The sequence below is a fragment of the Brassica napus genome, chromosome C7, assembly GCF_020379485.1.
Source record: "Brassica napus cultivar Da-Ae chromosome C7, Da-Ae, whole genome shotgun sequence".
NCBI classification, from domain to species: domain Eukaryota; kingdom Viridiplantae; phylum Streptophyta; class Magnoliopsida; order Brassicales; family Brassicaceae; genus Brassica; species Brassica napus.
In genome coordinates this window covers 25,170,695-25,242,783 of record NC_063450.1, presented here as the reverse complement: position 1 = coordinate 25,242,783, position 72,089 = coordinate 25,170,695, and the positions used below count along the sequence as shown (strand labels likewise).

Here is a 72,089-nt window from a genome sequence, read left to right as displayed (position 1 = left end):
GCATAAATGATAATTTCTTCATTATGTCAACATCAATGCCATCCACCTAATTTCTATTATGAATTTGGTTATTGGGCAAATAAGTTCTAAAAAAAAGGATATAGTGACTTGATGTCATCAAACTCAAAACTGAGTTTGCTATTATTTTTATACTAGGTAATAACATGCGTCATGCACAAAATAAAATATTTTATGAAATATTTGCTAAATGGATTAATTTTTTAATTTATTTATTAAATAATAATAAAAGATAAATGAATAGAATTTGATCAAGATACAATTGTAAAAGTATTTAAACTTGTATCAATTCAATACATATTTCTAAAATTTTGAAATGAAAATTTTAAATTTTTTTAATATGTTATAATTAAATTTAAATGATATTAAAATGTACATATATAGATAGGAGTGTCAACATTGGTAAAGTTAATGGGTCAATCCAAACCAATCTAAACCATGAATCTTAATGGATAGAATAATTGGGTACAAATGGATTAATGGATTAAACGTGTTAATGGACTTAGTGGATTGGATTAAAATGATTTTGGATTATAATGGATAATGAATTATCTAATATCTATCTAATGACGCTTACTCATATGGTTTTATGATTATTTGTATTTTTTTAACAAAACTTTATACCTTTGATCATAAATTATTTTAACAGTTTTAGTAATTTATAATCATTTTAAAAATTAAAAATTAAAAATATACAAAACATGTAAAATTTGTTATATTGTTGATATGACTGTATAAATTATTTTAATAATATAAAAATAAACAAAAGTGATAGAAGATATCCAAATATTTATCAGATTTTTATTGTTCAATATCATTATTTATCATTTTATTGTAAATCACGTTAGATAGTTTCATAAATATTATTTAAAGAAAAAATAATGAATATTTCTTTATGAACAGTTGATTAATGAATGGTCCATTTTATCATGCACAATGACAGTTTTATAATATATTTAGTAAGTTAAGTTTTTTTTTTCAATATCAGTTTATTTAATTGAATAGATGTTTATTCAAGAGTTACTTTCCAAGATGAGATTTGATCATCACTGGACAAAACTGATGATGGAATGCATTTCCTCAGTACAATACATAGTTTTATTGAATGGACAACTAAAAAGTCATATAATTCCACAGAGGGGACTACGACAGGGAGATCCCTTATCTCCTTATTTATTTATTATGTGTACGTAAACATTGGTATTAAATATTAAAAAGGCAGAGAGAGAGAGAGAAACATCTTACGGGAATAAAGGTTGCAATGGCTTGTCTTCCAATCTCTCACATTCTGTTTGTAGATGATAGTTTTTTGTTTTGTAAAACACAAAGAGAGGAATGCCAAACATTTCTTAGGATCCTAAAGCACTACGAAATGGTTTCGGACCAGCAGATAAATTTTGAGAAATCTTCAATCCACTTTGGACACAAGATCGATGAACCCACAAGACCTGAACTATGGAATATTTTAGGGATACATAATTTAGGAGGTATGAGATCATATTTGGGAATTCTTGAGAATTTGGGTGGATCCAAAATACAGGTTTTTGGCTTTATACAAGAGCGTTTAAACAATAGAGTAAATGGATGGATTTTTAAGTTTTTCACCAAAGGGGGTAAGGAAGTAATTATAAAATATGTGGTCACAGATTTGTCAAATCATGTTATGTCCTGCTTCCGCATTCCGAAAATGGTCATCAAGAAACTTACGAGTGTTATGGCACAATTTTGGTGGAGTCCATGGGGTAATACTAGAGGTATGCACTAGAAATTATAGGATACAATATATATTTCTAAGGATGAAGGAGCTTTGGGTTTTAAAGAACTCACGGATTTTAATACAGCTATGCTTGGGAAACAATTTTGGAGATTGATAGAGAAACCGAACACATTATTTTCTCGTGTGTTCAAAGGAAGGTATTTCAGGAATGCATCACCCCTGGAACTAATTCGATCGTACTCGTCTTACGGCTGGTGTATTATTGTCTTTGTTAGATCTCTGGTTAGCAAAAGACTAATCAAAAGGGTGGAATCAGGAACATCTATCTCAGTATGGAATGTATTTAGCTCCCATCCACTCGCCCGAAACCATCAAATAAAAATTAACATAATCTTTATCCGGACTTAACAGCGGGTTCTCTCATCAATGTGACACTGAGAACATGAAATTTACAGGTTATTCGGAATCTGGTAGATCCACAAGATGCGAAAATCATTGAAAGTATACCTTTAAGTCGATTTCATACAGAAGATCGGGATTGCTGGCATTTCACGAACAATGGGAAATGCACGGTGAAATTTGGATATCAGGTAGAACGAGTGTATCCAGATAGAGAAAAAATGCTACCAGAATATGGTCCTTCGGTCTCTCCGCTGAAGGCTTCGTGCTGGAAAGTACGCTGTCCACCTGAGATAAGACGTTTCTTATGGTAACTGGTATCAGTATATATAGCGGTTAAGAAAGATTTAAAGGCAAGGGGAATACAAGGGGATACAATTTGCGCATGATGTGGAGCACCTGAGGAGTCCATTAATCACGTGTTCTTCGAATGCCCTCCGACGATTCAGATTTGGGAACTTTCACGGATTCCTTCTAACCCAGACATCTTTCCCACTCAGTCACGTCTTACAAACATGGATCATTTATTTTGGAGGGTCTCTCCGGTAATGGAATATCATCATTTTGTATGGATATTATGGTACATATGCAAAGGAAGAAACAACAAAGTATTTAGTAATTTAGATATTGATCCGAGAGATACCCACAAATTGGCGAAAACAGAGTCCTTACTCTGGGCCGAGGCAAAAATTTCAGAGAATAGATAATACTCGATCACCTGCAGCAGAGATAGTACCGCATATCCCAGGTACATGGTGTTTTTACGGATGGCTCCTGGAAAAATCAGGAAGTCTACTCGGGCCAAGGGTGGTATAACACACTGGATTGTTTTGATGATTTAATGGGAGCGAGGAACACAAAAGCGAGCCAGTCGCCACTTTATTCGGAGATAGAGGCTCTCATTTGGGCAATGGAATGTATGAGGAACCTAAGACAGTTTCCAGTTACTTTTGAAACAGATTGTTCACAGTTGGTGAAGATGGTTTCAGAACCAGACGAATGACTAGCCTTTGCAAGTTATTTGGAAGATATAAAGTTTTTGAAGAGAAGTTTCATCAGTTCAGAGCTCATTCATATACCACATACGCATAATTGTAAGGTGAACAGCCTCGCACATAATGCCAAAAAGCAATCATCGTTTATTGTACATATGGATGCGAAGCTACGATTTGGTTTGCATATCCACATGATTCTCTATTGCTGACAAAAAAAAAAAATCAGTTACGAGAAGATGTATGGTGTTAACATCTAAGAATTATAGTTATAGTTAATGTTGTAATTTAAAAATATTTTTTTATTAATATATAAAAATAATTTTGTTTTGGAATTATCTATGTAGAAATTAACAAAAATAGTTTTTAAGAGACTGAGAATGAGTTAAACACAAACTTATTAATGTATATTGTATACTAAATTCAGGTCTGCCTGCTTGCACATATATTTTTATTAAGATTATGTTTAATATTTTTTATCAATAGATTTTGTTCTATATAAACTAAAATATATATGTGAGGATTAGATGTGCTGTTTACACTTTGATACTATTTATAATTTAATTTTTATTTTAAATTTAATTTATGATTAGAATTTTTAATTTAATAAATTATATATGCTATGAAATTTATGTTAATAACATAATACACAAATATTCAACTTCATTATAGTTGTATTTTGTTTACGATCACTTGGGCTTTTATTTTCAATGTCTCAGCTTAGCTATGCTCATCTTCCGGTTCTCAAATGCACAAGTCGATTGATCAGTACAACTCCGAATATGCCTGGAGTTTTCATGGCAAGGATGTAAAAAAATTTAAGGACTAGCCGGAAATGATTGTTCTGAAACAAATTTTGATCAGCGCCGGGGTGTGTGAAGCCTCGAGAGTCTTCAATTCTTACTGTGACGACAAAAGGAATAATAGAAACAAAGAAGAAAGAAACGAAGAAAAACAAAATAATAAGAATACTTGTTCTTTATTGTTTTTTCGGATTTAATAAGAAATAATTTTATTCTATGATTTCTTAAATTAAAAGAAATAAAAAGGAACATTAAGGAAAAATAATTCTTCATAAATGGTGTTAAAATTAAGAAATGAAGAGGAACTAATTATTCTTGCTCGTTCATGTGGTCACCATTTAGACTTCATGTTGTAACCACAAGATGTTTACACATATCTTTTATTTTATTTTTTATCTTGTGTACTTTGTGATAATTAAACTGTGTACCGTGTACAAAGTACAAACCCCATGTGGGTATTAAATGAAATGTGTGGGACAAAAAAAAAAGACTGAAAATGAGTTTGTTATTATATGTAGATTATTTGTACTATATTCAACATATATTTTTATAAACAAGAAAACAAATATTTTTTTTAATATTTTGTTGGCTTCACAAATCATCAATGCAATACAAAATTCTTTCACACTTCCACGATCATCCGTAGGAGGAAGAACAGGATTGAGATGCTAAAAGATGAGCAGGGGCAGTGGCTGACCGATGGAGAAGAGCTAGAGAAGTTGGCTATCACCTACTACAGGAGACTTTATGCTTTGGATGATGTGGAACAGTCAGTGGAAGCATTACCTCGGGGGAGCTTCGCGATGCTGTCATATGCGGATAAACACGATTTGCAGCGGCCTTTCACTGCAGATGAGATAGCGACAGAGATCAGAAATATGGGAAGCTTCAAAGCACCAGGGCCGGATGGATTTCAACCAGTGTTCTACCAGCGATGTTGGGATACGATTGGAAGCTCGGTGGTTCAGTTTGTGCTCGACTTCTTTAGAACGGGGGAATTACCCCAGAACACAAACAATGCAGTCTTGGTGCTTATCGCGAAGGTTGTGAGACCTGAGAGAATAATGCAATTCAGACCAATAAGCCTCTGCAATGTCCTATTTAAAACGATCACAAAGACATCGGTGGGAAGGATGAAAGGGATCATGAACAAAATCATTGGGCCAGCGCAATCAAGTTCTCTTCCAGGTCGACTTACCACAGATAATATAGTGGTGGTCCAAGAAGCAGTCCATTCAATGCGCCGGAAGAAGGGCAGGAAGGGTTGGATGCTGTTGAAACTGGATCTCGAAAAAGCTTTTGACAAAATACGCTGGGATTTTTTGGAGGATACTTTACAGGCAGCCGGGTTCCCTGATACTTGCGTAGGGTGGATTATGCAGTGTGTTACAGGACCATCGATGAGTCTGTTGTGGAACGGAGAGATGACTGATAGTTTCAAGCCACTGAGGGGCTTACGGCAGGGAGACCCCTTGTCTCGCTACCTTTTTGTTCTGTGTATGGAACGGCTTTGCCACCTTATTGATCGAGCTGTAGTGGAGAACAATTGGAAACCTATACGACTATCACGAGGAGGACCGTTGTTATCCCATATCTTGTTTGAAGACGACCTTATACTGTTTGCGGAGGCCTCAGTTGCTCAGATACGTGTCATTAGAGGTGTACTGGAAAGATTCTGCATAGCATCTGGCCAGAAAGTCAACTTGGAGAAATCCAAAATATTCTTCTCTTTGAATGTTTCGCGGGAGATGGAAAGAATGATTAGTCATGAGAGTGGTATTCAATCAACACATGATCTGGGCAAATATCTCGGCATGCCGGTGTTGCAGAAGCAGATTAACAAGGACACCTTTGGAGAGGTTCTTGAGAGGGTTTCATCTCGACTTACAGGCTGGAAGAGTAAGACGCTGAGCTTTGCGGGCCGTGTGACACTTACCAAATCGGTATTGTCGTCGATTCCGGTACATACCATGAGTACCATTATGCTTCCACAGAGTACTCTTGACCGACTAGACAGACTTGCGCGTAACTTTCTCTGGGGGAGCTCCTCAGACCGACGAAAGCTTCATCTCGTGGCATGGGACAAAGTTTGTCAACAGAAAAATGAAGGAGGTTTAGGGATCCAGCACTCAAGAGAGATGAATGAGGCCCTGATAGCAAAAGTTGGATGGCGAGTTATGAACAACGAGCACAGTTTATGGGCTCAGGTAGTGAGAAAGAAATACAGCGTAGGTGATCTCAAAGATATGAGATGGATGATGGCTAAAGGAACTTGGTCTTCTACTTGGAGAAGTGTGGGTCTCGGACTAAGAGAAGTAGTGGTTCGAGGGCATAGATGGGTACTCGGAGACGGAAGACAGATTAAGTTTTGGTCAGATACTTGGCTATCGGATGATCCTCTAGTACTGTCGATCACATCTGTTCTACCACAAGGTCAAGAAAATCAACTAATTAAAGATTTGTGGAAGGACGGCATTGGCTGGGATTTGGAGAACATTGATCCATATCTTACAGAGGATAAACGACTTGAGCTCCTTGCAGTCGTGCCTGATCATGTAACTGGAGCGAAGGATAGAGTAGCTTGGAAAGGAACCAATAATGGAAGCTTTTCTGTAAAGTCGGCCTACAGGCTGTTAACTTCTGTTGTCCCACCAAGACAGAACATGGAGAGGTTCTATCAACGTATATGGACGGTGGTAGCTCCGGAGAGAGTACGATGTTTCATGTGGCTAGCTGGACAGCAGGTTATCATGACCAATTGTGAGAGATACAGACGGCATCTTGGAGCTACGAATACGTGTGAAGTCTGTAAGGGAGCTCCAGAGACAGTATTACATGTTCTTCGGGATTGTCCGGCGATGGAAGGAATATGGAATCATGTGGTTCCAATGGGTAAAAGACAGACTTTCTTTACCCAGTCACTACTCCAATGGCTGTTTACAAACCTGGGGGATAACCAGATGGTAGGAGAGAGCACATGGTCCACCTTTTTTGCAGTAACGGTATGGTGGGCGTGGAAATGGAGGTGCGGAAATGTTTTTGGGGACACCCGATTGTGCAGGGACAGAGTAAAATTTGTCAAGGAGAAAGCAAGAGAGGTGACCAAAGCAACATGCGCCCTAGGAGATCAGAAACGTGCACCGCAACGAGAGGAGAGAAGAATATGGTGGAAAGCTCCACGAGATGAGTGGATTAACCTCAATACAGACGGGGCATCACATGGAAACCCTGGTGATGCAACAAATTTGGCGATTGGTGCGGAGGCTTTGCACTGAATATTGGTCGATGCTCTACTCCACTGGCAGAATTGTGGGGGGTCTATTATGGACTGGTATTGGCATGGGAAAGGGGGATCGCAAGGTTGGAGCTAGAGGTTGATTCAGCAGTTGTGGTTAGATTTCTTAAGACAGGAATTGAGGAGACTCACCCACTGTCGTTCCTTGTACATCTGTGCCATGGCTATCTTTCAAAGGACTGGATTGTCCGAATTGATCACGTGTATAGGGAAGCTAACCGTCTAGCCGACGGGTTAGCCAACTATGCCTTTACTTTACCATTAGGAATTCATAGTTTTGATTATGTACCACCTGATGTAATTTCGATTCTTGAGGATGATGTCTTAGGCGTTTCTCGTCCTAGGCATGTAGTGATGTCGTAGTTGTCCGATTTTTTCTAATAATATAGGGAGGCTTTTTTCCCTTTTGCCCAAAAAAAATCCTCAATGCAAACGAAGAAACAGAATAAGAATTTTTTTTTGGAGTATTAAAATTAAATATTTCATATTTAGAAAATATCGATCTTTGTATAATTTCAGTCAGGATATCTTTCATAATTCTGGATACATTATAAAAAAATAATGGATTAATTTTTTAAAATGTTAATATCCTCGTGTCGTCAACAGTTCATGGGAGTTAAAATCTTTTAGTTGTCATCATTCTATAATGTATAAAGAAAAGTATACAATCCGTTTTCAAAGTATTAAAAATATAAAGAATGATATTAAGAAAAATAGAAAAACCAAATCTTTGTGCTTGCTGAAAAAATTACAACCGAGATGATCCATTTTATGTAGCAAAGACTGATTATTTGCTGAAAATATCAACAAATCCTTAAAAGCATCCTTATAAAAAAGTAGCAGCAAACTTTTGGTTGATCATTATTGTTAATTTTGAAATTAAGTTTTAATACATTAATACTACATTAATATTTAATATTTAAATATAAATATAAAATATATTAACATTTTTATTGATGGATGTAATAAAAATTTGAGAACTTTACGTACATTAAAGTTTATATAGTACTGTTTCAAATTTCTGAAATCTTCCAATAAAATAGTAATATAATTTTATATTTATTCTTAAAAAAATTTTTTTTGCTAAGGGATGATATTATCAATAAAAACGCTCTTACTGCTTACGGTCTTACGGATCCAGTATATACACAGGGCCGGCTTAGATAGGGGGCGAACGGTGCAACCGTCCCAGACCCAATCTGTTATCCTGCTATTTTTTAATAGATAAGGATTTGATTTTTTTTTAAAATACATGTATTTTTATATTAAAAATAAGAAAATGGACCCAAATTATTTTTATATGAAATTATTTTTTTATTTCCATAGATTTATTTTTAAAAATATTTCTGGTATTTAAAAAAAAAACATATATCTATCAGATTTTTAAAAAAAAAGTAATAATAGTTTAGAAATTAAATTTTTTTTTTGTCCCAAGACCCATGACACCATTACGAGGTTGCCACTCCTTCCTCTATATAATAAAAAGGATACGAACTCTTAAAGCATTTCAAAGTCGTCTACCAAAGCACTTTCGTTGGTAAAGAGAAGCAAAGCAGCCAGTAAATAAACATGGCAGAGTCTTCTTCTCTATTAGGAGAGCTTGAGGTTGAAGTTGAGATCAAAGCTCCTGCTGCGAAGTTCTACCACATGTACGCTGGAAGACCACATGTGTCCAAAGCCACTCCACGCAATGTGCAGGCATGTGATCTGCACGACGGAGAATGGGGCACAGTTGGCAGTATCATCTCTTGAAACTACATGCATGGTACGTATTTTTTGCTAGAATAATCTATATGATATCATATGTATATATGTATATTTGTGAATTTATAAATAATGCTGCAAAAATATAGATTTTTATGGTAAACGGTTCGTTTTGGGTGTAGATGGAAAAGCAAAGGTGGCGAAAGATAGGATCGAAGTGGTGGAACCGGAGAAGAAACTTATAAAGTTTAAGGTTTTAGAGGGAGGTCTTATGGAAGAGTTCAAGAGCTTTTTGATTACGATCCAGGTTACCCCTAAGCAAGGAGGAAATGGAAGTATTGTGAAGCGGCACTTCGAGTATAAGAAGATTGATGAGATCGACGAACACCTCTTGTTCGAGGAATAAAGGTGGAGTTGTTTTTGTTTATTCTCGTACGTTTTCTATAATTTTAATGTTTTTTTTGAGTAAAATATGATTTTCATGCTTGTCTCAATAACTATGCTCTTTCAAGATTAAGATTGGTTTCTTCAAGTTATAAAGGATGGTGAGTTGATGTTGTAAGTTGCAAATATGAAGCTTGTGAGTGTATGCTTTGATTATTAATTTGATAACAAAGCGCCTATATACTTGTTCGTCTCATCTTAATATACTTTGAGAGATCAATTCACAAGGATGAGAATCATGCAAGAAAAGAAGGAAAATTCTTGTTAATATATACTAGGTGGAGATCCGCGAGTTGCGCGGAATGAAAACGCGGAATGAATATTATATATAAAAATTACTTATACATGTTGTTATTTATTTTGTTTTCATTACTATGAAATAATAAATATATTGAATAATTGAGAAGCGAGTAACTATTATGTATCTAATTAAATTTGAATAATCACAAGTCAAAATAATCCCCCTTGTTTATTTACAATAATTTTTATTGGTCAATAAATAAAGAAATCATTTTATTTATTTTATATGTTATATAATTAAATTTAAATGATATAGACACATATATATAGTATATTTTAATATATATATTTATTAATTGAAGCTTCCTACCTACTCATATAATTTTATTAACATTTTTATATTTTTTACCAAAAATAATTAAACCATTAATCACAAAATTTTCGGTGTGAAATTTTTAATAATTTATAATCATTTTTAAAAATTCAATTCAAATCTCGAAATTAAAATATTAAGGTCTCAATACTTTTGAAATAAAATTTTGAAATTAACATATTTATGTATTTTTATATGGTGCATAGTTTAATTTTAATAATATTAAAATATATATATATATTTAATCTGAATATCTATTAAATGAAATTTTTTATTCATATAATTTTATAATCATTTGTATTTTGTTATAACAAAAAAATAAACAATTGATCACAAATATTTTAATGTTAGACTTGTAACAATATTAGTAATTTATAGTTTTTTTTAGAAAATTCAAAATATAACATTTGATAGTATATCTGCTGACTTTATATCCAAGCCACACATTTGGTCAAACCAAGAGTTAAATGGAAGAGACCAAATGGCAGCTGAAAAAAATCTGCTGTCCGGAAGATGTTAGCTTCGATAATGTTGTTTTTAATCCAAGCCACCCATAGATACTATACGTTTTTGAGCTTTGAGAAGAGGACATTAGCTGCCAATGAAAGTATATCTCACGGACAGTCACGCTGAGTGCCCTAGGGCACCTTTATCGCAGAGGTTGAGTGGGTGTTTTTAGTGTAGGTCCTACAAAAAGGTAGAAAAACAGTTGTTTAAAGCCTCCAAATAAACACCTATTTAAGTGGTTCTTTGGACTCCACTGATACGTAACGGTCCACGATTGATTTATTTTTTAATTATTTATTTAATCAGATAAAAAAATAAAAAATAAAAAAATAAGAACCACAAATGGTTTTCATGGGATAAAGATGCTCTTGCGTGATATTGTGTAGATAAGACTGATTCTTGGTAAAAAGAAAAGACTGATTCAAAATATAAATGAAGACTGACTCTTGGCAGACAGCTTCAGCAATTTTGAGAAAAAAAATATATATATATATATATATATATATTTGCTCAAAAATATATTTTAAAATTGTAACAAACTTTGATTATAAAACTAAATGTCAATTGCCACGTATGGATGAACAGTCTACTCGCTGACATTTGCTTGATATATATTTGTAGAAAGTCGCTGGGTCCAATCAACTTCATAAAAAGTAATAATCAAACAATACTACTATTATGGATCTAAAGATGTTTAGATCTAATAATTCAAACATTTATGGATAAGTAAGTACACATATTGCTAGTTTTTATAATGTTTTAAAATACTATCTATAATTTTATCCCATCCTTTAATCATCCCATAAGTCAACTTTTCTCACCATTTCCTCTATAAAAAGCGCTAGAAACTGTTAAAGGATTTCAAGTCAAAAAGAAACAATTCTTCCTGTTATAGAAAGATTAGAGAAAGAGAAGCAAAGCACCAGAAGAAATAAAAATTGCAGAAATGGAGGACATGCCAGAATCTTCCCTTGTAGGAGAAGTTGAGGTAGAAGTTGAGATCAAAGCGCCGGCAGAAAAGTTCTACGAGATGTACACCGGAAAAGCACACCATGTCGCCGAAGCCACTCCTCAAAACGTGCAGGCATGTGATCTGCACGACGGAGATTGGGGCACACTTGACAGTGTCATCGTCTGGAACTATGTTCATGGTATGTGAATCAAAACATAACATTTTAGAAGATCTGAACACATATATAATATTTTCCAAGGAAATAATATATTTGATTGGTAACTGGTAAACATTTGGATGTAGATGGGCAGGCAAAGGTGGCTAAAGAGAGGATTGAATTAGTGGAGCCGGAAAAGAAACCGGTTAAGTTCAGGGTCATAGAGGGAGACCTAATGGACGACTTCAAGAGTTTATTGATCACGATCCAGGTGACTCCTGAGCAAGGAGGGCTTGGAAGTGTTGTGAAGTTGCATTTTGATTATGAGAAGATCGATGAGAACGTGGTTCACCCTGAGACTCTGCTTCCATTTTTCGTTCAGATGATCAAAGAGATCGACCAACACCTCATGTCCGAGGAATAGAGGACCTCTTTTCGTATATCTTATGTGTGTGTTTCCATGCTTGTCTCAGTATTGTGCTCTATCTGTAGTGTAATACTTTTTTATAATTTGAACATATATATATGTTGTACTATTGATAGTAATAAAATTGTATTGGCTATACGTAGTTTAGTGGTTTTTCCTAGTATTAGTATATTTGTGTCGTAATACGGATGTAAATTCGATCGGTAGTATGTGTGCGGGTTATAGATGACAAAAAATTAATTTGCTATCATTACAGTTGAAGAAATCTCATTAGAAATTGAAGTAATTTGTATTAAAATGACAAATTCATTGTTATTCAAATATATAATTTTTAAAGAGAAAATTCCTTAAAATACATAAAGTAAATTCCATTTGCTATAATAATATGTATTTTGCCTTCCTGTTTAATACACAACCTATTTTTCAATGCCTAATTAATACATAAACTTTCGAAAATCGCATGTTTTACAACGCCAAACTAATGACGTCACCCGTTAAACGGATTCGTTAAAACGTTGTTAGTTTTAATCAGAAAAAGTTTCTGAAAAATATGATTGGTTGTATGATATGTTGTGATTATTGATTATTTAACTTACCAATTGAACCTCTTGATTATTGCTTGTGTTTGGGTTTGGGTTGGGATATTAAGTGGTTGTGCAAGTTAGTCAGGGTTGTGGATTCGCTGAGTAACATTAGGTTACTCACCTCTCGTTGTATAATCCTTTTTTGGCAGGTAACAAAGCCTGTAGCCGGGGACGTGCAGAACATTAGGAACACCAGAGTAGTTTGATGTATGTCTTTTTGTAAAGCCATGTTTTGTTATACATATGTGTAGACTTGATTTGGCTTAGGCCTCCGCGGACGTATAAAATATGTTGTGTTTGTAAACTAGATATTATATGGTAATAAAACGGATGTTTAAATGTAATTGCGATGTATTTCTGATATTGGTTCGGTCTTACCAACATAATTTTAGTTCATCGTACGGGATGAAAAGTCTTAGATGGTGTGCTAAGGGGGCACTAACTCGTAAACGGTCTGGCTAGGGTCGCGTGATGATTTTTCGTGACTTCAGCCAGATTGATGTCAAGTTGGTCAAGTAGCGACCTCGGGCTGACTGGGCGGAAGAACGGTTAGGGGGTGTTACAGAAACGCACAAAAAAATGTTGGGATGAGTAGCTTACGAAGAATTATTGCGTGTGTGATGAGCTATTAAAAGCTCATATATAGGCTGTATATATGTCAAAATATAAAATCTGTTAATAATGAACCATGTATATAAGTATACAATAGTTTGGAGAAAAATTCTAACTCGGAGAATAGGTAAAGTTTGGAGAACAAATATATATACCTAAGACTTTCTATATGGACATCATCAAAATATTCATAACACTTTCCTTTGATGTCCATTATACCAAATTGCTTTCAAAACGCTGTAGATTCTGCTTCATTAAAAACCTTACCAGGAAAATCCAATGAGAAAAACCATGGTTAAGGAAAAAAGAGTAGCGCGTAATGACTTCCCTCGTGACATAATCTGATAAGATGAACTAACTTCTTGGAAGTAACAGTGTGTAACGCCTTGTTGAATAAAACAGCAAAGTTGTCACTTGAGTGAACATATAGAGCACGCCCATCGTCATTGTTCTGTAGTTCATGAACCTCCTATGGTTTCATCATTTTCTTTTATTCTCTCGATATAAAATAGTTTAGAATGATGATAGAATTTTATCTTTGAAATTTTAATATCCTTTTTGAGTGTCTATCATTTGTGTGTTCTTTGTTGACTCGTTTAAACATTGTCATGAAAAAATCCTGTAGAATAAAAACTATGATAAGGAAAAAGAGTACAACCACACATATTTCACATTTCTTCCTCTAAAAACAATATTTTCAGGATATGCATTCTGATCAAATATATCTCTTTAGGCTATTGATCTAACAGAACAAACTCTTTTGATTTATATTATAATATCTAGGGTTTTAGACTTATGGTGTACAATTCTCCTTTGACATAGACAATAATTTCTTAGTCTATTTGGACTTCAAGCCAAATCTTACATACAATCGTCTACAAATTCTTATTGTACATATAAGTTATTCATGCTCTTATAGTAAAAGTTATTATTATGACTTTTTCTTTCTTGTCATATGAAATTACATATTTCAGATATGAAAGAAATTAGTAACTCGCTCAATAACACTATAAATATGGTACTTCAAGACCAACCATATATGATCATCTTAATATAAAATCATTTAAGGATCTTTTTAGATAGCATCTCATTTTTATATCTTCAGTTTGGAATACATAAAGATAATATGGTATTTTTAATCCAAAATACAATTTTCTATATCTCTTCAGGAGATTTGATTATATTCAAATCAATGATTCTATTGATCTATAATATCTTGATAAACACAAAGGGTGTGTATTTTAATTTCTAATATTTCATATATCCCATAAAACATATTTCGATTGAATAGCTAGAGTTCCTTGAACATGATTTTGACATCTTCAATCCTTCATGGAGTTTATCTTTGGGTTTTATAATTCAAGTTCTTCCTTTATTACCAGACTGATAAGGAACTTGAAATTAGTTGCATATACCACATGAGACTATGGCTCTGCACAATCAATTCATATGTATCTTTCTTTGGTGCAATAAGTCATTTTATCCCACTTGTTTTATACATTTTAGTGTATGGACTATTGGTCCAAATAATTATCTTTCACAAGAGTTTCTATATTTGTCTATTAATTCTTTCTTATTTGGCCAATCATTTCTTTGTATCTACTTTTCAATAGACTTTCTTTCGTGATCCTCTTTCTCATTCATCATATCAACTGCTACTTAGCATGCATAAATATCATGACGTCAGTTTACTTATCGATTCCGTTTTATTTCATACATGACATAACTTTATTGATATCTTTTCATTGTCTCATTACCTGAATTTCTTTCAGTCATGTTTAATGTTTCTTCTGGAGATCATTCAAACTCTATTTCCTCTTGACCATTATAATTTATGCTCTTTTCCATTTACGAGGATTCTTATCTTTGGAACCAACATGTCTACTACGTTTCAGGCGTGACTCAGACTTACTAGCAGTTTGATATTTTCCTTCTGGGACATCAATTCTTATTGGAGCATTTACAGCTGCTATATGTGATTTGATCACTCTATTTATATGGGTCAACAAATGTGTCTGGCAACTGCTTTACTAAGAGCATCTCCAACCCCACTCCATAATTTACTGCAAAATGGAGTGGGAAATGGAGGGATGAACAAACAAAAAAATGATTACTCCATAAATGGAGTAATTTGTTTTTTGTTTGTTCATCCCTCCATTTCCCACTCCATTTTGCAGTAAATTATGGAGTGGGGTTGGAGATGCTCTAAGCTCTATAATTGAATTATCTTTTGGACTTCTATTTAACATTCTCTTTAGTCCGAGGATCAATGATAATTCATATCAACTTATTTTCTTTTCCAGCTGTTTATTTTCTCTTGTTTATGTTGGAAATACTAATTCAATTTTAGCATTCAGATCAAGCTTTACTTATATTCTTCAGGGATGGCTCTAGATTCTTAAGTATCAATGGAGATTTATATCCAACATATATTCCCAACCTCATTTGAAAACACATCTTAATGAAGCTCTGTGTGGAGAAACTGGAATGTGTATCGCACATCCAAAACTCTTGGACAAAAAATGGTTGATTTATGACCCAATACCAATGATGGGGAGAAATAGTGATTACTTATTGGCATGATGCAAATTATGTTGCTCTAAATGTTCAATACTTGTTGCAATGAACATGCAATAGTTAATCAAATATTTAAGACGTTAATTCACCAAGATTATAAAGATGCATAGTGAGTGATCAGTCCACAACATCTCTTTTATTCATGCCAATATATTTCTTTGGCTGGTGAAAACCATATTACCATTTTATCTTGCGAGAAAGCAACTCAGAAGAATCTTCTAGTTCTTCAATGAATATTCACATAAATCTTTTAATACCTTTCAACATCATTATTGAACCAAAATGGTCTAACAGGTTCATGTCAAGTATTTTGTAAACTTCTGGTTTATTATATATTTATCTCCATTTAACTAATATGTGTAGTACAATCTATAAGAGGATGTACGCACTTTATAGACTATACTTTTACTGCTTTGAGAAATATTTCTGATTTGAAATGAATTTAATATTTCTTTCACTTTGTGTCTCAGTATAATTTGTCTCAAATTTTTATAGATTTACTTTAAGAAGAATTCATCAATCTCAGTTTAGTGCAAATATAAGCTTCTAGATGTTTTACTTAATATAAAATGTGAGATTCTTTAAATCTTCTACTCGAGATGATAATACTACATGTTTATCAATCTCGAATGAATCTCATTTTTGAATTAACAGCATACCATATTTGGGTCATGTATTCTCTCTTAAATCTTTCTAACTTATGAGACTTATAAGAATATAATACATTGGGAATTTTAAATTGCAGCCGTATGTCTAGTAATATTATGTACTCTTCTACAACATTCATATGTATCATTTTCTTGAGCATTATATAAGCTTTATGCTACCTTGTATTGTACTCACAACATTTTTTTTTCATGTTCAAATGATTGAATCATATCTCTTCTCTATTACCATATTTATTTTCTCAACTTCAAGTGAGAGTATGAGTTCTAAAAATAAACTTTTCTATCTTGACCTTGACTTTATACATATCCACATTCACGTTTCCAATTAGTTTTATTTTCATTTTTATTACAGGTTATCACATTCTCTTCGGGGAATGGAACATAACAAATAAGATGTGATTCATGATCTTTCATCAATAACACATTTTTTTAGTCTCAAGGAGAATATAAAACTTTTTTCAATCTCCTTTTAAATTTTTGTGTCTAGTGGACAACATTAGTTGTGTGAAAAATATGTATTCTCTAATATCCTTGCATCATTGATATTCTCTTCGGGAAATTTTAAGATATTAAACTTAACATCCAACATAGTTGAGTTTTATTTACAGTAATCTTTTGATGCAAACTATATAATGGACTTTAGGTAATCACATTCAGATGATTATACTTTTCTTTAACTCTCATCATAGTTGAGATTTATTTACATACTTTATGTCTTGTAATCTTTAGATTCAAAATACATTAATGAGCTTTATGTAATCAAATTAATTCAAGTGATCATACCTTTCTTTGGATTATTCTCCAGAATGGATCTTTTATGGTCAAGCCTTGAACTTAAAATTCTCATATACAAAATGTAATGAAATATAATAATCAAATATATATGTCAAATTATATAGAGATATGTATTATCACAAGTATCTTATTACATTAAAAATAGATAATATTCTTCTCGTAATTATTTTATTGCTAGCCTTTTACGATCATGTCATTAACCATCTTAATATTGACTATATTTTCAATTAATATTCAAACAAAATCAGATGACATGTATAAATTAATTTATCTAATCAAACTTTACTTAACTATAAATCAATATTAAGCATGATAGGTAAACGGGAAAATGATTATTTAATTCCCAAAGAATTTGAAATTGACAGATAAATTCCCCAACTATCACATATGCAAAATAATTCCCCGAATCCGCATTGACTTTGCAAAATTGAACTTTTGAAAAGTCCACGTTGAACGGTTAACGGAAAACGTTAAGTCTAATTGTGTGGCCCTCTTTTAATCATCTTGTTCGACTTTCATGTCTTCTTCTTCCTCAAATCAAGCAACATAAACCCTAAATTAATTCAGAAAACCATTGGAGAGAAAATACACCATAGGTTATAGTAATACATTCTCTCTTTTCTTTCTTTCTGAATCCATAGTTCATGATGACACAAACTTATTGACGAATCTGAATTATTTTCTATATTCTCTGTTGAAAGGAAAGGACAGGTTGTTCTTGGAGGTTGAAGGTAAGCTACGTTAGAAGATCTACATTAGTCCTTCAAAATTAAAACTCCTTGAATGCTTGGGTTTCTCTAAGGACGAGATGCAGTGGTTCACAAAGAGGAGAGCCACATTCACATTGTAGTATTGCACCCTTGTAAACGCCTTCAAGTTTCAAATGACTGAAAATATAGCTAACCGATACACAGTTTCATACGAGGTTCCATAGAGAAGCTGAACGACTTTGTGCAACAAGTATCTCATAATGGTGGGGGGTCTTTTTCAAATATGGAATTGTCAGCCTGAAGTTATCATACCGAGTATTTACAACGATGGACCTGACTCTGCAGCTGCAATGGTGTCTATGCTGTTTACTTAAATCTCTGTTTTGGCTTAGACGATTAAGCTCACTGCTGCTCAAGTGTGTTACAAAAGGCTTGTGGGCTACGGACTGAGCAGAGGGTGTCAAAGTCCACCAAAAATAGATATTTTCAAATGTTCTAAGCAATATGTAAACATGATTATGTATTGCTTTCGTCACCAAACTCAAACCAACTAATGTCATGAGATGTTTTTTTATATTCTGATTTCCTCACCAGAACAAATATTGTATTAGCTCTGTGTAAAATTACAGAGATTGACACATTTATCAGGTTTGTATTCTTTTTAACAAGATAAATCTACAATCATTCTTCAAGTAAACACATTAGGTTCTGTAGTCTTTTTGCTTCAGCATCAAATAAGTCTCACGTATTTATATGATATCAAGCACAATTATAAAGTCAAGGTTTTTCAAATTTTCTAAAAGTATTAAAAAGTGATCAGTATGACTAACGAGAGTGCGATATCTACAGTGATTCCGCCGCAACACTCCGAGCAGCACCAGCTATCACATATGCATAATTCTCCATGGGCAAATCCGTTTCTGAGCAATGTTTTTTGTTATTCATGCTCAAATTAGAAAAAAGGAAAAAGAAGAAGAAGTAGACGATTAAAAGAGGGCACACGACTAGAGTAACTTTTTCGTTAATTGTTTGATGTGGACTTTTCAAGAGTTCAATTTTGCAAAGTCAATGCAGATTTGGAGAATTATTTTGCATATGTGATAGTTGGGGAATTTATCTGTCAATTTCAAATTCTTTGAGAATTAAATGATCATTTCCCAGATTTTTTCAGATAACTAGAGTTTTAAATTTTACTCAGCGTTTAGGATTTTGTGCTGAAAACGTGTTATAAATAACGAAAAAATAGATAAATTGATGTATCTGATTCTATTGATAGTGAACCATTATAAATGTACAATAGTTTGGAGATAAAATATAAGTTGGAAAAAAGTACAACTTGGAAAAAGCATATCTATAATTTTTCATATGGATACCACTACAATATTCATAACAAAATCTAAATTTATTTTAATATAAGATATTTCTATATTTTTAATAAAATATTTTTTTCAACAAACTAAAATCAAGTGAGAATCAAATGATATAATATTCTCTCAAGAAACTACAACGAAGTTAAAAAACGGTATGGAATTATGGGAGGTCCGAATTGTCTCAGTGGTTTGACTAACGTTTCATTAATGCTTATACACCATGAAGTTTGGGTTTCAAGTCTCAGAGAAGGTAAAATTATGCGAATTAAGGGAGAAAAAGTTTACAAGAGATCTGTAGCATGACGGAAGGAATACCGTTAAGCGTGGATCCCATAGGACGGCTCAAGTGACGCAGTCATGCATGAATCCTCATACCGCAAGTAAAATTGTCGGCTATAAAATCGTCTGTAATATATTTCTCATAGTTGTAATAGCATAATTCTTCAGCGTTAAAAAAAATATATGAAAGAAAGTAATTTGTGATTTCATCATTTGGAAGAGTAGACAGAAGACATATATGGTCCGCTTTTTTTTTTTTTTTTTGGTTGCATGCATGTGTCTAATTTTATGTTTTTTTGGACATTATCATTTCTATTTAATATATTTGATTTTTTTCTTTGATAAACACCTTGCACATATCTTTATCTGCGTTAAAGAAAAAAAGAAGAAATAAAAGTGTTACTTAAATAGCATAGTTATTTTTAATTATCTTTGAAAGGAAATGTAAATGATTTTCTTGAACAGGAATAAGTAATCTACAGCGTATTAAACCAAAACGAAAAAAATTCAGAACATAAAACTATTTTTAACTATTTTTCAAAATATAGTATATATGTTTAAATATACAATATATATTATATTTCTTGTACTTCATATACAAAAGCTATTTAAATTTTTAATAAATATATATAATTCTTGCCATGTATTTTTATATATACATATCTTAAAATATATTTTGCAAATTAGAAATAATTTAAAATTTTTGACTGTTTCTTGCAAAATTTGTAAGGTGTTTGCTTATGTTGCAAAAAGTTGCAATTTAGTAAAAAAAACATGCAACATATATTATGGTTGAGATTTTGCAATAAATGTTTAAATGAAATTGGGATGAATATTCATTATTGCAAATATATTGCAATAATCATAGGAAATTAATAACATAAATGGATGTTGCAAATTGTTTTTTTTTTTTTTTTGCAATACTGTTAATTTCTTGTAGTGTTTGTTTATAAAATAGGGTTTGGTGAAAATTGGAGGATAATGTATAGTTAAAAACATAGAATGCAAATATCACTTTTTATAATGGTATTTGAAACTTTTTTTTAAAAAAATAAAGCATTATTTTACCTTTACTTTTTAGAAAATAAAATAAAAATGTAGGAACGAGAAAAACAATTTTTTTTTAAATATATATATTATATTTATAAGTAAAAATAATAAAAATACAGTTACTAAAGAATAAAGTCGTCATTTTAAATATTTTTAAGAAATTAAATTGTAGTTTCAAAAAAGCCCTAAAAGTTTTCCCAATAAACTTAGAATTTGTAACACCAATTTTTCAAAATCTAATCAAATCTCGGATTTCCTTATATTTAGTATATATTCAAATTTTATTGACTTTTTATAGTTTTAGATGACTTTTATAGTTTTAGATGAATTTTTAAAATGATTTAACTACAATAAAAATAAATTTTTGTTTACCTAAAATCATGTAAAAAAGCTTAATACAAATCAAATGACTTCAAATTCTTGTTTGAACACACCTCCCTAAACTCTATCAAAATTGTTTTACAGTTATAACACAACCAATCACATTTAAAATTATTTTTTTATCATATAAGTATCAACTTTAAAATTATACTATATTTATTAGATGGAGAACAAAAATATCTTTGCCCGAAAATGTTAAATACTATGACCTATTAAATTAATTTCTCGGCTATATATGACTTTAATTGAACGGGGTTCATGTGCATCGATGTTAATTCTAATATATTTTTGAGAAATTGTTTAAAATATACCAAGTTCGTTACCACTTTTCAAAAATTTACTCAATTAAAAATATCATAACATTTTGTGTCTTTTTTTGAGAAATATCATAACATTTTGATTTAGGGTTTAATGATTATTGTTTAGGGTTTAGTATTTAGTAGTGGGTGGAGTTGGGTTGATACATTTTCTTAAAAAATGTTTTATAAATTATTCTTAAACATTTATAGATTATTTAGGAGAGGTAATTTAATATTTTTTTTATCACAGATTTAATATATTTATGAAAATTATTATTTGCTAAGGGTACATTTGAAAGTAGTATCAAATTTGTGGTAAATTTGAAACTACCCCTATATTTTTGAGTCAATTTTTGATTTGAGTAAATTTAATTTTGTAACGGTAAGAATGTGTAAGTACAAGTTTTTTGTAGAAATGAGTAAATTATGAAGCTAGATAAATAGTCCAATAGTTTATGACAATTTTTAAATTTTGAACTTATAACTTGGAAACAACATCCAACTATTTCCTAAGAATAGGAAAATAAATGGTACAAAAAGTTTACCTTAATAATACAGTAAGAACTCTATAAATTAATAATGTTGGAACTATAGCATTTTATTAATTTATAGAGTTATTAATTTTCAAAAGTTACTTTTTATTTTTTTTTCTATTTTTATTTATTAAATAAGAAAATAATTAATTTTACCTTATATACATTAATTAAATTTTATAAATAAGACTTTCAGATTGTTTTACTCTATTATTTGGTGTATATTTTTATGTTTCATAGAATTCAAATGTGGTTTTAGATATAATTTTACTGAATATTTTCAAAGTATATTGAAATTTTTAGAAAAATAGAAATGATTTCATTGTGAATATAAAACCAACAATATATTTTTTTGTTTGTACGTATAAAAATTTATATATAGATTGATAATTAATTTATGATTCTAATGGAACAGTATATTTACATAGGACTTTTTAAAAATGTATTATCTTATTATTTTGAGTCAAACGTGTATTAAGGACCCTGGCAAGATAAAACAAAATGACAGAAATAATATAGTAAATATTAAATATATCTTCAATATAACAAAGATAAAAAATAGTTATGCAGTTATATATTTTTACTTTTAAGTTTAGAAAAACTGAAGCTCAACATTTCTTCATATTTTGAAAACTCGGTTTCTATTAAAATTTAAAAATTCTTTTTTTTTGATGGCGATGGCGATAATCACGGGCGATGGCGATGGCGATCCAATCGCGTTGACTTCCGAAGATCCAATCGCGGGAGACGCAACGGCGACTCCGGGCGACATCACGGGCGACTTCACGGGAGATCTAACGGCGAGTGCGGGAGATCCAGTCGCGTCTGAGCTTGGAGATCCTAGCGAGCCGACGGCGGACCTTAGCGTATCATCGAGCGACTTCGGATCTTCGACGAAGGTGTCACTGCAGGAAACACCCAATCTCCTAGGAGCGACGACGCCCTCTCCACCACTTCCAGCAGCGCAGGGTGTCGGAGCTTCAGAGCCTCAACATGAGCGTGGCGGATCATCTCACGCTCAGTTCACTCAATCAAACGATGCCTCTGAGGGACGTGATGATGGGGAGAACCTGGAGGTTCCTCTGACCGGGAACCATGGAGGAAAACTCTGAAGTGAGGAATGGAGGAAAACAGGACGATCGGGTCCGATCTGGCCCATGGTCGAGGGAACTGGCCGGCAAAGGAGTAGCGGAACCGGTCATTGACATTGTCAATGGTATCGCTACACTGCAAATCCCGGATGCGATCTTTGACGAGGCAGAGCTTCTTTGGAAAAGTTTCGTAGTGGGCTACTTCATTGGAGACGCTCCCCACGTGGGCTCAATTCACGCAACGGTCAATCGTATTTGGACTGGCCCAAAGGCGGGTGCCAAGATTGATGTTCAGTTTATTGCGAAGAATACTGTGTTGTTCCGAATTGAAAATGATCAGATGAGAAACAGGGTGATTCAAAGGAAGTATTGGCATATAGGGATATTCCGTTAGTGGTTAATGTCTGGTCCCCAGAGTCTGCTCAGCATCCCCCGGACTTGTCAGCCATGCCACTTTGGGTTGACCTCAGAGGAGTACCAAACACCCTTTATTCCCATAAAGGACTGAAGTGCCTTGTTCGAGCAGTCGGACATTTTGTGAAACTGCATCCGAACACGGAAAAATGTGTGAGGCTGGACATGGCCCGAATCCTAGTGGAAGTTGATCTACATAAAACTCTGGTGGAAAAGATCACTTTCACGGACAAAGCTGGAGCTTCACACGAAGTCGAAGTCAATTATCCTTGGCTTCCTCCCCGCTGCAATGTCTGCTGTAGGTGGGGACATAAGGGACAGGACTGTCCGAGTAAGGAGATTAAAATCCTTAGTAAGCAAACAGGAGAAACTACATATGCCTCCATGCCGCGTGAAGGTATACCTATCGGAGGAGGCAAAGGCAAAGAAGTGGAGGGTAGTAAGGAAAATGGTGTGACCGATGATAAGCTAGGTGGAGGGGAAGAGACTGGGATTGTGGAAGTAGTGGAGACAATGCCTAAGGAGGGAAACGCTATGGAGCATCTAATTAAGGACCTGGAAGAGCTTACACCTGTTGCTTCTTCAGATGAGAAAGAAGCGATCAAGATATCTGAACCTTCTAAGGAGCTTTCTAAGACCATGGACGTGTGGGTAAACGGGAAAGGAGTGAAGGCATCAAGCGACGGGAACGGGGAAAAGGAGTTTATGATATCCCCGTCAAGATTTAGTCCTTTACAAGACATCGATGAAGAGGAGGAGACATGCTTAGAAGGAAGTGGAACGGAAGTTGAAGAGGGAGAGTTTCCGGAAAATAAAGTGGATGGCAAAAAGGAAAAGGAATTGCAGGTGGCATCGAGAAGTAGGCAACAGGGATCGGTACCACGGCAACTTAGGGGGAGAGTTACTGGTTCTAAAGACAAGAGCAACGGTGGCAGGCACGGAACGTCAAAAAAAACTTCCGGTAGGAAGCTATGACTTCTTTCTTTGCATGGAACATGCGTGGGTTCAATCTACCACGCAAGCATCGAGCCCTCAGATCATGGTTACAGGAGGAAAAGCCTACTTATGGCTGCCTAGTTGAGACTCGAGTCCAGGAATCAAACCATCAGTGGTGTATGAATGTTGCTATGCCGGGATGGAACTCACTTACAAACTACGCATATCATCCTTTGGGGAGAATCTGGTTTTGCTGGACGGATGAAGTTGTAGTAACCCGACTGCACACGAGTGCACAGGTGATCACTTGTGCTATTCAGAATACCTCCACCGGAGAACAATATATTTGTTCAGCAATATATGCGTTCAACACTGCTGTGGAAAGAACAAGATTATGGGAGGAACTCAGAGGCACAAAACATGCTTATGGTCACCTAAACCTTCCTTGGATATTGATTGGCGATTTTAATGAAACACTAGCTTCAAGTGAGCACTCCAGATCTTTGGAGTATCGTAGAGACTTGACGGGTATGTGTCAATTTCAGGAGCTAGTGGTGGACTGCTCGGTAACTGATCTTCCCTACACGGGAGCTTTATTTACTTGGTGGAATAATCGAGAGGAGGACCCCATCGGAAAGAAACTGGACAGAGTATTAGTTAACCAAAGCTGGATGAGTCAATACCCAAGTTCCTCTGCGCACTTTGACGCTGGTGGAATCTCTGATCATGCAAGGTGTTTGATCCGTACGACAGGAGTTGTTAACGATGCTAGAAAACCATTTCATTTTTTCAACTACCTGACTGAGCACAACGGGTTCCTCTCGACAGTTCAGCAAATCTGGGATACAACGGATCCTCTGTTCCCTTCTAGAGCAGCTCTTTCACGTTTTCGCAAGAAACTAAAGCTCCTAAAACAGCCACTGCGGGAGCTTAACAAAACGCACTACGGTGACCTACCGGTTCGTACAAAGAATGCTTATGACGTGCTGTGTGAATGTCAAAACATAGCACTATTGGATCCAACCCCTGGAAACTTTGCAAGGGTGGCGGAGGCAGCTGACAGATGGAACGCCTTAGCTCGAGTGGAGGAAAAATTCTACAAGCAGAAGTCTTGTGTTCGCTGGCTATCGGTTGGAGATCAAAATACCAAGGTATTCCACAGTATGGTTCAAACAAGGAATGCAAAGAACACGATCAGAAGACTGGTAACGACCGGCGGAGAAGTTATCACTTCGTTACCTGATATCAAAAAAGAGGCAGTCTCATATTTTCAATCCTTCTTACAAGGACAGGATCCGAATAGCGAGGTAATTTCTGTAGCTGCTCTGCAAGATTTACTGACCTATAGGTGTCCGGCTGATCATTCCGCTGCAATGGTCCGACCTGTCACACCAATGGAAATCAAACAGGCGCTACATTCGCTTCCAAATGGGAAAGTTTCAGGTCCAGATGGGTTCACAAAAGAATTTTTTATCGCAGCATGGACAATCATCGGAAGGGACTTCATTGTGGCAGTTCAATCTTTCTTCGTATTTGGATTCATGCCTGCTGGTGTAAATGCAACCATCCTCTCCCTGATACCTAAGACAACTACTGCACAGACACTAAAGGATTATCGCCCAATCGCTTGCTGTAATCTGCTTTACAAGGTCATCTCCAAAGTTCTAGCCAATAGGCTAAAGATCATTTTTCCCGATGCGGTAGAAGCAAACCAGTGTGCATTCATAACAGATCGTCTACTTTTAGAAAACGTCCTACTCGCCTCTGAGCTGGTCACTGGTTACCACAGGAGCACGAACAAGGAAAATTGTTCTATTAAGTTCGACATAGCTAAAGCATTTGACACGGTCAAGTGGTCTTTCATTACTTCGGTGCTACAAGCAATGGGAATGCCTCTTCAGTTTGTCCACTGGATGAGGTTATGCATCTCCATAGCCGCATTTTCTATCAATGTGAATGGAAGTTTGGAGGGATTTTTTCAGAGTGCCAGGGGTATCCGTCAAGGCTGTTCTCTCTCGCCCTACCTGTATGTCATCCTAAATAATGTATTATCAAAAATGCTCAACAAAGCCGCAGATGCAGGTGAATTTGGCTATCACCAGCAGTGTCAAGATGTAAAACTCACTCACTTGTGCTTTGCGGATGACATAATTGTATTTACCAACAGCACATCGGACTCGCTATTGGGTATTCTGGGTGTAATGCGCCGGTTTGCATCAGTTTCAGGGTTACACATAAATGTAGCTAAGTCTTCCATCTATGTTACAGGAAGAAACACCTCAGCTCTCCTTACTACGGCGGCTTCTATGGGTATCAGTGTCGGTACCTTACCCATCCGGTACCTAGGAATGCCGTTAACAACGAAGACACTTTCCAGCCATGACTGTGAACCGCTTATAGAAAAGATTCGTGGAAAAATGCTGTCTTGGTCCAACAGATTTCTGTCCTTTGCAGGAAGGCTACAACTGATACAGTCGGTCATTACAAGCATGGTTAACTTCTGGAGTTCGGCTTTTATCCTACCGGCCAAGTGTTATGACATCATCGAAAGCATGTGCAGCGCGTTTCTATGGTCGGGCTCTCCCACACAAACTCACAAAGCTAAAGTCAGTTGGGAGGATCTCAGTTTGCCTAAGGAGAAAGGTGGTCTGGGTGTGAGGAATTTCAAGGACACAGCTAGAGCCTTTGCTCTTAAACTCATTTGGAGACTTTTCACAAAACCGGATTCACTATGGGTAAGTTGGGTTACACATTACTTGCTCAGGTATAATTCCTTTTGGGATGTGAGAGGAGAACAAAATGGATCTTGGATATGGAGGAAACTCCTGAAACTAAGAGATTTGGCCTATGAGTTTGTTAGATTTGATATCAGGGATGGTATGAATACTTACTTCTGGGTTGACAATTGGCTTGGAATTGGGAAGTTGATTAATATTACAGGAGCGGTTGGCACCACATATCTGGGTATATCACGCCATGCCAAAGTCAGTGACGCAGCGAGGGGCAATACGTGGAACATAAGAGGAAGTAGGAGTCGGCGGTACCGGGAGGTTCATAACCGGATCTTAGCTGCGGATCCTCCCTCCCCTGGTACAGGTACCGATATTATATTATGGAAGCATGGGGTTGATGATTACATGACCACGTTTTCAGCAGCCAGGACTTGGGATCAACTACGGGAAAGGAAAAGTAACGTTGAGTGGTGTAAAGTCGTATGGTTCGCACAGGGGGTTCCGAGATTCTCCTTCATAACATGGCTGTCAATAAGGAACAGGTTATCGACGGGAGATCGTATGCGAACATGGGGTATTACTCAGGTTTGTGGCTTTTGTGGAGAGAGAAATGAATCAAGAGATCACCTGTTCTTCGCCTGCCCATACTCTTACACGATATGGGAATCTTTGGCAAGACCACTTGTAGGGCGGAACATCAACCCAGATTGGGAATGGACGGTCAATCGGATACGAACTTTGGGAGGAAAAAGCCTAGACTCAATCCTCGCAAGGATGCTTTTCCAGAAAACTGTGTACTACATCTGGAAGGAAAGAAATTCAAGGCGTCACCAGCAACGAGAGACTCAAACTGATCAATTAAGAAGATTAATAGACAAGGCGGTTCGAAACCGCATCTGCTCTTTGCGATACACTCATGGGCACAAATTGGAGGGGTTACTAAGAAGATGGTTTCAAGTTAATCTTTAGTATTCGGTGTGTTTCTCGTTTGGACCTATGACATTTAACACCTTTTTAATCGTTTGTAAAATATCAAATATTGATCAATAAATTTCAAATTTCATAAAAAAAAAAGAATATTGGTCAACCACTTGTAGAATTATTCAATTTTTTTTTTCTAAATCAAATATACCAAAAATTAATCTTACTGTAATTAAAAATATTTTTAAATTTTTGTACAAATTAGCTTTAATATGATAAAATAGGTTTAGATGAACCCTAATTAACACTACAAAAGTTTAGTGAAATAGCTACTGCCTACTTTATAGTTATCATTTTATCAAAACAAAGTAACCCAATTAAAAAAGTTTTGAAGAACCCTTATTATTACCCTGACTACACTGTAGTCATTAATTAAAAAGGTTTAGATAAACCCTAATTAACCTATTTAAACTAGGCAGTCGACGGATGGCGACAAATCCTTATGTTGTCACAGTTCCAACACTATATTTGATCTATAGCAAATTTGTAGTTTGTTACCAACTGCAACTCTATGGCTACAACTTGTCCTGTTGCTAATTTTTTTTCCATCAACTTAAACAGATTCTATGAAAACTCTGCAATCCAAACTGGAGACTCTGCATCCATATGAACAACGAAAGACGTTTTTTTCCTGGCACTTCGCGTCAGACTGTCCGCCTTTGTATTCAGCGTTCGAAAGATATGAATGATCTCTGAGTGATTAAAACTTTTTTGAAGAATCTTGATGTCGTCCAAATAGTTCGCAAAGGCTGGTCCTCTGGTGCAGAAACCATCTTCACCAATTGAATACAATCCGCCACAAAAGTAACATGGTATTGACGTAAGTTCCTCATACTTTTCGTTGCCCATATGAGGGCTTCCATCTCCGAGTGTAATGGCGAAATGCATGCTCTCGTATTCTTCGCTCCCATTAGTCCCTCAAAATCTTCTAATGTATTGTACCAGTCCTGTCCCGAAAACATCTCCCGAGCTTTCCATGATCCATCCGTAAAACACCAGCGCCCCGGTATTAAAGGTAAAATAAATTCCTCGGTTTCTCGCAATTGGGTAGTTCCACTTGTTTCCGAGTTCTGAGCCTCTGCCCAGAGTAAAGATATGCTAATTTCAGAGTATCTCATCAATATTACTGAAAACTATATTATTCCGTCCTTTCCAAATGTACCATAAAATCCATGCAAATTGATGATCATCCATATACTGGGACACCCTCCAATATAAATAATCCATGTTTGTGAACAGCGCCTGAGTAGGAAAAGTGTCTGGATTCGATGGGATCTTAGAGAGAGCTCAAACTTGAACTACCGGAGGACATTCGAAAAACACATGATTAATTGATTCCTTGCTGGCTCCCCATCTTACACACTGAACATCACCTTGCATACCCCTAGTCCACATTTTTTTCTGTACTGATATAAAGCCCGATACTAACTGCCAGAGAAAGTGTTTGATTTTTGGTGGGAAAAAAACATTCCAAGAATAAGTCCTTAAAGGGGTGATCGCGGGCCCGTACATCGGCAACGATATTTCTCCGTCTGGGTATACCCGTTCCACCTGATATCCCGATTTTACTGTATATTTTCCATTAGTAGTGAAATGCCATCCATCGTGGTCAACCAGCCGATGCCTACTCAATTGTATACTTTCTATGATCTTTGCATCCTCCAGATCCACCAATGACCGAATTACCTGAGAATTCCATGTCCGTGATGTTTAATTGATGAGAGAATCCACAGTGAAATTATGGTAGAGATTTTGTTGATTATTGTTTGTTGGTCTCAGGTGAGTGGTTGGGAGCCAAAGATCATTACAGATATGGATGATCCTGATCCCACCATTTTGATTAGTCTTTTGCTAACCAGATATCTAGTAGATATAATACTACGCCATCCGTAGGACGGAGAGTATGAACAAATCGGTTCCAGGTGAAGCATTCCTGAAATACCGTCCTTTGAAAACTCAAGAAAATAAAGAGTTAGGTTTCTCGATCAAACGCCAAATTTTTTTTCCTAACATAGCCGTATTGAAGTCAGAAAGATCTTTGAACCCAATCCTCCTTCATCTTTCGCGATGCAGAGTTTGTCCCATGACTTCCAATGAATACCTCTTACATTTCCCCCTGAAGTCCACCAAAATTGTGCGGTTGCACTTTTCAGTTTTGAGATAACTGCCTTTTGAATTCGATAGCAAGACATAACATGGTTTGGTAGAGCAGTAACCACCGATTTAATTACCACCCCTTTCCTTCCCCAAGAGAAAAATTTAAAAGTCCAACCATTAACTTTGTTGCATAGACGTTCCTGAAGAAAACCAAAAATCTAAATCTTTGATCCACCTAAACTTTTAGGCATACCCAAATATGATCCCATTCCTCCTATATTCCGAATACCTAATATATCACGAAGTTCTTGCTGAACTGATTCCTCAATCTTAAAACCAAATTGAATTGAGGGATTTTGGAAGTTTATTAACTAACCAGATACTGCCTCATATTCCTTTAGAATCCTAAGAATAGTAAAACATTCCTCCTTTTGTGCCTTGCAAAAAATACTATAATCCGCAAATAGCAAATGCGGTACCGAAGGGCAAGCTCATGCAACCTTCATTCCTGTCAGTTGTTTTTGTCTTTCTGCCTTTTTTATGTTTGCAATGAGTGCCTCCGTGCACATAATAAATAAGTATGGAGAAAAAGGATCTCCTTGTCGTAAACTTCTCTGCGGAAGTACATTCCCTCGTGGATGTCCATTTATAGGTATTCTGTATTGCACCGAGGAAATGCATTCCATCATCAGCTGAATCCATTGAGGATCAAAACCCATTTTGTGCAGTAGAGCCTGAATAAACGCCCAATCGACCCTATCATATGCTTTACTCATGTATGTTTTGATTGCCATAAACTTGTTCTTGCACGATTTATTAACCCTTAAACCATGGAACATTTCCTGAGCAATGAGGATGTTATACGATATAAGTCTCCCTGGGACAAAGGCCGATTGTGTTTTCGAAATAAGCTTGGGAAGATAAACTTTTAACCGTTGACATAGAACCTTCGAGATAATTTTATAACCCACATTACATAGATTAATCGGCCTCATTTCTGTCATTTTTGTAAGCCTAAACAGCCCTGGAACGAGTACAGGGACTGGAAACAGGGACAGTAGCGGGGACAGAAAACGGGAAAACCAAAAAACTTAGATACGGGTATGGCTTAGATACAACAATAATATATATATATATATATATATATATAAAGTCATAGTTAAGAACTTTGTAAGAAAAGTTTACTGGTCATAGTGTTTTTGACAAACAACAACTAAAGCTCTTAACTAACCTTAGATTCTAGATAAGATTAGTTTAACCATTTTTGGAAGTAAAAACAGAGGTTATCAATTCTAGCGCTCATAGGTTTTCATGCTTATAAATTCACACAAGTCATATCACGGTCGTTAACAAAACACGTCTTTATTAGCTTGGAAAACGTTTATCAGTTCAAACTCGGCATATTATTGGAACTGTCTTGATTAGCTTGGGTTGAAGGTGACAAACGATGTAGACTTCATAGATCCGAAACAAGGAGACATTAGTTATACATGGGAAACGTTTCTGAAACGTCCCCATAAACTAATGATACCGTCCCCACAAACTTTAGCTGTCCCCATCATCACCGAAACGTTTTGGAAACGTTTCCTGGCCGTCCCCAAGCCGTCCCCGTCTCGAGAGCGTTTCCGGTACGCGAGACGTCAGTGAAGTGACGTACACGTGCAACCTAGTTGTAGGCCTCCGTGTTTGGAATTAAACAAATATTTGTAGCTACATGGCTACGAACTTTGACAACAATCTCCCCTAGCAAATTTGTGATCAATGTAGCCAAATGATAAAATTTTAAAGCATAAATATATAAAGTAGAACATAACAAAAGAAACAAAAATTTAAACGTTATATATATTGTCAAGTGTCATACAAAAAAACAAAATATTAAACCTAAAATGTGAGAACAACATGACAAATTTTCAAACTAAAAACAAAACCTTATATTGCGAAACCTCCAAGAAGTCGTGAAACGTTGTGTCTTGACCGACCATATATATTCCTACATTCCGCAACTCTCTTGTTTTATAATGACTAGGGGTATAGCCTCCGCGCTTGCGCGGAGCCGGATAAGTTATTGATCGTTGTGTAGTTTTGTGTACGAGATTTTGTCGTTTATTTTTTCCCACTTTTGTTTTTCCGTGTTGTATATAATGGTGATGAACATAACATTTGGAAGTCACACATTTTGATAAAGTTGATATAAGAATGACCGGCGAATTCATATGCATTATTTTCGTAATGATTTGATCGACCATTAGCGTTATTAGCGCTTTCATGTTCAAAAGATAAAGTTGATGAAGTTGTTTAGTATTTACTTAGGTAGTTGTTAGTATATAAAACAAATAGTGTAAGGAATAAACTATAAAATTTGAATTCAAAAAATTAAACAATTTATCGAACAATAAATTAAACTATTTTCTTATTATACCTAAATTAATTTCAAAAATATAGAATTGTAATACACTATTTTTTTTAAAAAAAATTAATAACTCTAGAAAAATTTATAAAATTATACGGTTGCAAAACTATTTATTTTTAGAGTTTTACTCAACTTTGTTAAAAATAGTTTATGGTGGACAAAAAAAATGTCATAAATAGGTAAACCAAAAAAATACACCACTGACAAATCTTGTATGAGTTAGAACCCGTCGACGTTTCATTAATAATCCAAGATAGAAATAAAATCTCCGAACAGAGAAAACATGCAAGGAAAAAAATATCCAAAGTTTATGATGGGAAACAAAGATAATAGCAGTTTTTAAAAATAGATAGAAAAGACGTTGACGGGCTGATAGGAATATAATAGATATTTCCAATCACTCACGGCAGCGCTTGCGGTTATTCTGAGCGTCTGCAATCTCTGGAGGATCTGCTGCAGCACATTCCTCATCGACCTTGTCTCCCAAAACAGACGGGCCCGACGATGCTGCCAATCCTACGTCACCTTCACTGCTTGGAAGAATGTTCTCACTGTGCTCCTGAAATACATGAACGCGATGACAAGTAAAATTAGACAACTTTGCCATGGTTCTCTATGATGGTATCTTCAGTGATGGAGGAGATAGTGAAGGTACGGTGATTGCTATTAATGGATTCCATCAATTGAGAGCTCTCCATGTTTTGGTCTGGATCTTGGCAAGTAGCTATGAATACATCAAACACTATGTTGCTGGCATAAGATTTGAATCGACCTAGAGAGCCTGCAACAACATAGACGGTGAGGTTCTTGAGTATAATTAGCTCCACCAAGCCAGACACACTCGTTTTCAACACCTTGTTCCTTATCTCTCTTCTAATTACTGCCATGTTCCTCGATGCAGTTCACCACAGCAGGTTTGTTAATGTCAGAGAAGAAGTTACTGACCAATAAATTTCAAGTTTGTAAGTCTCAAGATGACACTAAGCTAAAAGACATTGTTTTAAAATCAAACCAATAACATACAAAAGGAACTCACCAGAGATTCCGATCACATCCATGTCAGGGGAATCATCGCTGAGGAACTCAATAACATTATGCACACCTTTGGTTACCATGTCCATCCCCATTGCACCACACCGGTGTTACAACTGAACCATACATAGCGATTTTTTCCTTGCTAATGTACAGTGTACATTTTGTAGCCTCGTAAATTTAATTGACATGCATCCACAAAATGATTATTTCATCAGCAAAAGTTTCAATCTTGAGTCGAACCACACCACAAACATAAATTTTTTTACATCTTGGTGGTACCTGTTGAAAATGACAGCCGACGTTTCGAAGTGATCTGGATTCTCCTAGGAAGGCTTAAGTTCCATAGCACGTTGGCACGACAAAAACCGGACAATAGGCGCTCTAGTTGTACCGTCCTTCAGCTCCGCCTGAGACGTATCCAACCTTGCAGCCTCTGTTAGTCCTAGCAACCAAATAACTTTCCGTTATAGCCCATCGGAACATAGTTTACATCATATTAGTTAATCGGTCAACTTCAAAGCGATCAATCAACTTTCACGATCGACCCCCTATCGTAGCGATGGATGGTAGTGATTCACACGAACTGGGATAGGACCGTGGATCAATGTACAAAGTATCCGTTAGTTTAGTGGTATAAATGTTGGTGTTTATATCATAGTAATCCGGGTTTGAGCCACAGACTTGACATTTTTTCAGACTTGACATTTTTTCAGACTTTTTAAAAGTGGGGTCCACTTTCCTGCTGACGTGTCGCATCAGGAGTGATGAAACTGGCTCATTATAACGTAGATTCCCACAATTTTGAGTTCCAAAAATAGGTTTAAAATGGTGAAATGCAGAATAATATAAGATGCTAGTAAAATCCACAACTTGTTTTCTGCCGATTGGCTGATTATAAAATTTCCAAAAGAGCACTTAATTACTTTCATTTTCTTAGTTTCTTTTTCATTATTTTTTCTTATTTATGTTTTCATTTATTTATATATATAATTGTTATATTTTTCTTTTATTTCTTCTTATAAAACTTCAAATTTACATCTATATATACATGTCTCTAAATTTAAATTGAAAATATTTTTACTATGTGAAATTCTAATTAATTAACTGATACATGCAGGCCTGGACCTAAACAATTAGAGAAAAAACAGAATTTAGGCCTATTAATTAATAGCTTTAAAAGAAAAAAAACAAGAAAATTGTTCAAAAGTGGTGGGAGATATGTGACCTCAACCTCCAACTCCAACAAACAAATGGCAAATTTACGTATTCTTGAAAGGGCAGGAAGCAACATGTCATAAGCTTGTAACTATAAAATTTAAATATATTAAAATTTATATTATAGAATGTCTATATTTCTTGTTATGTAATATACAAATGCAATCATTTCTTCTTTTGTTGCTTACTGTCTTCACGTTTATAATTAAAAATAATATTCGCAAACAACTAAAAATATTTACATGGATGCATAATTACCGGTTTGATTTGCCGAGTTTTAGCAGAATCCGTTTATACTGCTGATAAAAAAATGTTTATATACTATCAAGGGTCGAAGGAAAAGATAAGGTAACATATAAAGTAATGTTATATCTAAACGCAAAACAAAACAATGCCATAGGAGAAGTTCAAAATTATTTTCTTTTTTAAAAAAAAGGTGCGAAATTATTTTCAAATAACAATGGTGTATATGTGAGACTAATAAAATTAAGGGAATAAAAACGTCACCTGAAGATAAACAAATTAACTAAGTCCGATTTTTCTTAGTCACAACAATTGCTCATTACTTCCTCTCTTTTTTTTTGACATCTCTCATTTCTTCCTCTATAAAAGGGGTTATAAATTCTACAGATACTCACTCACATCAACACCTAGAGACGCAAAACATCCGTCTGAAAAAATGGTACAGGCTACGATGCAGTCTTATATGGTAGGGGAGATGGAGACAACTATTGAGATCAAAGCTCCCGCCCAGAAGTACTACCACATGCTCACCGGAAAACCAAAAGATCTTCCGTAGGCCAGTCCTGACAACCTCCAGAAATGTGATGTGCTCGAGGGAGAGCCTGGAAAAGTTGGCCGTATTATCTCCTGGAACTATGTAACTGGTAAGCCCAAACGTTATTTAGATATATTGATTTCAAAAAAAAGCCAAAAACATAAAAATAAATAAACACTAACAATACCGGCTCAATTGATCCTAATGGTGGACAAATGAGTCCGCAATCGTCTATCTTGAATCCGGGAAACCAAGCATATGAGGGAGGATTGGCATTATGGTTTACAACATGATAAATATATCTTTCTGCTAATTTATGAAAACTCTGCATCAATGCAACACCCATTATAAAGAAGCTTTTTTGTTTGAACAAATTTAACATTTTATAAAAAAAAAAAAAAACATAAACACTCATTTTAAGTGTAGATGGACAGCCAAAGGTGATGAAGGAGAGGATCGAGGCACTGGAGCCGGAGAAGAATCTGATGGTGGCTAGGGTTATTGGGGGAGATCTAATGAAAGAGTTCAAGAACTTCTTCCTCACTATTCAGGCGACTCCGAAACAAAGAGGACCTGGAAGTGTGGTTAAATGTCACCTGAAGTATGAGAGGATTGACAAGAAGGTGGCTGACCCAGAGGACATACTCGTGTTGTTTGTCAATGCATCCACATGGACAAAAATGCTTTCTTCTGAATTCTAGAGGATTCTTCCGAAATCTATTCATCCATCTATCGATCTATCATCTATCAGTCCAACTATGTGTCTATCTATCTATATATTGTGTCTGGGCCGATGTTTAATATATATTTCTCAATAATGTGATCTCTCTATAACTGAAGAGATCTAATATATGCAAGTATGTCATAATCATGCACGATGCCTAGTGCGTACGTTTGAAGTTGTAATTTGTAAAGTGTCACTTGTTTTTGCTTTTGTCTTTGCTAAGAAAAGTGTGACTTGTGTGTTTTTTTTTTTTTTTTTTGTTGATAAATATGTGAATTATTATTAAAAATGAGACAAGTTTGTACATGTACAAAAAGAAATAGGAGAAGCAATTTGTTACCAAAAAAGCTAAAAAACAACAAAGAGCTTAAGTGCTGAGATAAAATTTATTCCAACAAGCTAAGAGAATCTAAGCCAATGACTCATTAGATTCCTAAATTTCTGTCTCCTCTTCCTAGCGTGGATTGAGTTGCGAATAGTCCTGTCAATGTCTTTGAAGATGATCATTGGAGTTGAGGACCTGCTGTTATGGAGTCTGTTATTACGCTCAAACCACAGCTTTGAAACAGTGGTGTGTACAGCAAGCCGGCGGAGAGTAAGAGAGGATGTCCTGTCTTTAAGGTGGAGCCAGTCCAGGAGAGCAGTCCAAGTGTGAAAGAGGAACGGTCTGTAGCCAAGGCGCCTCGTTACTTGTTTCCAAATCTGTTCACTAAAAGAGCATCTTAGGAATAAGTGGTCTCTGTCTTCATCATGGGTACCACACAGAAGGCAAGACTTGTCTGGTACCGGTGACCACCTGGCGAGGCGATTCCGGGTAGGAAGTCTGTTCCATTGGGCCACCCACATGTGAAAGGCTTGACTGGGTATGTGGCCACTAAACCAGATTGCTTCCTCCCACTCTTTTTTATCCCCATGGTTTCTAATAGAGTTCCAAGTTTGAGCAGCAGAAAAAGAGGTGAGAGATTTACCATCGACTTCCCAGTAGTAAATGTCTGTTCTGTCCGAGAGACTGGGAAGTGGGATGGAGCAGAGTAATATATGGAGCTCCTCTGCCTGTGGCGACCTAGCAGGACGTAGGATCCAACCTGTATCAGTACAAGCCTCACAGATTTTTGCGTTGATGGCTATACCAATATGCCTTGGACCATCAACTCCAAATTTTTTTATCAAGGGTCCTAGATGGTTCCACGAATCATACCAGAAGCTAGCTAACTGGCCATTTCCCACCTCACATTTTATGAAGCGTTCAGCCAAGGGTCTCAGCTTTAGAATCGATTGCCAAATCCATGAGGATTGCTTTTGTTCGTCTATGCTCCAAAGGGAAAGATGCTTAAGACGGTGCTTTTTAGTCCATGAAGCCCAGAGGGACTCAGATTCAGTGTGTAGCAGCCACAAAAGCTTCAAACAGAGGGTCTTGTTCCAAGAAGCGAGCTCACGCAGGCCAAGCCCTCCTTCAGATTTTGGTAAACAAACCTGCGACCATGATATCTTTGCAGCGGCTCTGGTGGTGATGTTTCCATTCCATAAAAACCGCGAACAAAGAGATTCAATAGTCCTGATACATCCCTTAGGTAGAATGAAGGTTGAAAACCAGAAATTGACAGTGCCGAAGATGACTGAGGAGAGAAGCTGCTTACGACCCGCAAAGGTTAGAGCACGAGAAGACCAAGATGTGAAGCGACTCTTGAGTTGGTCAATAAGGGTCCTATAGTCACAGATTCGCAGCTTTCGATGCATAAGAGGCAATCCAAGATACCTGACCGGAAGCGAGCCGAGAGAGAAGCCAAGATTGCATAAATCAGTGGCTTCCATTTGGCTCATTGCCGCAACAAAGAGCTCAGTTTTGGATCTGTTCATGTGAAGACCAGACCAAGAAGAGAAGCTGCCTAGAGTGCACACAATTTGCTGAAGAGATCCTTGAGCCCCGTCAAAGAAAATCATAATGTCATCCGCAAAAGCCAAGTGTGTGACAACTGGATCAGACTCTAGCGGATGGTAGCCAATTAAACCAGTGCTGTAGTTTTTGTTAAGCATTTGACCCAAGACTCCCATAGCCAGAACATAGAGATATGGAGATAACGGGTCTCCTTGACGAAGACCCCTTGCTCCCTTGAAGTAGCCACCAAGCTCACTGTTCACAGCAACAGAGAAGCGGGTGGTAGTGATACACTGAGATATAAGATTGATAAAGGAATCCGGGAAGCCAAGTGCTCTCAAGATCAGAAAGATGAAGCTCCAATTAATAGAGTCGGAAGCCTTTTTCAAATCAACCTTCAAGATGGAACGCTTTGTGATATTCTTCCAATTATATCCATGGACCAACTCCGTTGCCATGAGCACATTTTCAACTAAGAGTCTCCCCGGGATGAAAGCCGACTGAGTGTTGGAAACAACAGAAGGAAGGACTTTCTTCAACCTGTTTGCGAGAAGTTTCGCAATCACCTTGTAAACTGTATTACAACAAGAGATTGGTATAAACTCAGATATCTTATCAGCATTCTTTTTCTTGGGTATCAATGTTAAGATCGTAGCATTCCATTGTTGAAGGAGGCGGCCTGTGATAAAGAATTCCTGGATTGCATCAGTAACCTCCTGACCCACTGTGCTCCAATGTGCCGTGAAGAATTCTGAGGGATACCCGTCTGGTCCTGGTGCTTTATTCTTTAGTAGATCAAAGAAAGCAGTCTTGATATCCTGACTAGTATAGGCAGCAGAGAGAGAGTCCGAGACTGATGGAGAGCACCTATAAGAGAGAAGCTGTTCAATATCCACAAGATATGAGGCTGAAGAAACGGGTTCTCCTCCAAGAAGGTTCTGATAGAAAGAGATAGCATGGGCCATAATTTCCTCTTTGCTGTCAATCAAGTTGCCTGCTTCATCCTTCAGATAAAGAATCTGGTTCATGTAGTTTCGAGTCCTCATCTGCCTGTGATAGAATCCAGTGTTGCTATCTCCCTTATCTAACCAGTTAACACGAGAGCGTTGGTAGAAGAATGACTCCTCAGCTTTAGCCAAAATAATCCATTTGTCGTATGCTGATCTTTCATTTATACCAGCCTGAGGAGAGGGAGAGGAGAGGACAATTCGCAGGCAGTGAGTGAGGTCGTCAAACGCTTCAGAAACCCTTTTCTCAATACCTGAATAATTCTCTCTACTGAAGGATCTGATGATGCTTTTGAGAGCCTTTAGCTTCCTTGAAACCCTCAGCATTTTAGTGCCATCAAATGGGAGAGAATTCCAACATTCCTTAACCACCACTTCAAAATCAGGATGATCATTTAGCATTGAGAAAAACTTGAAGGGTTGTTTAGTCTTTGGCTTTTCCACATCAAGAAAGACACAGCACGGACTGTGGTCCGAGATCCCCGGATCCCCAAAGACACCAAGAGAGTTAGGAAATTTATGGAGCCAGTCGTCATTTACCAAGATCCTATCAAGTTTCTTTGAAATAACAGAAGCTCCCTGGTTATTGGACCAAGTGAAGGAGTTCCCATAGTGTGACTTGTGTGTTGCAATGAGCTTTCTTCTTGATCAGTATACATGCACGAAAGAATATTGGTGAGAAGGTGGCTCCTCACCCTGACACTCTGCTGCAGTTCTTTGAATTTAATATCCAAAGAGATCCGCAATCCGCCCATCACCTCAAGTCTAAAGCATAAACCGACTTTGACTCAGTGTGTGCGCACATACACATTGTAATGCGTAAGTTAGCTGTGAGCATATCGACATTGCCCCTGCGTTATTACATTCTCACAATTCACACTTGCCTTTTTCAATTTGAATCTCAACCTCACCGCTTTGGACATTTCTCAGCATGAGAAACATGTCTTGAACCACCCTGAGCTAAGACCCGTAGCAAGAGACATAGCGTTGGCTGTAGGCTTAGTGTGAGCTTCATCTTTCCATTACTGGAGATGATTCTCCTCTCTTCAGCCACACAGATTTCTCGGCTCCGCTTCGTTCTATATATAGATCAAGGTTCCATCAGAGACTTCATGGAGACCCATTCTTTGAGCCTCCAGAAATGATCTGATGTCTTATTGTCTCATCTCCCATCTTGTCATGCGAAGTAAATGTGTTTTAATCATACATTTCCTGTAAGCGGAATACAAAATAAAATAATCAGAAACATAGAAAACAAGCAAAGACTCTTTTGTCAACAAGTCTCACGACCAGGCTGATCCTGACCACAACCCCATGAAACATTCTCTTTAACCCCCAATTTTTTTTAAGAAACTATTATACAAAGATCGTATGGCTCTTAAATTGTAGAAATAAATTTTATATTAAGATTCACCTAAAAATAGTTATGGCTCTCTAAATCACAGGACAACCAAGATCAAAAATTAACCACTACAAGAAACCAGGAGTTTTCAGACAGATTTTTCTGACCCATTTTTGTTTTGGAAAATTTTGATGGTTTTCCGACCGATTTTTTCAGTCCGAAATTTCTTTCCAACAGAATACAAAATCTTCATAATTTCGTCAGAAATTTTCAACCGATTTTCTTGGGTTCACCATCCACTAATAAATTGCCAACTCATATCTAATTTTTCAAATAAAAAGAAGCTAAAATATAATTAGAAATATAATTATTAACTTAAAAAAAGGAAAACGAAAAAAAAAAAGGAAACAAAAAAAAAAACAGAACACGACGGCGGCTTGTAACCCTCGTTAGTTAGAAGCCACGGAGAGTCACGGAGAAGAAAAAGAAAGAGGAGCAAAAGAGTATCAGAGAAGAAGGTACAAAGTCATTAACATAATTGACCATATAATTGTTAGATTTTCGATTTTATATCTAGCGGATACGTCCGATCCGTAGGTTACGTTTCTGTGGAAGCATTGCTTTTGAAGTTTTGCTTGTCATTGTCGTTACAGGTATCAACATGTTTTTTCATCTCTGTATTGTTTACATCTTGTAGAGTTGTAGTTAGGTTCAGTGTCAAACTAATCCACTTAAGATGACTATTTCTTTAAGTTTTATCTTTTGATTCTTTCAGCTGTTAGTGACTATCGCCAATCTCTTCAGTTTCAACTATAGGTGCCTGCTTTAACATCTTAGATTGATTGCAAATTATATTGTTTTGAGCTGACATTTTAAGAAACTAAAACTCTTACAGGTCATGAGAGGAGGGAGAACAGTGAAGATTTCAATCTATAATGTTGTTGTCGGAGATGTTATACTCTTAGAATAGGTGACCAGGTCCCTGTGGATGGAGTGCTAATTAGTGGCCATTCTCTTGCCATTGATGAATCTAGCATGATCGGTGAAATTAAGATTGTGAGTTCATCATGATTCTGCTTGTTCAATTTTTTTTGTTTTATCTTCTCCTTCTACTTGCTAACACTATCTCTTGTTACAGGTCCACAAGGATCAAAAATCTCCTTTTCTAATGTCTGGTTGTAAAGTAGCTGACGGAGTCCGTAATGTGATGGTATGTCTTTGGTCCTATTGATGTTAGAGTCACATAGAAGAAGAAGAGGAGCAAACAAGAGTAGCACAGAAGAAGCTACAAAGAATGAAAAAGAAGAATGAAGCTTAAAGCGCAATAAACGAAGGAACAAGAAGTAACCAAAGAGAGTCACGTAGAAGAAGAAAGTCAACGTGAGAGCACATTGGTTACAAACCAAAGAGAAGTTGAGGACATCTATTTTGTTGTTGTTTAAGTGTAGTAGTTAGTGAGAAACTACTCTAAGTATGTGTGGTGTTGTAAGAAAGATAAATCCAATTCTAATAAGAATAAGAGTAAGTACAAATGTAGACATACAAAGTTATCTCTCTTCTCTATCTACAAGAACAAACCAAACGTGAGAGGTTAAAGAGAGTGTGTGGTGGCTTGTCATAATTGAAACACAAGCAAAACTGAGAGAGTAAAAACAAGACAAAGTGACCACAATGTATACATTCGTCAAAGCAGTAATATCCCATGGTGGATTTGTCCAAAACATCTTTTATTAAAAAAATACAAAACACCAATAAAAAACAGGCGACCCTATAACCCATCGCCATAGTTTTTGTCAAAGTCTTTCGATAAACCATCGCCATAATTCTTGTCGAAGTCCTGCAATACAATTTTTTTTAAAATGACATATAACTTAATTATAAATAACATATAGAATGAAAATTTTACCTCGAGTAATTGTGTGAAAAATGACCCACTAGATGATGTTGTGACAGCAACAAATAACTGTGTACCGGGAGAAAGAGTTGGCTCCTGAATCATTTATAAGAATTTGTAAAATTGACATATAACTAAATTATAAATACAATACATAAAGAAATTTTTACCTTGGGTGTTTGAGAGAAAAATAGCTCATTATGCAAGATCCGGTGGACTGCGTATTGGGAATAGGAGTTGATTCCTGAAGTATTTATCAATTTATTCAATGATTAGTATATACATGTATTGATTAAGGCACATTTCGATGAAAAAATCTACATTATAATAGGGCAGTTGCATCACTCCTGATGCGACACGTCAGAGATATATGGGTCCCATTTTTAAAAAGTGTGAAAAATGTCAAGTTTGTGACTCGAACCCGGGTTATTGAAATTTAAACAACAACATTTATACCACTGAGTTAAAGGATTGTTTGTACATTGATGGCTGAAACAAATATATATTTATGAAGGTCTGAAACCTTTGCTTATTTCGGTTTTCTCTGTGGGACCCACACTTATTTATTTTATCTAATGATTTAATAAATACTTTATAACTCACGTTTTGAAATGAGATTCGTTAAAAAAAAGCCCAATAAACCTCTTTGGTCTGTAAGCGTTCTCTTCAATGGAAGTTTAGGGCTTTCAATTTTTAATCATCGCTTCATGACTCATCTAAGAAACACAGATTGACTCTTTGAGTTTCATGAATCAGTTTTTCTTCTTTAGTCTCTACATCTCCCCATCTTTAATAAATTCATCATCGGTTTTTTTATTTTGCCTGATAAATCATGATTGTGTGGTTTTAATTTTCTTTGGTCATCCTTAGCTTGCACCCTTTGATCTAACCAAGAAGAAGAAGAAGACATTTGTCGTTCAGGATGCCATCGAGGACTCAGCTGAGTCAGACGGGAGACATACTATTTGTTGCCTGATTGTTCAAAAAGAGTTTATGTGCTGTGAAACATATTTGCCTCTTTTCATCAATTGCTTTGTTTAATCTTTTTTCCTGTAAATAATGATGGCTTTGACAGTTCATTCACGGGAGCCAAGAAGTAAAAGAAGAAGAAGCCAGTGAGTGTTTGACAGTTTCTGTCTTCCTGAGTTTTTTTTTTCATTCATTAAACTTGGATTTTGAAGATTATGTGCCTCACATTCTTTTTATGTTGATGGTTGTTAGGTTGAATAAAGATCATTGAATAAAGAAAATGTCGATGCTCCTGAAGATTTGGAGGGTACTTTATATTTCTTTCTCTGATAATTCTAGCAACATAAATTTGAACCTTACAGAGGGTATATTGCAGAGCATCCTAATGATGAGGAAGAGGTGGAGGGAATTGATCTGCACCAGCAACGTTACCCGTGGGAGGGAAGTGACATGGATTACTTATACGACGAAGTAAGCATATCATGGTTTGCGGTCCATCTTTGAGAGCCGTCGATTGTAAGTGTCTATCGTTTTGAAGTTGTACGATACTAAGATGTAAAGAATTACTAATCACGATTACCTTACTAGCAGAAATCTTTTGCATAGCTATTGTCAATGGAATTAACACTGGAAATTGATGGTGCTATATTTCATGTTCCAAATGCTAACGCAAGCTCCAATGTTGATTCTCAGCTTTAACATGCCAAAATCACAATGCAGTGGGTGTTGTAAGGTAATTCAGTAGGCACAAATGTTCAGTTGAAAAATAACTAAACTGTATTTATGCATCAAACTTATCCTCCGTAACATAATAATATGCTTTTTCTGTGCTAGGAACCGTTTCTAAATAAATGTCTCAGATGTATATGACTGCTTAGTTTGTTGCTTTTGACAGTGAAATCACTAAGCTTGCAATGTGTCAGGACAACAAAAGCATCTCAGCTGATGATTAGCTTTACAATTTCGTTAGTTTCTTTTTCCTATTATGTTGGATGTATTATTTTAGCTAACAAATATCGCAACAGAGCGCTGGCAATAACTCTAATAGATTTATATATACATTTAGAATTGGAAGTTAGGTGAGAACATGAACAAGTACTTCTGTCACGCTATTAGACAGTTATACGCCATTTCAAGAGAATTGATTTATTATATTTCCCATAATCAGTAAGATTTTAACTGTTTTGTCTACTTTGCATTCATACCTCATTCTCCATCTAATTTCTCGGTGCTACTATATAATGATCAAGTCATTTTCTATAAAAATAGGCAAGTGGGGATGTTACGTTAGGTGCTTGGTTTATTGGGCTTGGCTATACAAAGTCTGTTGTGACTCTAAAATTTTTACCTCATTTAACATTGATTCTGGTTCTTGGGAGAATTGCAGATTGTGAATGAAAGGCACAAGTAGGGAACATATGTGTAGCTGCGTTCGACTCGACATGTAGCAGTATCTGCAGATCCGCTGATCCCATTGTGGAGGTTAACATGCAATGTGTTGACCTGGAAATCATTATTTGGAAGCTACATTTCGAGGCATTTCCTCAACATATAAATAGACCATAGACAAAGTTTGATATTTATAATACTCAGTGATCATGGAGTCTCCAGAAAACAGTCCTTTTGCATATTCTATATGGAACCAAGAGATATGTCCTTTGTTTGATGATTGTATTATGATAGCTGCTAACATAGGAGATGACTAGAGAAAGAGAAATGAGTATGAAACTCTTATATGGGTAGCTTTTGTAAACACATTTGGGTTTATTAACAGTTGTGACAAACAATTATGTTTATAGTAAAGGAAACCCGCCGCAGCGTCAATAACAAATGCGCCTGTGTTTTTGGTAGTTTGGAATTGAAATAGCTTATGGGTTTTCTAAATCTATATAATTGATTTGACTAAAGCTATCTTGGATGACAAAAAGAAGGATTGCAAGTTTAATAACTTCTACTTTAGACTTTAATTTCAACTAAATTATAATCAGTCTTTTATCCATATCATCTTAGTTATAATCGTAAGGATTTATTAGAATAAATAAACTGTTTCAACAATATTTAATATGTGATTTAATAAACACAAGAACATGTAGGATTTTTAGGATTTAAAGATATTGGAGACAATAGTTAATGAATATGAAAAGAATACGAAGCAGATGATGAAAAATGATTCGAGCAAATACAGAGCTAAGCGAGATAAAAATATCAATCAATAAAGAATGAAAGAAGAATGAGTAGGGTTAAGTTATTACACAAGCCAAAACTAAGACAAATCAAACGATAGAACGTGAAAACAAATGTAAACAAGACAAGAGGAGATGGTGAAGATAAAATGTATTGAAAAACTGAATGCTAGATTAGTAAGCAAGAGACAAAAATAGATTAAAATGCAAAAACTCCGCGCCTTAGCGCGGGTAACGATCCCTAGTTACATAAATCATAAAATAATAATATATATCAAATACCTGAAATGATAACATTTTCTTTACTCTGGCCTTACTCGACGATTTTGATGTACCACGTTTTTTCTTTTCAAGAACACCTTTCCATCGACCATGGAGTCCATCGTGTTGGTTCTTTTGTCGTCCAACAGGATTTTTCCTTTTTATTCCACGTATATTTGGAATGTCCTCGTCTTCTTCTTCCACAAGTTTATCCTCTAAACTATGGAGCATCCATTTATCACTTTCTCATTCTCCACAATACAACACCAAACCCTATTGTAAACTCAATGACGAATTCAACTCTGTATTTTCTTATTATATAATTTGGAATTTGTAGAGTTCATAAACCTCAGTCAACTTTTGAGTTATCAAACTAGAATCACCTGAGACTTGTAAACTAGATCCATGCTGACCACCAAAAACACTTAATTGATTATTCTCCATTCCTTTTCAAACTTTCTGTAAAACCAAAGACAAGAACAATCTTATATGTTGTTAGGGTTAGTTGACCAATCTTATATATAAATTTTGAGAATTGGATGATTTACGAAAATCTAACAACTATATGGTCAATTATATTAATGATTTTGTACCTTCTTCTCTGATTCTCTTCTTTGCTCCTCTTTTTTTTTCTTCTTCGTGACTCTCTGTGGCTTCTAACTAACGAGGATTACAAGCCGCCGTCGTGTTCTATTTTTTTTGTTTCCTTTTTTTTTTTGTTTTCCTTTTTTTTAAGTTAATAGTTATATTTCTAATTACACTTTACCTTCTTTTTATTTGAAAAACTAGATATGAGTTGGCAACTTATTAGTGGATGTTGAACCTTATTTTCACCCTGGGTGAAAGAAAAACTCGTTCTTTTATGTCAGAAATTTCTGTTGTTTTTCCAACCAAATACCAAACCATCAAAAATTCATCAAATTTTTTTGACGATTTTTCAACAAATCTATGCGGTCAAAATTTCCTTTGATTTTCCAAACATTAAAACCATAAATAAAGTTTAAACTCCGAAATTAAACCCTACATTCATAATCCAAAATCTAACATTAGTCATACTTAACCTCAAATTTTAAACTTACACTTAAATTTACTCTTTCCAAAACATAAACCCAAAACATTATACTCAAACCCTAAACTCTAAATTAAACATTATACCACATATCTTAAACCCAAACATATTCTCCAAACCCTAAACACTTAATTACATATATCATCTACTAAATATAAATTTCAAATCTAAATTTTTAAAATTTAACAAACTTCAAATCCAAACTTTCAAACATATATCATCCGTCGAATGCCGTCAGAAACTTTTGACGTATATTAATTATTAGAAAGCCGTCAAAAATTTATGACGAGTATTATTTCCGTCAAATTTTCTGACGGATACTTAATCAGTCAGAGAAATACTGGATTCTCATTGGTCCATTTGGTTTGGCAATGATCATCATTGTAACGGCCCGATTCCCCGGCATCCGATCGGGGTTATCGAAGGGGCGTTATGGACACGTGTCTACTCATTTAGACAACCCTACATGTCCCGTTACTGGTCCCGAGAGTCGACGGGCGCATAACCTTCTTTGAAATACCGTCACACCCACATCCATATACCTCTACTTACAGTCCTGCGCACAGGGAAAATGGAAATGGAGGAGTGAGCAACAAGTTACTCAGTGAAGTGGCTCTAGTCCAGCCTGCCCGCATGACACTCTATACTACTCTATGCGGGAACTAGGACTGATTAGCCACTACAATCAGGTAATGTATTTTTATCATTTCATACTGTCATCACTAATTGTCCACATTCATTTCCATACATTTCTAGCAACCTAGTGATCAATCATTACAATGAACTCACTCATTGTCACACACGTTAAACCCTAGACTTAACCGACTCATCATACCAGACCGACTCGATCCTATGACACCTTTAACTCCCCGTTACCCGACCATGATGCACGTTTTTATATCCCGCCTCTCGCGGTTGGCACTTCGTTCTTATCATCAGTGGGTAGCTCCCACTAGGCTTCTACCCCATATTCATGTGGATTTGCCACATCTCCTATGGGTGCTTCAATATTCTTGTGGATTCGCCACATCTCCTATGGATACCTAGCGTGAACTACTGCCACACATACTTTCCTTAGACTCTATATGCTTTCCCCACCCATGCTTAACCATAACCTTATTCTTTCATACTTTCACTTATCCTTTCACATCCTTATCATTTTCACTTATCCCTTCCCATTCTCATTCACTTTCCTTTTCATTTAGACTTGTACTTGGACTCATTCACTAGACGCCACCCGTTATCGGTGTCACACACAATACACATTGCACTCAAGTTCTACTTCAATAACATTAACAATCATTACTCATCTATCAGCTTAGCATTCATTTCTCTCTAGCATCCTAGCTTTAATCACAAACCACTCATGGGACTACACATCCAAACATACAAGCATAAATTACCAATCAATCATCGCTACCACAACTCCATTTCAGTTTACTAAGTCCCATTTAACAATATGAGGGTTCTTATGCATCGTGTTCCATTCATCTAACATCCTAGCAATAATCATGATCTATCATCCTAGCTTTCAAACAGGGTCTAATCAACCCTAACTCCAACATAAGGGAGTATACAGTACATGAGAACAAGATGGGTTCAAGACACTCCACCTTAGCCTAGATCTGGATCTGGATCTGGAACAAGAGACAAAGGGGATGAGATCTGAACAGATCTGGAACAAGTAAACAAGAGAGAGACGAGATCTGGTCACCGCCACAACACTACACAGCCACCACCATCGCCACACTCGGCCGATCACCCCACCACCACTTGGACGATGACCACCACCACCACCGGCGGCTCGGCTTGCTCTCGGGGGACTCGCGGCGAGGTGAGAGGAAGAAATCCATGGGGAGAGAGAGTATAGGGAGAGAGAGAGAGAGAGAGAGAGAGAAAGAGAGAGAGAGTGGCGTGAGAGAAGAAGAGAGAAAATGAAAAGAGAAGCTTGATGGCTAGGGTTTCCTAGTCTCTCAAAATCTCTATAGAGCTTCGCTCATGTTTCAGAATGAGAGAAAAGAAGGGGCTACATCTCTTTTTATAGGAAAGGATGAAGGGAACCCTAGGTGTTTGTCAAATGGGCCGTAGAGAAGCCCATTCTTTTATGAAAATTTTTGGGCCAGGAACCAGGCCGTTACAATTCCCCCTTGTTAATCGGAATTCGTCCCCGAATTCCAAGCCCTAGACTTTTGAACTTAACATCCGATTTCGAAATGGACTCACACAATCACATATCATACAAGGGAGGCATATAAGGCGAGAACAACTTTGCTCGGGATTTTTTTTTTTTAAAACCAATGAATGAATTAAGCTGAGAAAGAAATTTTTCAAGTAAAATGGATCTGATCAAAACCTTAATAGACCTATAGATATAGTGGGTGGTTTTGAATCGTTTACGGAACTTTTAGGGCAATAAAAACTTTCACAAACTCTTTTCTTTTAAAGAAAACAAGTTGTTTTTTTTTTTTTTTTGAAAACGTCGGAAATTCTGATCCCTTAGGACAGAACTAAGGGATCTTAACCCGCTCTGATACCAATTGTAACGGCCCGATTCCCCGGCGTCCGACCGGGGTTATCGAAGGGGCGTTATGGACACGTGTCTACTCATTTAGACAACCCTACATGTCCCGTTACAGGTCCCGAGAGTCGACGGGCGCAAAATCTTCTTTGAAATACCGTTACACCCACATCCATATACTTCTACTTACAGTCCTGCGCACAGGGAAAATGGAAATGGAGGAGTGAGCAACAAGTTACTCAGTGAAGTGGCTCTAGTCCAGCCTGCCCGCATGACACTCTATACTACTCTATGCGGGAACTAGGACTGACTAGCCACTACAATCAGGTAATGTATTTTTATCATTTCATACTGTCATCACTAATTGTCCACATTCATTTCCATACATTTCTAGAAACCTAGTGATCAATCATTACAATGAACTCACTCATTGCCACACACGTTAAACCCTAGACTTAACCGACTCATCATACCAGACCGAATCGATCCTATGACACCTTTAACTCCCCGTTACCCGACCATGATGCACGTTTTTATATCCCGCCTCTCGCGGTTGGCATTTCGTTCTTATCATCAGTGGGTAGCTCCCACTAGGCTTCTACCCCATATTCATGTGGATTCGCCACATCTCCTATGGGTGCTTCCATATTTTTGTGGATTCGCCACATCTCCTATGGATACCTAGCGTGAACTACTGCCACACATACTTTCCTTAGACTCTATATGCTTTCCCCACCCATGCTTAACCGTAACCTTATTCTTTCATACTTTCACTTATCCTTTCACATCCTTATCATTTTTACTTATCCCTTCCCATTATCATTCACTTTCCTTTTCATTTAGACTTGTACTTGGACTCATTCACTAGACGCCACCCGTTATCGGTGTCACACACAATACACATTGCACTCAAGTTCTACTTCAATAACATTAACAATCATTACTCATCAATCAGCTTAGCATTCATTTCTCTCTAGCATCCTAGCTTTAATCACAAACCACTCATGGGACTACACATCCAAACATACAAGCATAAATTACTAATCAATCATCGCTACCACAACTCCATTTCAGTTTACTAAGTCCCATTTAACAATATGAGGGTTCTTATGGATCGTGTTCCATTCATCTAACATCCTAGCAATAATCATGATCTATCATCCTAGCTTTCAAACAGGGTCTAATCAACCCTAACTCCAACATAAAGGAGTATACAGTACATGAGAACAAGATGGGTTCAAGACACTCCACCTTAGCCTAGATCTGGATCTGGATCTGGAACAAGAGACAAAGGGGATGAGATCTGAACAGATCTGGAACAAGTAAGCAAGAGAGAGACGAGATCTGGTCACCGCCACAACACTACACAGCCACCACCATCGCCACACTCGGCCGATCACCCCACCACCACTTGGACGACGACCACCACCACCACCGGCGGCTCGGCTTGCTCTCGGGGGACTCGCGGCGAGGTGAGAGGAAGAAATCCATGGGGAGAGAGAGTATAGGGAGAGAGAGAGAGAGAGAGAGAGAGAGAGTGGCGTGAGAGAAGAAGAGAGAAAATGAAAAGAGAAGCTTGACGGCTAGGGTTTCCTAGTCTCTCTTAATCTCTGCAGAGCTTCGCTCATGTTTCAGAATGAGAGAAAAGAAGGGGCTACATCTCTTTTTATAGGAAAGGATGAAGGGAACCCTAGGTTTTTGTCAAATGGGCCGTAGAGAAGCCCATTCTTTTATGAAAATTTTTGGGCCAGGAACCAGGCCGTTACAATTCCCCCTTGTTAATCGGAATTCGTCCCCGAATTCCAAGCCCTAGACTTCCGAACTTAACATCTGATTTCGAAATGGACTCACACAATCACATATCATACAAGGGAGGCATATAAGGCGAGAACAACTTTGCTCGGGATTTTTTTTTTTAAAACCAATGAATGAATTAAGCTGAGAAAGAAATTTTTCAAGTAAAATGGATCTGATCAAAACCTTAATAGACCTATAGATATAGTGGGTGGTTTTGAAATCGTTTACGGAACTTTTAGGGCAATCAAAACTTTCACAAACTCTTTTCTTTTAATGAAAACAAGTTGTTTTTTTTTTTTGTTTTTTGAAAACGTCGGAAATGCTGATCCCTTAGGACAGAACTAAGGGATCTTAACCCGCTCTGATACCAATTGTAACGGCCCGATTCCCCGGCGTCCGACCGGGGTTATCGAAGGGGCGTTATGGACACGTGTCTACTCATTTAGACAACCCTACATGTCCCGTTACTGGTCCCGAGAGTCGACGGGCGCAGAACCTTCTTTGAAATACCGTCACACCCACATCCATATACTTCTACTTACAGTCCTGCGCACAGGGAAAATGGAAATGGAGGAGTGAGAAACAAGTTACTCAGTGAAGTGGCTCTAGTCCAGCCTGCCCGCATGACACTCTATACTACTCTATGCGGGAACTAGGACTGACTAGCCACTACAATCAGGTAATGTATTTTTATCATTTCATACTGTCATCACTAATTGTCCACATTCATTTCCATACATTTCTAGCAACCTAGTGATCAATCATTACAATGAACTCACTCATTGCCACACACGTTAAACCCTAGACTTAACCGACTCATCATACCAGACCGAATCGATCCTATGACACCTTTAACTCCCCGTTACCCGACCATGATGCACGTTTTTATATCCCGCCTCTCGCGGTTGGCACTTCGTTCTTATCATCAGTGGGTAGCTCCCACTAGGCTTCTACCCCATATTCATGTGGATTCGCCACATCTCCTATGGGTGCTTCCATATTCTTGTGGATTCGCCACATCTCCTATGGATACCTAGCGTGAACTACTGCCACACATACTTTCCTTAGACTCTATATGCTTTCCCCACCCATGCTTAACCATAACCTTATTCTTTCATACTTTCACTTATCCTTTCACATCCTTATCATTTTCACTTATCCCTTCCCATTCTCATTCACTTTCCTTTTCATTTAGACTTGTACTTGGACTCATTCACTAGACGCCACCCGTTATCGGTGTCACACACAATACACATTGCACTCAAGTTCTACTTCAATAACATTAACAATCATTACTCATCTATCAGCTTAGCATTCATTTCTCTCTAGCATCCTAGCTTTAATCGCAAACCACTCATGGGACTACACATCCAAACATACAAGCATAAATTACCAATCAATCATCGCTACCACAACTCCATTTCAGTTTAATAAGTCCCATTTAACAATATGAGGGTTCTTATGCATCGTGTTCCATTCATCTAACATCCTAGCAATAATCATGATCTATCATCCTAGCTTTCAAACAGGGTCTAATCAACCCTAACTCCAACATAAATGAATATACAGTACATGAGAACAAGATGGGTTCAAGACACTCCACCTTAGCCTGGATCTGGATCTGGAACAAGAGACAAAGGAGATGAGATCTGAACAGATCTGGAACAAGTAAACAAGAGAGAGACGAGATCTGGTCACCGCCACAACACTACACAGCCACCACCATCGCCACACTCGGACGATCACCCCACCACCACTTGGACGACGACCACCACCGCCACCGGCGGCTCGGCTTGCTCTCGGGGGACTCGCGGCGAGGCGAGAGGAAGAAATCCATGGGGAGAGAGAGTATAGGGAGAGAGAGAGAGAGAGTGGCGTGAGAGAAGAAGAGAGAAAATGGAAAGAGAAGCTTGACGGCTAGGGTTTCCTAGTCTCTCTATATTTCTGCAGAGCTTCGCTCAAGTTTCAGAATGAGAGAAAAGAAGGGGCTACATCTCTTTTTATAGGAAAGGGTGAAGGGAACCCTAGGTTTTTGTCAAATGGACCGTAGAGAAGCCCATTCTTTTATGAAAATTTTTGGGCCAGGAACCAGGCCGTTACAATCATCTCAACCATTGCTTCCGATAAATCTAAGGGCCATAAATTAACAAAAATTAACTTTTTTTTTTTTTTTTTTTCTTTTGTTCTTTTCTTTCTTTTCTTTCTAATTCCTTCGACTCTTCTTTCTTCTTTAATCTCTTCCTCAGTCACATAATTAGATTATCCTCCTCTGTAAGTCCTCAAATAATATTCACGAGCTCTTTTCTTCTATCATCTCCTTCATTCTCTCCACAAAACTCAACTCAAGAGCACTCTTGTCTTACTTCGTTTCTTTGACAAAACAAAATTTTAAAGGTAACATTTGATCTTGTAACTCAGATTCTCTTTTCTCAGTTTCTGATACAAAATGCTTCACTTCTCATACATTCTCACGTCTGTCTCTTTTAACAAAAAAGCAGATGGGTTTTTTTCACCAACTTCCCACTAACACTACTCTAATAGCCTTACTTAGTAGTCTACTTTCACAAGCAACTTATACAACAACTATATCACTATTATGCCAACTTCTTAACCTCACAACTCTTGGTAACTAGACTTTCTTTAGTTCGGGTTGAGAACAAAATGACATTACTCAACACTCCCTCTTGTCATTTTGACACTCAAACCATGTTTGTCTCTGAAAGACTCAAAGCTTCGAGTTCCTAACGCTTTGGTGAATATATCGGCCAATTGTTCTTCACTTCTGCAGTATTGCAGCTGGATATCTTGGTTCTTCTCATATTCTCTCACTTTGTGATACTTGATCTGCATATGCTTGGTCCTTTTATGCTGAACTGGATTTTTCCCAATGGCTATGGCAGATTGGCTATCACAGTATATTGGCACTCTCTCTTGACAGCGAAACCTTAGGTCTTCAAGTACTCTTCTCAGCCACATTGCTTGATTTGCTGTTGCGCACAAAGCCATATACTCTGCTTCTGCAGTAGATTGAGCAATAGTGTCTTGTTTACTAGTTTGCCAAGTGAAAGCTGCTGATCTAGTGCTGAAGCAATATCCTGTTGTGGACTTTACGTCTTCTCTGCATCCTCCCCAGTCACTGTCTGAATATCCAATTAATTTGCTCCCACTTGTAGCAGTAAACTTCAATCCCATGTCACTAGTTCCTTTGATGTATCTGAGTACTCTTTTAGCCTCCTTCAAGTGCTTCGACGTAGGTTCTTTGAGATATCTTGACAGATATGATGCAGAGAACATCAGATCAGGCCGTGTTGCTGTCAGATATAGCAACCCTCCAACTAAGCTTCTGTATAACGTCGGATCCACTGCATCATCGTCTTCTTCTTGTTCATTTTTCTGTGGAAGTAGAGGAGTGTTCACAGCCTTACAATCCTCCATGTTGAACTTCTTCAACAACCTTTTCGCATAACACTCTTGAGTTAGAATGATTTCTCGTTGAGTCTGATCAATTTCCATTCCCAAAAATAGTTAAGTTGTCGTAGGTCAGACATCTCAAACTCATCTTTCATTGTTGCTTTGAATTCTTCCACCATATTTTCATCATCTCCAGTCACGATGAGATCATCTACATAGATACATACCACAAGAAATTTCCCATCAGTTTCTTTGGTATACAAACCATGATCATTATCGCTTCTTTTGAAATTTTCTTTTTGAAAGAACTCATCTATACTGCTGTACCAGGTTATAGGCGCCTGTTTTAGGCCGTAGAGAGCCTTGTGTAGATGTAGAACATGATCTTCTTTTCCTTCTTCTTCAAATCCAACTGGCTGTTCTACATGTATTTCTTTTTCTTGTTTCCCATTCAGAAACGCAGATTTGACATCAAGCTGAAACAATTTCCATTTTCTTTGAGCTGCAACTGCAAGTAATAGTCTTATAGTTTCATGTCTTGAAACATGAGCAAATGTCTCGAGATAGTCAACTCCATATTTCTGAGCAAAACCTCTTGCAACGAGCCTTGCTTTGTGCCTTACAACGTTTCCATTTGCATCTGTCTTCAGCCTGTATATTCACTTGACACTCGCAACATTCTTGTCAACTGGTCTTTGAACTAGACTCCAGGTTTTGTTCTTCTCTTTCATCTGAATTTCTTCTTCCATTGCTTCTCGTCATTCTGAATTTTTTGCAGCTTCTTCAAACAATGCTGGTTCCTCAGAACTTGAAAAACATACTTCAACAATTGCAGAATATTCAATGTCTGCATATGGTGCAGTAAGTAGGATGTCATCAGTTGATCTAGTCTTTCTGTTTGGTGGACTAGAATCTCTTCTTGAGCTGCTTGGACTGTCATCTGAGAAGTTTTGGTGAGTTTGTCTTCTCTCTCTTGCTTCTTCATTGTCACTTGAGCTTGATTCTTCTTCCCTGGGTCCTTCTTCTTCTCAGATTTCTGATTCTGCTGCCATGTCTTGTCCTCTTACAATTTCTTTGTTACTCCAGTCCCACTTGCTTTTTTCTTCAAATATAACATCTCTGGATATGTTTATATTGCCTTCCTTCAACAAGTAAACTCTGTACCTTTTGTCTTTGAACTGTAACCAACAAATATGGCTCTTTTAGACTTGTCATCCCATTTCTTTTTCTTCTGATCTGGTACATGCACATAGCATATGCATCCAAAAACTCTCATGTGATTTACCGATGGTCTTGTTTTATTCCAAGCTTCAAGTGGTGTCTTGTTCTCAAGTGTTCTTGTTGTTGTTCTGTTTTGGATGTATGCAGCATTATACACAGCTTCAGCCCAAAAACTCAGAGGTAAATCTTTGGCTTTAATCATGGCTCTGGCCATTTCTATCAAGCTTCTGTTTCTTCTTTCTGCAACACCATTTTGTTGAGGAGAATAGGCTGCAGTCAGTTGCCTCTCAATGCCATTGTCTTCTAAAACCTTGTGAACTCTCCAGAAAAATATTCTGTTCCTCTGTCTGTTCAAAGTTTCTTGATCTTGCATCCGGATTGATTTTCAACAAGCTGTTTGAACCTTTTAAAAGTTCTAAAAACCTCTGATTTTGCCTTCAAGAAGTACACCCAAACCATTCTAGTTGCATCATCAATGAAAGTAAGCACATACCTGATGCCACTCATAGATTCATTTTGCATTGGACCACACACATCACTGTGTATTAGTTCAAGCCTTCCTTTTGCTCTTGATTCTGATTCTCTTGGAAAAGAGTCACGTCTGTGCTTGCTCAAAATACAGCTCTCACATCTCTTTGCCTCTGTTCTGAACTTAGGTAAGCCAACCACCATCCTTTTTGACTACATCTTATTTAAATTGGAGTAGCAAGTGTGTCCAAGTCTTTGGTGCCATAGCTCAGCAACATTTGTCTTGGCCACCATTTCACATTCTTCTTTCTTTCGCCATTTTAGATGAAAACTCTTATTTTTCATCGGAATTTCTCCAATCTTCCTTCCTCTAGGATCAAGTATGATGCAGCTCTCCTTCTTGAAATTAACTTGGTAGCCATTCATAACCATCTGCGGAACACTGAGAAGATTCTTTCCAAGACTTGGTACTAGAAATACATCTCTGATGATTCTTGTGCCTTTCTTGGTCATCACTTCAATGTCTCCCTTTCCTTTTGACATTAGTACAGCTCCATTTCCAACTTGAATTGGAACTTTGATGTTTGTGTTGAGTCTTGTGAATAACTTCTCATAAGGTGTCATATGACTTGTACAACCGCTGTCAATTAGCCATTCATTTTCTTTGCCTCCTTTTTGGTCTTCGTGTCTTGCATTAAGCATGTGGTTTTCTTCTTGAACCACCATCTTGTTCACCTTGGTTTCATTAACTGTAGCCTTGGTTTCTCTGACCTCAACCTTGTTCTTCAATTTTGCAGAACCTTCTGCTCTCTCTCTCACGGTTGAAGTGGCTCCAGACATCCACCACTCTGATACCTTCTTGTCTTACTTCGTTTCTTTGACAAAACAAAATTTTAAAGGTAACATTTGATCTTGTAACTCAGATTCTCTTTCCTCAGTTTCTGATACAAAATGCTTCACTTCTCATACATTCTCACGTCTGTCTCTTTTAACACAATAGCAGAGATGGGTTTTTTCACCAACTCCCACTAACACTACTCTAATGGCCTTACTTAGTAGTCTACTTTCACAAGCAACTTAAACAACAACTACATCACCTATTAGACCAACTTCTTAACCTCACAACTCTTGGTAACTAGACTTTCTTTAGTTCGGTTTGAGAACAAAATGACATTACTCAACAAGCACATACTCAGATTCTCCTCCCCTCTTCCTCTGTGAACGGCTCAGATCTCCTCCTCTGCAAGCGGCTCCGATTTCCTAGGCGGCTCAAGACCTCATGGATTTATCGGTTGGCTCAGGCTGCGTGAGCAGTGGTGGTGGTGGTGGCCGAGCTCATGGTTGGAGGAAGACGGCGACGAGAGGAAGAGACCCCACGTTGACGACTCTAGCTCTTCGATTTGTAAGAAGAAGAATCTAGCTAATCGCTTTTAAGTACGGATGGTCGGAGGTGGCGTGCAACTCCCGGCAGCAAAGTTTTGTTAATTAATTTTTTTTTGGCTAATGTTTTTTCTCATGTTAATTAGACTTAAGTTTTTAGGTTTAAGCTATTAACTTTAATTAGATTTGGTTACGTTTCTAATCCTATTTAATTTGTAAAATCTATTTTATAAATTTACTTTACATAAAATTGTATTATATAAATTTTCCAAAATGCATTATAAAATGAAATTGAACATATTTTTTTAAATTTTTTATAGCCGAGCTTTGTAGATAGTTCATCTTCATAAACATCATATATGGGCGTGCCGGTGAAGTCCATGACTTTTTTTTTTTTTTTTTTTGAAGTCCATGACTTGATCTTGACGATCCTCTAAGGTATGAAGTTGTGTATGGTCGTGATTTCTTTTTGCAAACAAATCACTAACATCATCTTCGTCATCCTCCTCAAAAATTTGAGTAGTACTTCGTTTTTGCTGTTGAAAAAAATACGGGCAGTGGTTCCAATGAAGTCACGTGATAACTCTTGGTGCTCATGCTGATATTTTGCTAGTACGCCATCAACGACAGTTGTTATATCTTGCGATATTATGAAGTTTGTAAGATTACAAAGTTTCATCGTATGAGATGACCTTGGATCGAGCCATAATTAAAAATTAAAGTTTCATGAATTCTGATACCAACTGACCAGTATCAATAACACAAAAATAATGTTGAATTCCGAGAATCTCAATGTTCGTTAACTTAGCATTCTTAAGATCTGTTGAATTCTCAAAGAATGCCGAGAAACTAAGGTTTTAAGAGTTGTTTAACACAAAGCTCTAAGTTTTTTATTAATTCAAATCAAAAGGTGTGACTCTTACAAATCGAGAGCTCAAAGATCTAAATCCTTAAGGATTAGTATCTAACATTCTATCCCAAAGTCTTTAATCATTATGTTTCTAAATATTAAGAATACTAATGTTTATATAGAACAAGAATAAAAAGGAAGCTAGAAAACCAAAGCCTATTGGTCCAAATACTCCCGAGTTAAATCCGGGTCAGAAGCGATCGGAATTTTGATCTGAAGTCAAGAATGTAACACACGTTCATGCATGCTTATAGCCTGTATGGGTCAAATAAGGGTCAAGCCCAGAGTATGAGGCGAATTGGAGTGTGTGGTAAATGCATGAACTGGAGACACATCATTGAATCAATACCCACAATTATAGAGTACAAGAATCTATTAGTTGTTAATTATATTCACAAGTTGGTCTGATTCCTTCACTTGCCTAAGGGACCATATATATTCTAACATTCCTTGAGTCTCTTCTTTTACGATTCTTGAAAATGAAGTTCTAACACATCTTAAACCATTAATTAATTGGTGGCTGATTTCATTTTCATATAATGTTTTAAGGCGTTGAAAGTTTAACAGCAGGAAAAAGAGCAAAGTGGTACTTATATAAGATTAGAACAACGTAACATATGCATAACCCAATGTTTACTGGGAGCAAACTAAAAATGGAAGCATGCATTATAGATAATTCGACATTATTTTAAATAACCTACGTGATGATAAATATGTGAAATTATTTAAATGCAAGGAATAAAAAATGTCACCAGAAATAAAGCTAACTAAGTCACACTATCTACTACCTTATTGACAGTTGCTCTATAAAAGGGTCTATGAGCTCAAGAGGTACTCATTCACTAACCACTCCCGTTCTATAAGTAAACTAGACAAGTATTTAATCATCTGGAAGAAATGGCACAGGCTATGTTGAAGCCTTCTTTACAAGGAGAGGTTGAGGCAGATATTGAGATCAAAGCTCCGGCCACGAAATTCTTCCACATGTTTGCAGTGAGACCACAAGATGTGTCTAAAGCCTCTCCTGAAAATGTCCAGGCATGTTGTGTCGAAGGGGGAGAGATGGGAAGAGTTGGCACTCTCGTCAGCTGGAACTATGTTCATGGTAAGCAAAACTAAATACATCTATAGTTTGCTCGACTTAGAAGATTTGCTTGGTAAAATTGCGTTTTGGGTGCAGATGGGAAGCCAAAGTTTGCCAGGGAGAGGATCGAGGCAGTGGACCCGAAGAAGAATATGATCAAGTTCAGAGTGATAGAAGGAGATCTGATGAAAGAGTTCAAGAGCTTCCTATTCACGATCCAGGTGACTCCGAAGCAAGGAGGACTTGGAAGTGTGGTGAAATGGAACATGTCATACGAGAGGATTGACGAAAGCGTTGCTCACCCGGAGTCTCTGCTCCAAGTGGGTGTAAAAATGGCCAAAGACATCGACGAAATGCTCTCATCTAAGGAATAGACACTCGTCCAACATCTACATATGTATCTATCTTTATGTCTTTGGGTGTTTTCTAAGTATCAATAATGTGCTCTCTCTAGATGTAAAGAGATTTGAGTGATATGAAAATGTGTTATCAGAAATGTCTATTTATTATGTTTTTGGGTGATAATCTGCTCTCTCTCTCTGGATTTCAAGTATTAAGGTGCGTTAAATGTCCGGCATTGAGTTAAAAAAAAAGTAAACTAAAAATCTGACATTGCATGCATATTGATTTCATGTTACTTTTTAGTTAAACTGTACTCTTTCCGTTTCTGAATAAGTTCTTTCCGTTTCTGAATAAGTATCACTTTGACATTTTTCACATAGATTGAAAAAGTGGCTGAAATATATGTAAGTTGTTATTAATTACACTACACCTCTTTGACCAATAGTATTTGAGATAATTAAATAAAATTATTTATAAAATCAATCTAGTTTTCAATTTATTTTCAGCTGAAATTAAGTATAGTTTGCATTGGAATTGTAAAGTAACACTAAAAAAAATGTTAGAATGACACTTATTATGAAACAGAGGAAGTGTGTTTTTTTTTTTTTGACAATTGGCATATTTAGATAAATTGTATGTTTGAAACGGTAACATTTGAGTATTAATGTCAAAGCATATAATTGATTTCAAACTTTAAAAAATATCTTATATGTTAGTTTTCATTAGTAAGAGTATATATAAGGTTATTTGTTTTTTATTATAAATATTCGTAGTATATATCTTATTAATTTAGAATTATTTTGTGGAATTAAGCTTAAATTCACATGTGGGTTATGAAAAATGTCATTGGAAATTTTATTGATATCGCTCAAATGATCCTATAGTATTTTTTTTATCTCAAATAATAAATCGGTTGCAGTATTTATGGATTGAATTCACAAAGAGCGTGGGCATACAATAAACTATAAAAATGAAGATTAAGCTAGACAAATAATAAATAAAGCTGTAACTAGCAGTAAACAAGTAAATATTGGTCGCAAGATATATGGGATGAAAGCTAGACTTAGGTTTCAGGCAATCAGAATTATCAGTTATAGATGCTAAGAGTGTGTGATGTACCGTCCTAGAACTCGAATGCAATATTAAGATATTCAGCTCTGCAAGTCTAATCAAATGTCTAATCCTATATTCCAGCTCTCACATGTGAATAAGGAACGAGTGTTGATTGATACTACATATTGTCAATCGATACTTCTATAAACAAGCATTAACGATCCAATTGATATGTTCACTAGATTAGTTAAACCAGTTTTCGCGTGCGCCTAACAACCTACCTCAGCATAATTAGTTTCAGGTAATGAATTCACTTTCGTGCTTGTCTATTATCCTAAGTTCAGGGTTCTAGTTAGATACTTTTGAACATAAGCACTTAGATCAATTCTGTGAAGAATCCAATTAAATCACCCTAGCATTTATATATATCCATATTCATCAAAATCCTAATAAAACCCTAAATCTAACCGGATGATTACTCAGACATAATTAAGCAAAGCATGAAGACCGATTGAATAAATTGCATAAATAGATAGAGTAAGAAATACTGGAATTTCTATACAAATCTCTAAAGAAGTCTTTGATCTTCTCTCCAAAAGCTACTAAATATAAAACTGGTTTCTAAAGCGTCATTTCTTTGCCCAAGCAATGGCAAAAACTAAAAATACTATGTATAAAGTCGGCCATGAGCAATCTTGTAATATGTGAGACTTTTGGGCTCAAGTCAGTCGTGAATCAAGTCTGGTTTGTTTACTCGCGTGGGTTCCGAGCGACACCAAGGAAAAAAGTGTTGATCGACGCTTGTTCTAAATCTCGTCTGCGACTTCTGATTTCTTGAACAACTGCGAATTTTCTCATCCATAAGCTCTAAAATGCTTCATAATCTCCACATTGCTCCAAAACATGCATGAGCCGAAAAACACTCTAAAATAGACTCCAATAATATAAATATTTTAAAAGAGATTTTTACTATGACTAAAAATTGGTAAAATCCATGTATATCATTTAAATTGTATATTATCAATAAATGTAATAATATCAAATAAATTTCTAATTAATTTATCCATAATATCTTTCAAACAGAGCAAGAGAAAAATAGATAATCACAACTCATATATCTCCTATCAAACAAGAAACGATTTGAAAAAAAAAGAAAGATAAAGGTTTAATTTGTGAAAAAGCTAAATATTTAGGAAAGAGATAGAGAATAGTTAGAATATATATGCGTGTAGGTCTGAGACGGATCGGATATCCGGACAATTTTAAGGTATCCGGATCCGGATCCTTATCCGGCGGATCAATAATTTTACTATCCTTATCCGAATCCGAGGTTCTCGGATATCCGGGTGTCAGATATCCTTATAAAAATTGTAATATCCGGCGGATATCCGGATCCGGATTTGGATCCTTAAAATAAATAAAAAATAATATTAATATATATAAAATATTAAAAATAATTTAAAAATAAAAAATATATAATTTTTTCATTATTTCTATGTATAATATTACAACATTTACATATACTATTATAAAAATGAAAATATATTAAATAAAATTAATTTTTTTTTTGTCAGCAAACAAAGCAGATTCATGTAGACTCTGCGAACCACCACGGTAGCTCTGCATCCATATGGACGACAAACGACGGTTGCTTTCTTGCAATGCGTGCGAGACTGTCCGCCTTTAAGTTCTGTGTTCGTGGTATATGAATGATCTCTGAGCTGTTAAAACTCCTCTTTAAAACTTTTATGTCTTCCAAATAGCTTGCAAAGGCAGGCCACTCTTCTGGTTCCGACACCATCTTCACCAATTGAGCACTATCCGTTGCAAAAGTAACCCATGCTTGTCTAAGATTCCTCATACATTCCATTGCCCATATAAGGGCCTCTATCTCTGAGTGTAGTGGCGACTGACTCGCTCTCGTGTTCCATGCTCCCATTAGTCCATCATAGCCTTCCAGGGTACTATACCATCCTTGCCCTGAAAAGCTATCCTCATTTTTCCAAGATCCGTCTGTAAAACACCATCTACCTGGTATACTCGTTATTATCGAAGATACTTGAATTTGGGTGCGTTCCATATCTTGAGTCTGAGAATTTTGTGCTTCCACCCAAAGTAACGATTCCGTTTCTGCCAGTTTGAGAGTATCTCTCGGGTCCATATCCAAATTGCTAAAAACTTTGTTGTTTCTACCTTTCCATATATACCAGAGAATCCAAGCAAATGAATGATCCTCCATTTCAGGAGAAACTCTCCAAAATAAATGATCCATATTGGTAAACAAAGATTGAGTGGGAAAAATATCTGGATTCATCGGGATCCGTGAAAGTGCCCAGACCTGAACCGCCGGTGGACATTCAAAAAACACGTGATTAGCTGATTCCTCGGGAGCACCACATCGGTCACAAACAGTATCTCCTTGCATTCCTCTTGACCTCAAATTTTTCTTAACCGCTATACATCCCGTCAATAGTTGCCATAAAAAATGTTTCAACTTGGGTGGGCAGCGTAACTTCCAACAGAACGCCTTCAAATGTGTTATCGAAGGGCCAAACTGGGGTGGCATTATTTCTCTATCCGGATATACTCGTTCCACTTCATATCCAGATTTAACCGTGTATTTGCCATTGGTTGTAAAATGCCACCCATTCCGGTCTTCTAGATGAGATCTACTGATAGGAATACTTTGAATAATTTTCACATCTTGTGGATCCACTAGAGCCCGAATAACCTGTAGGTTCCATGATCGTGATGTTCCATCGATAAGAGCATCCACTGTTAGGTCCGGGTAAAGATTGTGTTGATTTTTATTTGCTGGTCTCGGGCGAGTGGATGGAAGCCAATGGTCATTCCATACTGATATAGATGATCCTGCTCCCACCCTTTTGATTAGTCCTTTGCTAACCAGAGATCTAGCAGAGACAATACTACGCCAACCATAAGATGACGAGTATGATCTATTCCAGGGGTGAAGCATTCCTGAAATATCTCCCTTTAAATACACGAGAAAATAAAGTATTCGGTTTGTCCATTAATCTCCAAAATTGTTTCCCAAGCATAGCTGTATTAAAATCTGTGAGATCTTTGAATCCCAAACCTCCATCGTCCTTAGAGCTACACAGTTTGTCCCATGATTTCCAATGCATACCTCTCTTGTTACCCCCTGGACTCCACCAGAATTGTGCTACAGTACTAACTAATTTCTTCATTACCGTTTTTGGAATTCGAAAGCATGACATCACATTGTTTGGCAAGGCTGTAACCACAGATTTTATAATCACTTCCTTACCCCCTCTGGTGAAAAATTTAAAAGTCCAACCATTTACTCTGCTATTTAAACGCTCCTGGACAAATCCAAAAACTTGCACCTTTGATCCTCCCAGATTTTCTGGGATGCCCAAATAAGACCCCATTCCTCCTAAATTATGTATACCTAAGATATCTCGAACTTCCTGTCGTGTAGCTTCTGCAATCTTGTGTCCAAATTGAATTGAAGATTTTTCAAAATTTATTTGTTGTCCTGAAGCCCCTTCATATTCCTTGAGAATCCTAAGAATTGTCTGACATTCTTCCTTCTGAGCTTTGCAAAAGAAAAGACTATCGTCTGTAAATAATAAATGGGAAATTGGGGGGCAGGCCCTAGCAACCTTGAGACCCGTTAGCTGCTTATTTCGCTCTGCCTTTTTAATATTTGCGACCAATGCTTCCGTACACATAATAAACAGATAAGGGGATAGAGTGATACGCCCAAAACGGGAAGGATGGCTTTGGCCGGGTGTTTGATATGAACCGAGAAGGCGATGGCACTTCTGGAACTGGAATGGAATGAATGGATCGTCAAGAGATGCGGAATGACCCTTGATATACCACGATCTAAGGCTAACCACCTAAGAAACGATGAAGGTGTGTTGGCTAACCACCAAACGACACAAAAGATGATTGGCTGACCACCAAATCAACAAGCTGGTTCAAACCGATGAACTAGCTAAGAACTCTCTCTCTCACTCAGAGAAAAGAAGAATCGAAAATAAACAACCAAAATGAACTGCTTTTATTCATCAAAGGGACTACATATTTATACTACTTGTAGTCAAAGAGAATTAAAGAGAATTGTGGGAAAACAAAGCATAGAAAATAGAAACATTGACTAGAATATTATTAATGAGTCAAAGACTCAGTCTTCCATGCAGATTAGTCAAAGATGACCATTCGGTTCACGTTCTGGTCAAGGAAACCCTTCGGCTACTGTCCAGGTTCATCCGAACCAGATGGATGCACGGGGTAAAGATAAGGACGCTTGCGGGACTGTCCGGATGGTCCGCCAGATAAGAATGCATGTCCGTCTTTGGTTTCTTCACGATCCAAGCTAATTCTGGCTCGACCGTGGGTTTTAGAATGTCGAGTTGGTCGGGGAAGACGGGCTGTGGTTCGGTCGGTTAGGTCGTCTGGACGTGGTTCCAGCCGAAGCTCCAATCGGGACGCACGCGGGACGGCTCGGTCAGTCTGATCAGTACGGTCGAATGAACGAACCTCGGTCAAATTGTTCAGAACGTCCTGATCTCCATGCTGGTTGGCTCCAATGGACTGATCCACGAACCAGGGCACATCATTCCCTTCCTCTTCAAAAAGATTTGTCCTCAAATCTGAAACATTAAAAGGAAAAGGATTATACGCAAAAAAACCATAATCAGCACAATGTTCACCTTGGGTTTGGTCCGGTATTTGAATTGGCAAAGGCTCTTCCTTTTCTGGCTCGGTTTCAAGGTTCTCATTCTCCAAAGTCACCAACGGTTTTTGCTTTTGACACTTGTTAGCATAATGACCGATCCTATGGCATTTGAAGCACCTGGTGGAATGAGCTTTGCTTGTGGGTTTCACAGCTTTGCTTTTATCAAAAGAAATCTCATTAGTTTTCAAATCAGAATTTGAAAGATAAGAAGACTTACATTGCTGTTTTGGTGCCGAAGAAGTGTTGGTGTTTCCCTTCCTTTTGAGCTGTCGGATAGCATGAATTGCCTTATGCAACATCTTCTCCAAACTAGCATAAGTTTGAAGCTCGTTTTGATCAAGCACTACACGGTTGCTTCTCTTGGTTTTGGTGAAGAGACGATCACCACTTCTGACCCACTTCTCATCATTGGACCTGTTTTCTCTCTTCCTTTGTTTCTGCACAAAATCAAATTCATTAGAAGCAAACTGTCTCTTGTCAAAAATCAATTGCTTCTTTTCAACAATAGTTTTAAAAGGAAAGTAGACATCATCTTGTAGTGGTTTTGATTTCTTGAGAAGTCCAAACATCCTGAAACACTTAACAAAGTTAGCAAATAAAAATCCTCACACTCTCAAAGTGTTTAGCTCACGATTTTTAGATGGTCACTCAGAGTTCTTTCACTGGTTCAAAGGATGATAGGCAGTCAAAATTCAGCAATCAAAACCCAAAACAAACTTTTGTGAGAAAAAGAAAAGAGAAGGTAAGATGAAGAGATTTTTGATATGGATCCGCCTTAACTGTCCTAAGGCTGGATTTCTCTTCAGCCAGCAGGGTTTCTCTTCCACCACTCCCCCTGGATTTCTCTTCAGAAGTGATTCACGCCAAAACTTTTTTTTTTTTATCGATTTTTTTTTTTTTTTTTTTTTATAATAGGCGATCACAAGGGAGTAAAGGAACAGCCCGGATCCAAGAAATAAGAAAAGAAAAAAACGTGGAGAGATGAGAAGATGAGAGATGAAAGAAAACAAACCAGCCAAAGTGGCTCTGATACCAAGTTGATACGCCCAAAACGGGAAGGATGGCTTTGGCCGGGTGTTTGATATGAACCGAGAAGGCGATGGCACTTCTGGAACTGGAATGGAATGAATGGATCGTCAAGAGATGCGGAATGACTCTTGATATACCACGATCTAAGGCTAACCACCTAAGAAACGATGAAGGTGTGTTGGCTAACCACCAAACGACACAAAAGATGATTGGCTGACCACCAAATCAACAAGCTGGTTCAAACCGATGAACTAGCTAAGAACTCTCTCTCTCACTCAGAGAAAAGAAGAATCGAAAATAAACAACCAAAATGAACTGCTTTTATTCATCAAAGGGACTACATATTTATACTACTTGTAGTCAAAGAGAATTAAAGAGAATTGTGGGAAAACAAAGCATAGAAAATAGAAACATTGACTAGAATATTATTAATGAGTCAAAGACTCAGTCTTCCATGCAGATTAGTCAAAGATGACCATTCGGTTCACGTTCTGGTCAAGGAAACCCTTCGGCTACTGTCCAGGTTCATCCGAACCAGATGGATGCACGGGGTAAAGATAAGGACGCTTGCGGGACTGTCCGGATGGTCCGCCAGATAAGAATGCATGTCCGTCTTTGGTTTCTTCACGATCCAAGCTAATTCTGGCTCGACCGTGGGTTTTAGAATGTCGAGTTGGTCGGGGAAGACGGGCTGTGGTTCGGTCGGTTAGGTCGTCTAGACGTGGTTCCAGCCGAAGCTCCAATCGGGACGCACGCGGGACGGCTCGGTCAGTCTGATCAGTACGGTCGAATGAACGAACCTCGGTCAAATTGTTCAGAACGTCCTGATCTCCATGCTGGTTGGCTCCAATGGACTGATCCACGAACCAGGGCACATCATAGAGGGTCCCCCTGACGTAATCCCCTCTGTGGTATTATATATCCTTTTGGTTGTCCATTCAATAAAACCTTATACTGAACCGAGGAAATGCATTCCGTCATTAATTGGATCCAATGCTGGCCGAATCCCATCTTGGTTAGTAGTTCTTGGATAAAGATCCATTCGACTCTGTCATAAGCTTTGCTCATATCCGTTTTTATTGCCAAAAATTTGTCCTGACACGATTTATTAGTTCGCAAACCATGGAACATCTCCTGAGCTATAAGAATATTATCTGATATTAATCGTCCAGGCACAAAAGCCGGTTGCGTCTCTGAGATCAGTGATGGAAGACAGACCTTTAATCTTTGACATAATACCTTAGATATAATCTTGTATCCTACATTACATAAGCTGATAGGTCTGAGTTCAGTCATCCTTGTGGGTCTCTCCTTTTTAGGAATCAGACAAATATTTGTAGTGTTTAACCTTGTGTCCAAATTTCCCGATGCCAAAAAACTATTGACCATTTCCAATAGATCCTTTTTTTTATATGCCATGAGTGTTGAAAAAAGAGAGCCGTTATTAATAAAACTTAAAACTTATATATAGATATAGATATTACTATTTTTGAAATAGTTATTAATAAAACTTACAGATCCGGATATCCGGACTAAAAAATTGAGATATCTGGATCCGGATCCAGCTTTGACGGATCCAACATTTTACTATCCGGATTCGGATTCGACTCCTCCGGATATCCAGATTTTCGGATCGAATCCGGATCTCGGATCGAATCCAGATCTCGGATCGAATCCGGATCTCGGATCGAATCCGAACATCGTATCGAATCCGGATCTCGGATCGAATCCGGATCTCGGATCGAATCCGGATCTCGGATCGAATCCGGATCTCGGATCGAATCCGGATCTCAGATAAAAGTCTCAGGCGTATATGCGTGTAGAGATATATAGGGGTGATTGGTAGTTGTTGTAGGTGCTGTCCACAACCCTATTTATTTCTAAAGCACCAAATTCAGAGCAATCAAGCTTTAAATTTTTTTTTGAAACTACAGCTCTTGAAATAACCTACAGCTGTACAAGTGCTCTGCAGAGCCAAATATCAAAAGCAATTTTTTAGTGCTTTCCATAAAATTCTACAGCAATAAAATCTAAAGCCACAGTAAAAAGTCTATAGATTTTTTTCTACAGCAAAAATTTTGATACTACAGCCCTTACCAATCAGACCCATAAATGTAAACGATCATCCTCTCTCTCTTAATTTCCTTTCTCCTACTTCTCTCTATCTTTCAACCTTCGATCTGAGTCTCCTGTACCGCTCAGGTTGCTTCTTTATCACCGAAGCTGGCCTCCTTTGTTTATTTTTTGTGGCTACTTTGTGACTCGTTGATAGCAGGCAGAGAGATTGTTGGGGTCAAAATCGGTCACGACGGAATCAATGTCTGAAAGTCCGTAAAAATCGGCATGAACGTTTTTACGAAAAATAAATCTTAGAAAAAGATCTATTTTTACGAAGATTCTTGCGGAGAAAACACATTCACGAAAAATCAGAGAAAGGCGCAAACAAGGTTGTCGTGTAGCAACCAGTGCAAAAGCTGGTCGCTACGTAGCGACCGAGGTCTCACAAAAGCTCGGTCGCTACGTAGCGCGCTCGGTCGCTACGTAGCGTGCTCGGTCGCTACGTAGCATGCTCGGTCGCTACGTAGCGTGCTCGGTCGCTACGTAGCGTGCTCGGTCGTTACGTAGCGTGCTCGGTCGCTACGTAGCGTGCTCGGTCGCTACGTAGCGTGCTCGGTCGCTACGTAGCGTGCTCGGTCGCTACGTAGCGTGCTCGGTCGCTACGTAGCGTGCTCGGTCGCTACGTAGCATGCTCGGTCGCTACGTAGCGTGCTCGGTCGCTACGTAGCATGCTCGGTCGCTACGTAGCGTGCTCGGTCGCTACGTAGCGCGCTCGGTCGCTACTTAGCGTGCTCGGTCGCTACACTCTCCCTGAAGCTCGGTCGCTACGTAGCGACCGTGCTCTCCCCAAAGCTCGGTCGCTACGTAGCGACCAAGCACGTACACGGCTCGGTCTCTATGTAGCGACCGAGCTCTCACCAAAGCTCGGTTGCTACGTAGCGACCGAGCACGTACATGGCTTGGTCGCTACGTAGTGACCGAGCTCTCCCCGAAGCTCGGTCGCTACGTAGCGACTGTGCTTTCTTAAAAATCGATACTACACATATCCATGCATTCTCGTCTACTCTTTAATGCTATCTCCCGAAGACCGTAGCCAACCCATTTCATGTTTCTCGTCATTTGAAGTCATCAATCGAACTTTACGATAAAAACCGCGGAAAGTTTGTTTTTATCGAAAGAAGCCGTAATAAACGTTTCGAGTCAAACAACGGCCCAAAGAGACCTAGGACGTGACTCGAAACCCACTTACGATTTCTTAACCAAAAGCCCATAAACCGTAGGATGGTTTATGCTTGGTTCGCAAGGAAAGATAAATGTCAAGTTTCCGCAGATAAATAGGAAGTATTCAAAGATAATTAGAAAAACTTTTTAGACGGAGAACTCTCAGCACTTAGAAACTCTGAGGCATTATTCTCGACATGTTCTGTTTCCATGACTGGCACGAGGAAAAACTTTTTAGACGGAGAACTCTCAGCACTTAGAAACTCTGAGGCATTATTCTCGACATGTTCTGTTTCCATGACTGGCACCCGATTACCAGACGAACGCGCACAAGCAGTTCGATCTCTTGGTTCACTCTTGAACTACGTTCGGCTTGATCCTCGAAAGGGGTACGTAGGCAGCCTTTCATAAGGTTCAGTCCGAAATTAATCAAAAGCTTTTCTGTATTTTCTTCATCTTTTGTTATCGAGCTGCGACTCAACTAAGTTTGAGCTTTTAGGCCGCTAGAACTAGGTTACTCGCTGACAGCCTTTGTGGCCAAAGCTTTTATGATCTCTTGTAATGATCGCAACGCTCTTACGCGGACTCGAAATAAGATCTACTGTTTTCTCTAAATTCGTTTGTTATCTTTTCATGATTTCCGCATATATTTGGTCACTTGTCGTTGGCTCTCGCAGAGATCCGGGACCTCTGGGAAATTAGGGTTTTTCTAGTTTCCTAATTTAAACGTAAATCGACAGTGCAAATTTTGGTTCCCACAGTTTGGCGCTAGAAGGAGGGGGGGTACGGATTACTCTAACTCATAGCCGCAAAACGCTTGATGAAAACAATGTATGGAAATACAAAAGAGAAAATTGCAGTTCGCAACAACGCTGGTAAGAAAACTCCAGCCGCCACTGCGCCTATGGCCAACGCCACAGTTCTTGAGAAAATCGAAAAACTTGCTGCGACTTTTCACCACAGGAAGTGCAATGAAACGAGCTCGCGATTTCTCTTTTTAAACATAAAGGGAAACGATAAACACTACAAGAAAACAGCGATATTCTGACGGACATTCCGACGGAAAATGAAATCCTCGGAATATACCGAGGAATTTCCGAGGAAATTCCGAGGAAACACAAAATTGGGTTTCCTCGGAATATACCGACGGAATTTCGAGGAAACTACAGTCCGTCAGAATATTCCGAGGAAATTCCGAGGAAAACTGTGTTCCTCGGAAAAAACCGATGAATTCCGAGGAAATATTATAGCCGTTGGAGAGCCGTTGGGGGATTTTACAAAATTCCGAGGAAATTCCGACGAACTAGTTTTGTCCGTCGGGATTCCGTCGGAATTTCCTCGGTATGTCGGCAGGATTTAAACTATAAATACAAGCACTCCTCTTCCTCTTCATTCACTTCATATCTTCATCCTCCCTCTTACTCTATTTACACACGAATTTGATTCATAAAAAATATGTCTTCTTCAAATTATTTTCGTTCTTGGATCGATCGACCTCATTTGGATCCGAACACGAGATTGCTTACGGAAGAATACCAACGAGGTATAACCGAATTCATGGGGTTAGTTCACCGACAACCGGAAGCAAAAACAGGTATGTTAAGATGTCCTTGCTCTAATTGTAAAAATAGAAAGGTTATTAAAGAGTGGGATGTTTGGACTCATCTATATTTGAGTGGGTTTACACGAAGTTACAAAATTTGGTATCATCATGGGGAAACTGATTATGAACATGGTAGTACTAGTGAACCTCAGCCAGCGGTTAGATTAGAAGAACCAATTAGAACGGATGTAGATTATGGTGTAGGTACTGAGCAGATGGTAAATGATCATTTTAGAGGGGAAGATTTACCCAATGCAGAAGCTAGGAGATTTTATGATATGTTGGATGCTGGAAAGCAACCATTGTACGAAGGTTGCAGAGATGGTCATTCAGCTTTATCATCTGCTACAAGATTGATGGGCATT

General features: G+C 37.2%; 2 protein-coding genes, 1 long non-coding RNA gene and 3 pseudogenes across 5 annotated transcripts; 4 read left to right on the top strand and 2 right to left on the bottom strand.

Moving 5' to 3' along the window:
• The first annotated feature begins 8,778 nt into the window (after positions 1–8,778).
• Positions 8,779–12,161, top strand: LOC106435113 (annotated as a pseudogene).
• A 20,783-nt stretch (positions 12,162–32,944) lies between these two features.
• LOC111207997 lies at positions 32,945–34,501 on the bottom strand (annotated as a pseudogene).
• A 975-nt stretch (positions 34,502–35,476) lies between these two features.
• Positions 35,477–36,276, top strand: LOC106435111 (annotated as a pseudogene).
• Positions 36,277–40,772: 4,496 nt separating this feature from the next.
• Positions 40,773–42,079, top strand: LOC106435118. 3 transcript variants are annotated; one of them, XR_001286902.3, is made up of 5 exons: positions 40,773–41,042; positions 41,122–41,177; positions 41,300–41,340; positions 41,420–41,580; positions 41,663–42,079. It is a non-coding gene; the product is annotated as an uncharacterized LOC106435118 (long non-coding RNA). The 3 variants fall into 3 exon arrangements; XR_007326139.1 differs by lacking the exon at positions 41,122–41,177 and having other exon boundaries at positions 40,780–41,042; XR_002660149.2 differs by lacking the exons at positions 41,122–41,177; positions 41,300–41,340 and having other exon boundaries at positions 40,791–41,042.
• A 5-nt stretch (positions 42,080–42,084) lies between these two features.
• On the bottom strand, positions 42,085–46,581 carry LOC106435116. The gene is made up of 5 exons (XM_048762701.1): positions 46,425–46,581; positions 45,853–46,290; positions 42,589–42,662; positions 42,431–42,514; positions 42,085–42,361 (listed from the first exon to the last, which is right to left on the bottom strand). Exons 2-5 carry the CDS (start codon positions 46,060–46,062, stop codon positions 42,085–42,087), a joined length of 645 nt encoding a protein of 214 aa, XP_048618658.1. The 5' UTR covers positions 46,063–46,290; positions 46,425–46,581.
• A 12,798-nt stretch (positions 46,582–59,379) lies between these two features.
• Positions 59,380–60,214, top strand: LOC106435117 (MLP-like protein 31). Its single transcript, XM_013875972.3, has 2 exons — positions 59,380–59,710; positions 59,786–60,214. The coding sequence occupies exons 1-2, from the start codon at positions 59,503–59,505 to the stop codon at positions 60,061–60,063; spliced, it is 486 nt and encodes a 161-aa protein (XP_013731426.1). The 5' UTR covers positions 59,380–59,502; the 3' UTR covers positions 60,064–60,214.
• The last annotated feature ends 11,875 nt before the right edge of the window (positions 60,215–72,089 follow it).

Coding starts and splice junctions, on each gene's coding strand:
- LOC106435116 (XM_048762701.1), bottom strand. CDS start 46,062: ATGCTCCATAGTTTAGAGGATAAACTTGTGGAAGAAGAAGACGAGGAC. Junction 42,663..45,852: donor AGAAAATGTTATCATTTCAG/GTATTTGATATA, acceptor TAAATACTTCAG/GAATCAACTCCTATTCCCAA. Junction 42,362..42,430: donor TTTTCACACAATTACTCGAG/GTAAAATTTTCA, acceptor ATTGTATTGCAG/GACTTCGACAAGAATTATGG.
- LOC106435117 (XM_013875972.3), top strand. CDS start 59,503: ATGGCACAGGCTATGTTGAAGCCTTCTTTACAAGGAGAGGTTGAGGCA. Junction 59,711..59,785: donor CAGCTGGAACTATGTTCATG/GTAAGCAAAACT, acceptor TTTTGGGTGCAG/ATGGGAAGCCAAAGTTTGCC.